The following is a 72,089-nucleotide window of genomic DNA, read 5'->3' as shown; positions in this document are numbered from 1 at the left end:
TTCAGGATCTCCTAGAACGAGGAATTTTCATTTGCAGGTTTTCTCTTTGGTTTGTTTTGTAAATCTGCTTTGAAAATCAGAATGTCAGAACAGACAGTCTTTCTGAAAAAAAGATGTTCATCCTGTGATAATGGTGTTTCTGTACCTCCTTGATTGCCTGAAGGAATTCATTTTGGTGTGCAGGGCTCATGGAGTCTCCCTCACACCACCATTTCCACAGACCCACCTGGTCCACTGGCTAACACCTACCGCAGTACTGGGACCTACGTGCAGGATGCCCATGCTGTGGAAAAATTAAACTGGGCTACAAAAAGACTACACAGTACCACTGCATAAATTAAAACTGTGTGCTTACCACAAAAATATCAAAATAATTAAGAGAAAGCCTTTCATTTTTTTTTTTTTTTCCCCCACTTAGCATTCATGGATTAAATCAGTGAAAAATAATTTACTTATGATCTGCAGATTAGCTTTTTTATCTTTTCTGCTTTGCCTAATAAATTTAAAATCATTGCGGACACCATCGTAAAGAAGTCCAAAATATCTTTTAGTCTGTAATCCTGTTTACGGAAGACGAACATCCCATTTCACCCTCCTCCATTCCAAAACAGAAATACATTAAGTACACTCCTTGACATTTCTAAACAGAAAGAGCCCAGAACACCTTTGTGAACGTGAAATACTTGCTAAAATACCGACTGCTACGTACCTCAGCAGACTGCACCTACCCTGGCTACCGGCTTTCTGCATCTCGACCTCTGGAGGAAGAATAAAAATGTTTGGACACAGATAGAGCAGGCAAGAAAATTATTATCTTGGATTGCAGAAACTTTACCAAGTCTAGGCTAAGGTAAGGATTCAACCTTGTTTTGTTTGATCCGGGGGACATTAAATGCCACCTTTCCGCTGACCCCAGTGACTTCCAGCTCAGACCCGTCACCTCATTAAGACGTTTCCAGCATTTCCATGTGTCCAGCTGCTATAGGTAGCGCTGTCCGTAACGAACGACCAGTACCTGTACCCAACTCCCTTAGCCATAAGATACATTCAAAGAGAATTACAGACTGCATTTATTAAAACAGCTAACAAGGACAACAAAGAAAGCATAACATCAAGATGGAGCACGCTTTACCAGCAATATTTTGCCTCTGCTAACACGCAGCTGCTTCACAGGTAGCAAACTATTAGTCTGATACCCCTGAACTGATGCTCCCGCTTGTTTTAATTTCTCCTCTAATTGTAAGGAGTTGCTGGGTGCAATGCCATCCAGCTGCACCCCGAGAGCAGTCTCCTTGCACAGCAAGCACCGAGGATGCTGGTGGCTCTCAGACCTGCCCAGGCAATAGTCGGGGCACTAGTGCCTCTGTTCTCCACTCTTTTAATTGCTTAAAGCCCAATCACCTCTGCCCATCAAAAAACTTTAAAGGGAATGTTATTGAAGATCTAAAATCAGGCTGTATTTTGGTTGACATCACTTACCTTCCTCTGAAAGACAACGTTTTCCTCGGCAGGTGATAAACACCACCTCCCACGTTCTACTGTAGATGCTGCTAATTAAACCACGGTAAAATTCAGATAATTAGCAACCTTTTCTAACACGGCAGGTTACTTATTCTAAACCTTTTTCCAGATGAAATGGCATTTAAGACATTTTTTTAAATCCACTATTTGCCGTGCTCTCAAAATTATTTTTTGTTCTAACAGGGAAAAAAGAAAAAAAAAAAAAAACAACAACAAAACAGAAGAAAACATATAGGATCCTGAAAGCAGGGCAAGCATTCATCGCCAGTGTTTGTTAGCATTTGCTTTGTTTGACCATGTGAATACTGCAAAGAGCATGTTCAATCTCTCTAGCAAAGGCAGTCCCTCAGATTAGAATGATATGGCATTTTTATTCCATTTTAAAAACAAAAGTAGACTTCTAAAACCAATTCGATGCCTGTATAGCTTTGGTGGGTGCTCTTTTGAACATTCAGCACCGTATTACATTACTGACGTTTGGTACGCGGTGAATTAGCTAGTACTTAAGCACACGTTGCTGATGTTCCTGTAAAAGGAGATTTGTTTATATTTAGGATTAATATAGGGATTGCATCATTACTGGGATGCTTATCCCATCGGAAATCCTGCACATCCACCAAATCCTTCCCTTGCTCTGCTGGCTGAAACCTCTGCCCACAGACACGTGTAAGGGGACTGCCCCACCTGCCCTCTCACTCCAAAATATTTATGCCGTTGTTCAAAACGGCGGCCACAGAGAATACAGTTCCCTTTTCCTCCTGACTTGCAGCCACAGCTGTCCCCTCCATCCCCTTCCCGTCGCTCTCTGCCGTGTTCAGCAGGGCTGCTGAAAGGGATGCAAGCAGGGCAAAGCTGCCAAAGCTGAGGGACCACAGCTGACCCTCACTCATTACGCTGCAATTCATCTGGGAACCGGGGGGCACGGTTGTAACTTTTGCCCTCTGCTGCCTACAGCCTTTGAGCACCCCTAATTACTATTAGTCAGCTGTTCTCCCCCTTCTTCTTCCTCCCCTACACACCTCTAATCACACTTCTGCCTCATCAAGCTGGGAGCTCTGCAGGGGTTAACCCTGCAAAATTTTACAGTAAAGGCAGCTTTTATTGTAGTGGCAATTACAGAAAGAGAAAAAGCAATTTAGTCTTTTATGTGGCTCACAGTTTCATTAATGCCGTACTCTTTTAGCCGACTTGAGTTGTTATGCATTAACTCAAAAAGGCATGGTACACAAACACTGCTAAAATAAAAAATAAGGTAAGACAGGGCAAACTTTAACTCCTCAAATACAGCCTTAATTCCTTAAGTACCAATAATGCCTGTATATAACAGCTTTATTAGCGCCCTCAGCTCCAGGCCAAAGTCACCATGAAGTAAACTGCTCAGACAATGCTGCAGAAACAAGAAAGAAAGGTTTTAAACAATCTGCAATGAATTCCTTACTCCTCTTGTGGTGGACTGGGGAACTCTGCTCCAAGCGCTTGCCGCACCTCCTGTCGTGTGACGACAAAAGAAAAGGAACTTGGATAAAAGGCCATGTGCTGCAGCAGTAGCAGTTACATAGGAATATAAATCTTCCAATACTACCTACACAGCCCCTGCTTCCCTTCTGCTGGAAAGAGCGACCAGGAAAACAACAGCCACTTCAGCGTTTCCATGCACCCGCTACGTTTCTGAATATCGGCCGCCTCCTTCCCAGCTTTCTAGTAAGGGATTTCTTTAGCCAGCGAGAGGAAAAGCCCACTCTGCTCAGCCTTTCTGGAGCATCCCACACTAACAGCCCATGGAGGGTCACCAGCCTAACATCAGTCTAAGCATAACACCGCTTGCTTTTGCTGAACACTAAGACCTGTTATGGAAGGCCAAGAAGTGGCTGTGGGGCTTCCTGGTCACAGCAGCTTCACAAAGATATCGATGGTGTCCTGAGGCAGCCGGTACTCACCATGCAGGAGGCAAGCATCACGCTGATGACACCTTCCATTCCATTTGCCTGCGTGGCCAACTGAATCAGCTGAGCAGCAACAAGGACTCTCATTGCCATGGAACATGTCTGGTGGGCAATGGTGCCCTGATCTCTTCAGAAGTAGAATTCCATAACCTTGGTTTCTGCTGACATTGTGCAGCATTGCATGCCTCCAGCGCTGGCTTGTCCTGTTGGTCATTACCATTTGTCTGGCCTTAAAAATGTCGTTCCCTCAAAGAAAACTGTTCCAAATACAAGCTGGAAAAAGGCCTAGTCAGTGTTTTCTCTTCCCTTCCTTCCCATCAGGCATGGATCAAAGCTCTCCACACAAGTTGAGAGATGTTTCCAGCATTCTGCTGATATTATAACCATGTTAGGCAAAGTTCCTCCAAAGGGATTAGTATCATTTTATCTTTGGACTGCAAAAAAGCACAGAGGATAGACTGAAGAGTAAATCACAGGAATTATTTTTGTTGAGCCTCAGCCCCAAAATTCCAGAATTCGGAATTGTGTGTGAAGAGTTGCTGGCGTTGCAGCACCCAGCATGCGAGCAGATGCCAAGCACTTATACTGAGACTTTCCAAATATTTCTGGGCAGCGCAGTCACAAATAAAGGCTTAACTTTGTTACCCTGTGGGATCAGGATGTATATGAACAACTTACAAAGCAGTTCTCACCTATCATTTAACATGGTTACATAAAACCCATATCAGATTAAGGGCATGACCACATGACTATGCTTTAAATAAAGCTTGTACCATATATCTGTGTCTATGGGGTTTTTTTTCTAAAAAGATCATTCAGGAAAGTTGAGATAAACCAACTAAACACATGATGATAATGCATGTAGGTTAAAATGCATTAAATTCCTGCATGGATATTCTCACTGAGAGGTAAAGCGGTCTGACTTTACTGTAAAAGAGGATTAAGCTACCACGAATTATGGCCATTTTTCCTTTTGAATTAGATCATCCACAGAGGAGCTTAAAGCACTCTAGGTTTGGTGCGCTTACTTCACACGCTTCCTTCAGTTGTCTGACTTTTCCTACAATTGGAATAAGCCTTGGTTAAACAAAAATCTCCCCTACTGTATTTCTGGCTGATCTTAAACTGCGTTACCAGCTTACTTGGTTTACAAGTGTCCTGTAAAAAAGCAGCTAAAGCTGTTTTGCAAATAGCAGAACCAGAGCCATCCCTTTGTCCTGCAGAGGAAAACGCCAGCAGCAGGCGCAGAGCCTGGGACACCCGACGGGATCACCGACTTCAGCGCTCCTACTAAGCTGTCGCTAATCTTGAAAAGCAAACAAACAAAGGAACAAAACTTGAATTCAGCATTACATCCCATCTGAAAACATTTCCTTAGACATGAAAAGACAGACAAACAAGGCAGTCTCGTTGGGACAAGGTTGGGATGCAAAGCATCTGGCAACTTTGTCCTCTCGAAGCCCGAGCTGGGCAGGCGCAGCCCCGAGGTACTTCTTGTCACCGAACAGAGGATCAGTTTTTAGAGGTTAAATAAGATGCACTCTGAAATTTACCCATCCCAGGCTGACAGATGAAATGCTAACTAATGAACAAGGAAGAGCAAACACATTCTTGGTCTGATACTGACTCAGGTGTTAGTTTATCAGAATGATAAATTTTACACTTGACTAAAAGGGAATTGATACAATTCACATTCCCGAGTATTGGCAGGTAATTGAGAGGTGGCAAATAGAAATGCAAAGAAAATAAAGCAAAAACGTATTAAACAAATATTCCTCTTGATCGCTAAAAAGCCGTTTGGCTTCAAATATGTCAGGGAACAGAGAGCATTAACTGTGATACAAAAAAAAAAAAAAATCACCTCATTTTTTAAATATTGTCTTTATTCAGTTTTCTCCACAGCACATATAGGCATATATATGTAATACAGATTTTGTGCTAACCTATCTATTGCTATTCCCTACAGATCTGACAGTGGGGAAAGTTTAAGAGAAATCTAACATAGACAGATGTTGAGCTTCTGTACTTCATTTTTTATTATTTCCTTGTTATTCCTCAACCTTCCCAAAAAGAACGAGAAAGGATCTGCCTACCCAAGCAGGGCGGTAGCTGCCAGGCCCACCGCTGGCCTTACACCTGCAATCCAGATGTCAGCCACGGCGGCAGCTCGGAGCGCCCGGGGCAGAGGCGGCAGCTCTGCTGGCGGTGGTCCCCCGCGAGAGCTCTAGAAACCGCTGCTTGCTTTGCCTCCAGGCAGGTTACGATTGCCTCCTTCACGCATCTCCAAATAACCAGGGTCAAGGCTAGGTCCACGTAGACTAGACTTTTTGCACCACTTCGCTGCCGAAAACTTGGGATCGTTTCTCCGATCTCTGCGATGGTGCGGTGATCTGCATCGGGTTAAACAAGAGCCAGATCTGAGGAGAGAGTCTGGCATGAGTTCAGCAAAAACAATTAAACTGGAAGCAAAAGACTATGTATTGTTCATGAACTAGGGAATATGCTACACTCAATGTGCTAGTAGAACGTTTTAAAATTGCTCAATCATCCCCTACAAGAAAACAGGACATTCGAATAATTTCTCTTACAAGTCTCTCCTTCGCCAATGCATAAGCCACCCCAGAAAGAGCACCCCTACATCTCCCACAAATATAAGACCTTTCGTACTAGCTTGCGACACAGATTTTTGACTTGCTTTTTGCACGCAACATGCTGGAATTGCAGTTCGCGCTGCATTGCGTTAAATCATCGCTTTATTATTTATAACTTAAAGATTTATTTAATCCCTAGCCAGAAATTTCCCTGTGCAAGGAGTTTGAAGAGCAAACTGTCAGCGTGAAACTCGCAGCCCCGCCACCCTGTGCCTCTGTCGTGGTTTAGTCCCAGCCAGCAACTCAGCACCACGCAGCCGCTCGCTCACTGCCCCTACCCCGATGGGATGGGGGAGAGAATTGGAGGAGTAAGAGTGAGAAACACTCCTGGGTTGAGATAAGAACAGTTTAATAATTGAAATAAAATAAAGTAAAATAATAATAATAACAATATAATAATAATAGTAATAATAATATACAAAGCAAGTGATGCACAATGCAATTGCTCACCACCCGACGACCGATACCCAGCCAGTTCCCGAGCGGCGATCGCTGCTCCCCGGCCAACCCCCCCAGTTTCTATACTGAGCATGACGTCATATGGTATGGAATAGCCCTTTGGTCAGTTTGGATCAACTCTTCTGGCTGTGCCCCCTCCCAGTTTCTTGTGCGCCTGGCAGAGCATGGGAAGCTGAAAAAGTCCTTGACTAGCATAAGCAGTACTCAGCAACAACTAAAAACATCAGCATGTTATCAACGTTCTTCTCCTACTAAATCCAAAACACAGCACTGTGCCTGCTGCTAGGAAGAAAATTAACTCTATCCCAGCCGAAACCAGGACAGCCTCTATCTGACCTGGCTTGAATCTCCTTCCGTGCCCACAGAGCCCCTCTGCGTCCCACCGCCCTGCAGCCAGTTATCCCAAGGGATAACAGTGCAAGAGCTCTGCCCGTGCGGGGATGGCTCCTTCTCCAGGCTGTCCCTGCTGCTGGGGACCCTGCAAGCCTCAAGCGTTCCCATCCCCTGGATCCATCTCTCTCACCGCTTGCTGGGATGTGCTATCAATGGGGCTTGAAATGGAGCCAAGCTAAGATGTGCAGCCTGAACCGCCAAATGTACGCATGCCAGGTACTTCTGTCTGGCGCAGCTTGAATCTTCCACATCGCAGAGAAATATTACTTGAAGGCGTGCGTGGCTGCAAGGGACCAGTCATTCAATGCATATTTCTCCTGCAAAACTTCCTTCGGCATCTGCGCTGCTCTATGATTATCCGAATGCCATTCAATCTACCTCTAACTTGAGTTACCCAAGTATATTTGCATGTATATTGTGAGCATTATACTAAATGAGATGGGACTGCCTGTGTAATCATGCCATGACTTTCCCTGAGGGAAACCTGGTAAAATTATGTTCCATTACATTTGTAAAATACTACCCATTAAAAGCAGGAATAAAACTTTTATGTTCATGTGAAACAAAGCAGAAAAGATTCTCCACCCTTTAACTTGTATCAATTTTGATATGAAAGAAGCATTTTCCAGGCAAGCGGGGATTCTGAATTTGACTTCTGTATTATGCGCTTCTGGCTTTGATTGTTTGACAGTTAAGCCAAAACTCTCTTTTTTCTTAATTTAATATTATGAAATGACACAGAACAAAACCAGTTCATCTGCCTTGAAGAGGATAGACAGCAGCTTTGGAAAAAAAAATCTTTCTTGGGGAATTTTTCTTATTTATTATTGTCCATGCCATGAAAGAGAAGAACTGTTTCTACTGTAGTGTTTGGCGTCCTTTACTCTTGCTGCTGGCGAATTCATTGTTTTAATTCCTTGATGCTCTGGCAAACTTTCAAGTATGTCATGGGAGAATTTTAAAAATGAAGCATTCATTTAGAAGTCGCACAGTGGTGATATATATACAGAACTTCAATTTAAACCATTATTGCATACCATCCTTTCCCTTTTATAATAATCCATTAAATGCTTTCAAGTATGGAGAAGGAATAGCAACCTGTAGATCTGAATGGAGCCCAGATGACCTATAAAATACATCCTGCCTCACTGCCTGACTAGTTCCAGCTCTCATCTCTAATGGTTGCTATTGTTATTCTACCATCCAGACAACCACACGCATCAATTATACATTCTTCTGGGTCACGAATCCATTTTCTTAGGCAACATTTCTGTCTTAATGCATGATGCTTTTTCTTCAACCTGTGACCAAAGTTGAAGGTCTCAATATTAAAAAAAAATGTTACTTTTTCTTAAACTGTGTTGATAATTGGAAAACGGCTTCATGAAAATCAGAAGATACAGCTTTTTGAACTATTTAGAAGTGTGTGTTTAGACCACATATTGTCTCTTTATTACAGCAAATGTATTAGGCAGTACTTTGTGTTGTAGGTGAACGTTTTTTCTTTTGTTATATTGGTGCCTGGCAACACAGCTATAATTAAATGTCCTTTGCCTTCTCTATTTTATGACACTTACAATTCAGTCATCTTAATTGGACTTCCCTTAGCATATAAATGGCTGGCTCAGAAGCAAAACTTTTTTTTTTTTCCCCCCTGTGAAACACACTCAAAACCTACACTATGGACTATCTCAGTGACTTTTTTTAGAGTCTTTGACTTATGTTTGCCTTTTTTTAAATGATCATGATGACAAAAGCTTCAGATAATTCTATTTGAAGTAAGTCTAAGACAGCTCTCCAAATTAAATTTTTTGCAGATACTGTTCTCATAAACAGACCGCTCATTATTACTTTTCCAAAAGTGATTTCACTTTCCTGGTTGACAAAATAAGTTAAATAGCTTGGGGAAGGTAACACGTCACTTCCAAGGGATTCTCACACATCACGTATATCCTTAAAATATTTCCATGGTTGAAAAGTTGAAGCGCAGGCTTTAAACGTCGAGAAAGTGAGAAAATTCAGGGTAACGTTCCTGAAGCCTCCTCAGCAGGACACGATGCCCAGGCCTCAGCTTTGCCCAGCTGCAGGAGTTCATGGTGCCCCAGCAGCAGCCAGCATCATCAGCAGGGCCTCGCTGGTACTCCTGGGAGCCAGAGGAACATACCCAACCCAGGATCACTCGCTGGAGCACAGACAACCTGCCTCAAGGAGATTGCTTCCAGCCATAGGAAGATGATGATCAGAGATTCCATCTGAGCAGCCCAACACCAGGTTCAAGACCAAGCTAGTCGGACAACCCCCGGCAGCAAAACTGTTATATTTTCATAATTTGCAAGCTCTAATCTCAGCACTCTTCCCAGCGCAGAGGCCGTTTTGCTGGCTGCCAGGTTAGGCTCCTCTCCTACAGGCACACAGGGCACCACAACAAAATCATGGTGTATTTAAGCAATGCAAAGTGACTTACTGAAAATGGATACCTGACATGGTCGGTGTATCTTGTAGCTGGCTAAGTAACTCCACAACCAAAAGCACGGTGAAAATATCCATTCACTGGCAGACACACACACCTGCCAAACTGGAAGAAATCCACAGATGACTACAGAAAACCAAAAATTGCTTTGTGTGCGTATATGTATACACATGAATGTTCACATTCATCCAAATACACGTTCAAACACACACACACCAGGGGGCACAAACTTAAACACAGACCTGCTGGCTTTTCTCCTGCTGTTTCCTCCACCTGTAGGCAAGTTTCTCGGGATGGCGTTGTGGTCAGAGGCTTGTGCACACTCGTCAGGGCAGGCTCTGCTCTGTCCCACTCTGGTCCAGCCGCATCCTCCTCCTATACCGAGTCCCTGATGCCATCCTCATCAGGCAGGTCCGGCTGAATTGTCACGCATAAAGCCACTCTTCCCTTTGGAGACCCATGACCGGGGTGGACACCATCAGGTAAATGCTTTAAAAAATATTTTCATGTTCTCTTCTTTCCTTTCAGGGGTGGAGGGGGGAATAATTTCTGAAGTTGGCTTAGAAAATCTTGTCCTTTTCAAGCCACCATAGATATGGGATGCATTGTCTTGACTCACTTGTCTTCTCATCCTGGTTCCTCCTTCCCCTCATAGGATCAGCCAAAGTAGTCCTCTAGGTATATTTTGTGGAGTCCTCTTCTTTCCTGAATGGGGTTAAATTACATATAGTGTTAACGCAGAGTCTTCCCGTAGTCACGTCTCTCTAAGGACATCAACGTACAGAGTTTGCACAGGGTTTCACACCATGTTCGAACACGTACAGTTTTCAGGACAAGCCAATGCTCAGGATTCAGCACCTGCATTTTCCATGCTGTAAACTTCAAGCCAGGGTCTTCAGGGTGGTGGGGGAGACAAGAGAGGATGGTGGAAGAGCCGATCTCAGGCACTTCATCACCACACCACAAGGACCACGTTAATTCTCAGTCTCCCACTGCTTCCACCCAATCTGTGCCTTCACTTACCACTCAGCAAACGTGTTTTTAAAGACAACGCTAGTTTTACCCATGTGAGGACAGAGGTAGCCTTAACAGGAGAGCTGAAGTTGGAGGGGTGGCCATAGCTCTGCACTCCTGCATTTCACCTGGCCACCAGTTTCAGGCCTTTAAAGCAGCCAGTGGGGACCATTTAGCCAAATCCTATTCAGATCTATGAAAACTGAGGGATAAATATTATTTTAACATTGAAGTTTCTGGTTGGCTGGTCGGTTTGTTTGTTTGCGGAGGCAAGGGGGTGTGTTAGGTTTAACTTTATTATAACTAAGCCTATATAAATGCAAATACTGTTTCTGTAGATATAATTTCATAAAGCAAAAGTACCCACAATCTTTAGCAGTGAAATTCAAGTGGCAACTGTGACAAGCAAAGAAAAATGAATGCAGTTAACTTCAGCCATCCCTGCTCATCTGAAAGCTTGTGTCAGTTCCTAAATAAGCTTTTCATTTTCCTATTCAGTCTGCTGATCTTTGTTGATTTACAGCATGAATGAGCATGGCACGTTGCAACTTGTAGAGTATATTTTTCCTAAATAATAAAACATTTATTGCAGACCCATCAAGCCTGCTAGTAGCTTTGAATTATTATTGCAATGAAGTGCCATGTTAACAACTCATTTACATTGTTGCAGAAGACTCCGCGTTAACACTATATGTAATTTAATCCCATTCAGGAGAGAGGACTCCCCAAGATATATCTAGAGCTGATGACAAGTTACAACTTGATGCTATTTTTCTAATCATCCGTTTCCCAAGATGGGGCTGCCTTCATCAAGTCCATCCCACCCCTCACCTTCCACAGCGTGCTGATGGCAGCCGAGCAAACCACTTCCACGTGGTCTTCTCTTCCCCAGCAAGCCCCAGCCCCAGGTCCTTCCTCTGGTGAAACAAGAGGGAGAAAGTATATTTAGTGGAGAGCTGCAAAGATCTTGTTGCTTTAGGAAGAATTTGTTGGGCAGAGAGTGAGGTCAGTATTTCGGTGGCTGTTTGAGGGGTCTGAGCTACAGCCGCTCAGCTGAGGCAGCACAAGAAGCACAAGCTGCCTGCAGGAGCGTCAGTGTTGGGGCTCAGGGGTTTTGGCATCTGCTGTGCTTGGAAAGAGCCCTAGATAGCAGGGCAGTGCCTAACGCTGCCGCTCACCCCTGCTGCACGGTCCCAGAGAGAAGGGGAATATCACAGGAAGAGGCTTCTGCTGGAGCACTCACATGGTTTGGGTGGCTAAATAATAGTAATAATAATAATAATAATAATAAATAATTATTAACAAATGAGAAAAAAAAATCCTCAGGAAACACATAATTCTCCAATCAGAAATAATCCTGTCCTTGCATATGTTCCTAAAACTGATTGGATGGTACTGCAAAGCCTGTGTGAGACAGCCATAAATAAAAACAGATCAGCAAAATTTTTCTTCTCCTAAAGTGACATTAACTATGTGTGGATTTTAAAACTATACCTAATGCTTGAGGGGCGATACAAAATACCAGTGGTTTAATCATGAGGGTAACTCTGACTTCTTATACAGAGGAACCTGTCTGGAGCAGGGTGACTTGATTTTTAATTGGTAAAAGAATCTTGTATGGAAACAAAATGCATCATTTATAAATGCACTGTAAGAAAATGCCCAATGAATCTCCTCATTTTCTCTCTCACAAAATATGGGTTCACGTTTACAACCCAAGCCTATGGCACTAACATACAGAGGCAAGAGGTTTCATCTCAGCCGTGCTCTTCCATTAAAGGTCTGGCAACCCACGCAGGTTTGGTGTCAACTTTAACATCACGGGTCCTCAGCTGCTTCAAAATCTTAATGGTGAAGCACTCACCACTAGATTTATGCCTCATTAGTCAGAGACTGTAGTCAATCTCTTCTTCTAGAGCCTCTTCTCTCTAATGGGATCCCCATGGCATGGACAATATGCTCCAAACCCCACCTTTGCACAAGCATCCTGTGCTTTGCAGCAATTGCCCCAGCGCTGCAGTGAGGCCAGAGCCGATGCGGCAGAGGGAAGGAGAGGCTGTCCAGCGCACCGGGGACATGCCACGATTGCCTCTGGAGCTGCTGGTATGGAGTCAGAGTGGGCACAAGACACACCACCTCCATGACGAGCAGTAGGGCTGCCGCCACGCTGCCCTGCAGCTCTTCCATAGCTAGCCGCGTACAAGTGCTGCCGGCGCAGCCACAGCACCATGCCAAGACTGCTACAGCGGCCTCAAAACAGGCTTAGCCACCCCAAATATGATGTGTATGGACCCCCGGAGACATGCTCATGTTCATAGGATACCCACGTTATGACCACTTTTGCATTGTGATACCCAGGTTTTCCTAGACACCCACGAGCCAAAGAACAAGTTATTGCTCCTGTAGGCTTGTGCCTTATTTATATAAGACCAAGAAAATAGCATTTCAACAGTATTGTTTCTAGTACTTGACATTTAGTTCTGCTGTTTATGAGAAATACGTCCTTCCCTGAACATCCTCTAATTTAAATTGTGTCCAACGAGTCCAAATTCTTCTGGCATAATCTTCTATTTATAAGTTGTGAGAGGGAACACGTTGCTAAATTCTTGAGCTCTCCTAGGTACTGTCAGATCTCCAAATCCAGACCAAGTCTTGCCTAACAAATGCTTTGTACCACATCATCAGGCAGCCTGTCCTTTGCTGAGATTAGTCATTAACAATTTGATCTCCTCAGTCTTTTTTTAAGACATTTCAAGGTAGGTGAACTTCTTAGCATGCTTAAGTGTTACTGTCATTTTCTGAGTCCCGGAGACTGCTCATAGTAGAGGGCAGAATTTTACTTCTTATCTACTAGCTTCACTCACAAAAACATTGGGTTTTTGGGGGTTTGGGGTTTTTTTTCCCCTTGAAGAGAAAACGTTCATTTCCTCTGTAGTGCTCCAGGGTGAATACTGATTTTATTCACTTGAAAAAGCCTCCTACCTCAGCTCCACTACAATCTGCTTCCAGGAGCTGCCCCTAAACCAGCAACATGCACATTTTCATCTCAGACTAAACAAGCCAGAGCCTCTCTCCTACCACGTTGCCTCGCTCAGTCCAGCGACAGGAGCCAGACGTCGCAGGCATGCACACCGCTTCCAACACGTGCTTACCTGCTCTCCTAACAAGCATCGGTGAGGGAGAATGGAGAGGCCATAAGAAAGCAGTAGCCATGCGGTAAGAACCGCTAAATCTGTCCCATTAGTTAGAGAAATCCTCCTGCATGCAAAATCACATCGCTGTTATTCAGCTAAAGTTGCATGGCTGAAAAATACAACCATAAAACCCCGATCCTACTAACAAATGGCATTTAATATGTTAATCTAACATGATTTCAACGTCCCTTCCACATGAATACACTTATTCCACTTTATCTCAAATAAATTACCCAGTTAGAAAAAATATTTGAACAGTAAGGCACAAATAAGTGAGCGTTATTGTTTGCTGGTTGACTAGATAAGGAGTTAAACATCTAGAGGTGAAGTGGAGGACAATTAATGTACTAGCCTGCTCAATTATCATACAATGCCCACTTCTCAGGGAATTAGAGCTATTATGATCTACTCCTATGAATAAATGAGAATTTCAGCTCTCAGAGGGTAATGCAATAGTTTCGGAAATAATCTTTTTATGAGGTTATGGCTTTATCAGTTATGTTTTAGAGTCAGTATAAACACTTGTGTGTCATAGGATAAGAACTTCAGATGGGCTTGTAATTTTAATTTTTGTTCTCATATTGTTTTAGTTCCCTTTTGCTGTGCTCTTCCTCTAGAAAGCAAAGGAAAAATTACTTTGCTTTTTCAAGTTGTCTCCTTTCATAAAATGTTACCAGAAAAGTAATATCCAAATAAAAATACAAGTAATGACTTGAGCAATACAAATTCTGCATAAATTGTTTTCCAATGCAACTGAATACCCACTGGAAGTAGTCCTGATGACACTCAATGGTGCCGAAACACTCAAGGTAACTCAACATCTTCAAAGAGAAGGAAAGACGAAAGGTCATTTCTTTTAAAATTTCACGTAATCTACCAAGGCATTTGTTTGTGTTCACTTTTATATAAAAATATTCTTCATTGGACATTTTGACCCAAATTCTTTGAATCTTTATCAATGGAATTGCTGATTTTCTCTATAGCTGCCAAGTTTCAGAGTTTCATAGTCATCTTCCCGGCAGACAGAACAAACCTAAATATATGAGAGTTTTAAAGCAGCCTGACCACAAAAGAAAGCTTTAGGAGACCCAAATAGTGGACCATATGTGATATCAAATGGGCAAGCCATTAGCATCAGCTGTGAACATATTGTACCAACTGGGAATGAAAATAAAACATTCAACTACCAACTGTTATAATCTGTAAATAGTCAAACCAATTCCTCTGGGTTCCAAAAATATATGAATAGGGTAACTCATTGGGGCCCCATTGTCCTGTTCATAGGTAATGCAGCAGATTTGCTCCTAGGAAGGGAAAAAAAAAAAAAAAAAAAAAAAGAAACGGTGGTTAGCGAGATCTGATATCAGAGACAGTCCTTGTATGTTAAAAGACTCCTGGGCTTTTTGAAACTATATCTAAAGATTGCACATTAAAGATAACAAAATAGAGAATTCTTTTGAAGCAACTTTTCTCTGTACAATGTGCAGCACCAAAAAAAGAAAAAAAAAATCCCCATTGCAAATTATGTTGAGAAACTGGCAAAATACTAGAAAATTTATAGAGGGCACCAAACTGCTGAGAATTCATTGTACAGCTGGCAAGTGCACTCCTACCTACTAGTTGCTTCACATTTAATAATGCATGTTATGAACAGATGGATGGAATGTCAATAAGGCTCTCCGTATCATCAGTGGTAATGAAATACTGGACTTTGAATGCTTAACAGCACAGAAAACAAAAAGCCTGGAGGAAATTTGTCAATGTCATGCATGCAATACTTTAGCAGTGCTTTAACACTGTTAGCGTGAGGCCATATGTTTCTTCTAACAGGATCTACTGTAGCTGGGTGCCAAAAAAAGTTCAACACTTCTTTTTTTTTTATTTTTTTTAACTCTTACAGCATGTTAAGAGCAAATACCCTGTGAATCAGTCAAGCAGAGTAGTCAGCAGAAGTGCAATATCATTACTCTTTTTATTCTATTTCTCAATGAAAAGAAGCTAAGGGAAACTTGCTAGCAAACATTGTTCTTCATACCTGTTTTAGAAACACAGTTGAAAGTTATCTCTTTACGATTAAATATAGAAATAAAGGCACTCAATTGTCTGTATTGGGCAGTAAATGTCATTGTCAAGAGCAGTGGTAGATGTGAATCTGGAAAATATTGCAAGCATGAGTGAAGCAGAAAGTATACATAGCAGTGCCTAGAAATTTGACACACAAAAAGGAACAGAATAAAATATTCTCTTAGGCAAATTATCTCCGGTAAATGTCAGCTGTAATATCTAGGGAAAATGCTTTGGAATAGTCAAAAGGAAGAGGATAGCAGACAGGGGCCATTCTGGGAGATGCAGACCTGGGAATAAGCACAACAGGCACAGGCTTTCCCTGGGAAACGGATGGCGAAACAGCAGCCTGGTAGGTAGTAGCACCTACAAAGGCTACGAGGGCACCTGGGGTGGTGTTTCCACCCTGCACGCTTCTCGGAGAAACTCTGTGCTCAAAACTTCAGACGGCAGCAGACAGCTGTGGCAGGTGAGCCTCCGTGGAAACATGGAGATCTCAAGTTCAGCAATACAGCTGGAATCCTAAGGATTGTGTGTCAGCAGAAATCAATGTGAGTTTAACTATTGATTCTGGGAGAACATTTAGACAAGTGCAGGGGTCTAACAGTCCAAAAAATCCTCAGGAAAGGCTCAAGTTCTTTGAGCAGAAAAACACTACTTTCTGCCTTGTGACTCAGCCACAAGTGCCCAACTCCCTACCATGCCCTCTTTCCCCACACCACCTCTCCAAAACCTTCCTGGGCTCCTCCAGTGCCACCCAGCCGTGATGCCTTCAGGTGCACGCCATGCTTGCCAGCCAGGACACCCAAAAGTGCCCCGGCTGATTTCAAAGCCACCACACAGGGACGTTGTGGGATGATGGTATCTTTGCGACTTCTGCCACCACTAGACTCAGCTGTGAAAACATCCATTGTGTTCAAAAGGAATTAGAGAAGGTTGACAGAGAGACAGCATTTCCTTAGAAAACCAAGCAGAAATGACAGTCAAATACCATGTAAGCCATTTCAATTTCTTTCTCTTTTCTGCAAGCCAAGACTAACGCTCATCACTACTAATAACAATCTAAGTTGCATTAAAAAGAACGCAAGTTTTTCCAGCTGCCTCCAGTAGATGGTCCATATAGCACCAGTATCCACCAGCATGCAGCAGAAAACTGCCACTGCTTCCCTTCTGCAGCAGGGGAAGGATGCGCAGGGAAGCAGAGCCTGTGTCTCTAGTAATGCACCAGCTTGCCTGCGCTCGGAGCTGGCACAGGCTGGCCCCCCTTCTGCAACCCCGAAGTATGCAAACAGGGGACAGGTCCACACTCGTAAGTCCACCTGAGAACTCATTACAGCTCTCTGCATTTGCCTGCATGGGCATATTTTAGGTTCTCCTAAATAAGGAGCTAAAATTCAAACCAGGACTTCCAAACCAGACCTCGGACAAGAGTAGAGCATCACCCTCCTTCTCTTGCCTTCTGCTTCCCCAGAAATATCCTGAGTCCTGACGACAGCAGTTGCATTTAAAGAATGAAGTGAATTTTGTGAGCTGCAAAAGTACGAAGACTAAGAAGGCTGCAGGCTTTCTGTGGAGCAGAGCACCAAGAGGCGGGAGATGAAGAACCAAATAGCAGCCACAGGTCCTCATTCCCAAAGGCACAGAAGAACTGTGCATCAAGAAGCAGAAAGAAAGCAAAGGGAACTTTCTCAAATCACTGATGAAGATATTCTACTTAACAGATTTCTCTTAGCTAGAATCTTCTATGTTTGTTGGACCCTGAGAAAAAGGGCCTGAAGAAAATGCTGTGGTGAGCATCTGACTGTAGCATGGTTTGATAGTAAATGTAGTCCTCAGCCTAGGTGGGTTTTTCAAAACCAAAAATATATTGATTAACTGAAGAAAGTTTCAAGAAAAACTTCTTAAGGGGAAAAATATAATAATTTATAAATATTTGAAGTGTGTAAAGCCATCAAGGGAAAGGGATATAACTAGAAATAATGGAAAGAAAAAGCTTAAGCTCAATAGAGTATCAGGGAAAACCTTCCTGACAGCGAGATGTATTAGCCTGTGAAATAGTCTCCCAAGGAGAGATATGGAAGCTTTCACTTGGGATTTTAAAAACTAAAGTTGACATAACACTAAAAAATGTTCTCTGCGAAATAATCCTACATTGGCAGAAAAATGGACTGAATGATCTATTATGTCTTTCCTCTTTCTAAGTTTCTTCAGCCTTTCATGCTTTGGGAACACATCCTGAACAGCCAAAGGTTATCAGAAAGGAGCTTCTTCAATTAATACGATGAACAACAAGATTACAACGGTGATCGTTGTGAAAGCCTATTACAAAGCACCTCTTTAAATGCTGAAAAGCCAATGCTTTTCGGACAATGGAAATTTTTCCCAAGACCTGCCAAACATGACCTCGATCCACCAGTTTTCAAGCACGTGCTTAATTTTAAGTATGTCCTTATTTCCCATTATTTTAAAGACAACCCAAACCTATGGCCTGAAACAAACTAATAAGAAAAGGGCTCCCCAAGAGTCTTTGAAAATTTCCACGCTCTCAACACAAACCTGGCAAACGTCACGTGTAATCAAATTTAACCAACAATAACATTTGTTACACATGTATTAGCTCCTTTCAAGTCTCCACTGACAAGGATAGACTATGTTAGTTCAGAGCTACTATTTTGATCACTGGTCGAAATGACACATCTTCCTGCACTAATTCCTATTTAGTTTAACCCGTCTGACACTGTGAACAGCGTTAATGAATATTACAGTTTGTCATATTGACTTGTACACAGTAAAAAAAGATGCTGAACTTCCTTTGGGAAGCATAGTCTGAATTATGTTCTGCATGTCCATCTCGAAATCGTCCTGTCTTTATCAGACACTTCTGTCACTACCAATATTAATATTTAGCACATAGTGTATTTCATTTGCTGCTCCAGATCACTGATGGATAGCTAAATATTAGGGCTATGGAAATAATTAGTTTGCTGGGTCAGCAGCTGAGAATGAAAATTTTAAAAAATAATCAGTAAATATAACCTACAATCTTTTTTTTTTTTTTTCAACTTTTTCTTGCCTAAACAAAACTTGCCACGCAACCCATGAGTGGATGGAAAGCCAGCACTTTGCTTCCCTTGTGAAAATACCTGAGGAACTTAGCAAGGATAAATCAATAGGGATGAACAGACATTGCTCCGAGCACTGGGAGACTGCATTAGAAAATGTTAGCCCATCAAAAGCTTTAAGGAATCCCATTAGTTCTACAGCAGAAATACAACTTCTTATTAAATACTTTGACACCAATAAGTTGTAAATGATTTCCTCTAGGAACATTACTGGGGGTAAACCAGGGCTGGTGTAGAAGGAACTCTCCGTTTATGTGCTTTAAATAACAACGTGCTATTTGCATATTTCTAAGAAATTCAGCCTGTACACCCATGGAACATACAAAATATAACTTAAGAATGAAAATATCAACTATCTTGTTGTCCAAAAGTTGCATTTGCAAAGCTTAAGTAACACTAGAGCACGGGCACCCCTCCCTCCCTTAGTCATGTTTTAAATCCTCCACCCCCTGCCGCCAGGATTTTATCCCAAAATAACTCCCCAGTTTGGGAGAAACACAAAAGCTCAGCGCGCCGAGGCGGCACCGCTCTGCCCTGTCCATCACAGGAGTTTCTTGTAAGCAGCGAGAGCGGGGAGGAAGAGGAGGAGAAGCATTTGCTCATGGGCTGCTCTCCCACCCATCCCACGGCCCCTCGGGCAGCCGCGTACCCCACCGCCCCGCAGGGACCTCTGCTCCCCTTCCTCCCCTCTTCTCCTTCCCACTTTTTCTCTCCACCCCCCTTTATTTTTCCCTCTTATAATAAGACTTTTCATAGGGGTTTTTTGGGTTTAGTGGGTTTTTGGGGGGTTGGTTTGTGGGGTTTTGGTTTTTTGGGTTGGTTTTTTTTTTTTTTTTTTTTCCCCCCTAGGTTTTACAGCTGGCACATCATCCCCTGCTGCACTAAATCAACACTTGTGAAAGCAGCAGCCTTCAAGTGACTGACTGGAGCTGCTGCGCACAGAAGTGTCAATTTGGTACAGCAGGGGATGGGGTCGCAGCTGCAGAAGGAGAAGAGAGGCCCTGTTTTATGCTTTAAAATGGTAGAAATGTCAGAGGGGAGGGAAATCTATACAAAATACAGAAAGGGAGTAGAACAAAGAAAAGGAAGAAGAGGAAGAGGGGAAAAAGGGGTTGGAAAGAAGGAAGAAAGGGGAAAATGACACTGTAAAATGGAAGAAAATCACTAAGTGAATAAGATGCAGGATTTTTGTAAGCGGACACTTTCAAGTTAAAAACAGGTCATGTGCGTGTCATAAAATACAAACCTGCTAGTAGTATCCTTCCACCTGACAGGGGAAAGTCTGGCTCATTAAACTTAAATTATTGTCTTGACTATGTCTGTGATAGGTTGGGATGTGCTTCTAAGCGGAAACGCTGGGCATAAAAAGGGAATTATTTCACAGAGGGCTTGAATTTAAGAGGAGATTTCAAAGTAGAAGACCAAGAATCCTGGATTCAGAAATTTGAATCGGCAAAAGTGAACAGAAATTCCACGTTCTGAAGTAAGCTTGGACACCCCCAAATCTAGCAGTGTTTAGAGGCCCCCCGTTTGAAAGTAGGTAGCTATTGTTTTGAAAGTTAAAAGGAAAACAAAGTAAAAGAAAGTAGACCCAAATGAAGAAATCACAAAAAAAACTCCAACCCTTGTTTTTCACATTACATAAATATGTAAATTCATCTAATGCATATTTCAAATACTATTAGCATTAATGTTTTGCTTTAAAGGATGCCCTTTGTTTCTTCTAATCTTTTTGCTGGGAGCTGCTGTTTTACTTACTCTCTATTAATTTTCCAAAGTGTACTTGCAGTGAGGGGAAAATGAATGGACTATATAGCTCTAACACACATGCATACAGCCAATGTACTGCTAAAAAAAAAAAAAAAATTCAAGTAAGTACACCATTTATTTATCTATTTCCACAGAAAGTGAAGCCACCTCCCCGAACTGCCGTCACGCTTTGGTGGCAGCAGCGCTGGCAGCCCATGGCATCCCGGGCGGAGCAGAGGCAGCGTTCCTGCTCTCCTGCAGAAACAGCCTCCCTCACGTTTCTCTCCACAGCCCTCTCAGCTGCCTGCCACCCATAAATTTCAGTGAAAATACAGAAAGCTGCTGCCGGGTCAGCTCTCGGCACAGAGAAAGCCTGGGAGAGCAGAGGTCCCACCTTTTCTGCAGCGGTTTTCTGGAGAACCATGAACAGTTTGGTTTAATCGAAGCCCTGCACTTAGGAATCCACCCCGTTCCTTTTAAGCCAAGAGCAAAGCTGTAAGGTACAGGCTATTTGAGTAGCATTTCAGAAATGCAAGTCTCCAAAATTTGCCTCTCTACATCACCCTATACGTGCCAAAGCAACCTCATTTTCTGTCTCCCCTGCTTTTCCTTACCAACGTCACCAATCCAGGTATTAGCAGAATAACAAAATCCAATAAACAAGTAGGCAGAACTAAAACTCAGAAGCCAAATAAAGAGCCTCTGAAAGGACAGCATTCAGACTAGACATTCCCTAACAAGACAATTCAGATGTGCCTCACTGCTGAAGAAACAAGCCAAGCCAGCCTTGTGTGCTTTACAGAAATTTTTCAACAATTTCTCTTTAAAACATTGACTCATCAATTCACCGGGCCCGACATTTAACCCACTTTGACAACAGCAGGACTTGGTTTATAAGTCTCACAGTCACTGCTGAAGATCCAGATTGTACATACCCACAGGGATGCGATCCCTCCTTGCATTTCATTTTTTGGTAAGGTGGGTCTTGGCTGTCCCGCGACCTGCTCTGCCAGGGTGGATACCTAACCACTGCATGCTTTTCTCTGTCCTCTGAGCTGCTGGTCCTTAAGCTGGCAGAAAATGATGGATTTTTGCTTGGGCAGAGCCAGGGGAGCCTGGCCAGCGGGTGATGGCCAGCACAGCCATCTCCCACAAGCTCTCCTCCCGCAAGTCCTGCAGGACTGGCCCGGGTGCATCCCGCAGGGTGTGCTTGCGTACTTCAAGGTACCCTCGGCTATTCCAGCAGACGGGCAGCGAGTCCCCGTGCTCCCCAGGAGAAGATAAACATGGCTGTGTGGCTTTGAGAGACCTCAGTGCCTGGCCTCTGTTCAGACTCCCAGTATTTACCGTACCTGTGACTCCAGTGGTTCCCCTTGGGTGCTCCTCCAGCCCCTCTTCAAGCAGGTGGCCTTTATCCAGCTGAAATTCTTCAGACTCGCTGTGAGGATTTTAAGACAATTCCACATCAGCAGCAATGCACGTGGCGGGGCCCAGGTGTGCTGAAGGTGCACGCGTTGGGGCTCACAGGGGAGCGGAGCAGAGGCCCCCCTGGCTCTCCCAGCCCGAGTCACTGTGCGACCTGGGTGCATCTGGACGCGTTATCCCAAAGGGGACCCTTCCTCAAGATTATGCTCCTATGCTTTAAGGGCTTATTTTCTTTTCTCTGTGCATTGTGTGGCTTGATTCAATACACACCCTACTGTAACACCTCTCTCCTCTTGTTCTGACCTTATCCGGCCGCTACACTATTCCTAACGCGATCTTTCAGCTTACTCCATTAAAAGGCAGGTACAGAAAAAGACACAGATTCTGCCTTAAGGAAATATCCGGCATGGATATACGTAAAGACCAAAGAGAGGGCATGATGTCTGCAACTGGTCTAGGAATATAACATCAGTCATTTTTCAAAGACTTTTTGGAAGGAGCGTATTTGCAGGACAGATTTTAAATGTAGTCTCAAAACTCAAACACTTTACCGCAAGAATTCATTACTCCCCTTACGTCCGCTTCATTTTGCAAAGTAAATTGTACTGCCTTTCAGCTCCCATCACTATTCTGTCGCCCATCCGGCACTCGTCGCTCTTTATTGATACTCCCATTCGACTCCGTGCTTCATGTTCATAAAAAGTCCTGAAAGGATATAAACATTCTTTTCTTCCCAATTTGTTAGATTAAAACACAAATATAAAAAAAGGCCACAAAAAAATCCAGCCTCCAACTACATCAATATTGAAGTCAATATTCAACAATGCGTACCAGCTTAGGTATGTGGCCTTGTCTCTCTCTAGTGGTTAGACTAGCAATAATACAAATAGCAGGCTAATCATTTAATAAAGAACTTCTTTGTTCACTTGATAGAGCCATTGGGTGCTAAAGAAGCCATATTTTGGTTCTAGCAATATTAGTATTATATCACCCCACCATATTATATCAACATATTGATTTACCAGTCTAATTGTATAACATTGTTCAGGCTTGTTCTAATCACATGCAAAAAAAGGCCCCTGGATCAAGCACAGTTTTTGTTACAGGCTCAGTCCATATAAAACATATGATAGGCAGGAACAAGAGCAAAAGATGGTTCCCATGCATGTTAGGCAGTTTATCAATTCAAATACATCTTCTCTAATCCTGCTTCTTGCAGCAATCCTAACGTAATTGAAAAATTCTCTATGAACAAATTTAAGAGCACCGGACTGACATTAAGCAAATTAATCAAATTGATCTGTGCCCTTTTCATTCACCTTCCTCAGTTGGTCAGTATTCACTTAGCTCATTGTGTATATCAAATTACAAGAATGTCTCAGACCATCTTCAGAAAGTATTTGCACAGCATGAACATGACTCCAAAGACGAAGACCTTTTCCTTTGATCTTTACATAAATCACCTATTCAATGTAAACACATGTAGACTGTAAAGCCCTGCTTCTTTAAAATGGGCTTATTTTTTAACTGTAACTAATTCATTCTCCAGTTTATGCGGTTTTTTTCCCTTAAACCTGTGGCCCAACACTACTGCCGGTCTAGCAGCAAGGGTCAGCTCAACGATTCCTGGTCTCTTAAGGCTGAAGTTCTGCTCCAGTACTGTGTCACTCGGGATTAACAGCTGATAGATAAGAGACTTTTCATAATGCTGAAAGATGAACCATGGTTAAACAAGGACTCAAACACTTCAGTAATCCCTGCTTTGAATGGGGTGCAGTAACAACTGCAACGGCACTCAGTTCTTTCAAAAGGTCTTGCGTTGGTAATCGTGTTGTGCTTGATCCCTTATTTACGTTGGTGGCAAACATCAGTTTCGCTTATCGTGACAAATGACAGATGCTAGTCAGGGTGTTTATGCAACACAGATACCATACTGGTGGGCGCAACATAAAAGAATCCAAACAGAGCAGGAAAACACATTCTGGCTTTGAGTGATATCAGTGTGTCTTGCTAGCAGAATAGATCAAGATAAGAAAATACGGCTGAGCTAATAATATGCTGCGTGACGGTAGTTACCACGGTTGCTAATGCTGCCATGGCTGAACTTCTGGCCCGCTTTCTACAAGTCTTTATTCACACAGGCTTACACCTCAGATAGAAAACCAGTAGGAAGTAGCCAAAAATTTCCTCCCACGAGAAAATTTTCCTCTGTGAAAAAACTAATCACATATACTCCAAAAAGTTTCATAAATCTGAATGATTGTATCACTGGGTGAACTCCAGGAATTTTGAAGCAATTGATTTCTTAAGATTCAGAAATCAATTGATTTCTTAAGATTCAGAAATCAATTTATTTCTTAAGATTCAGAAATCAATTGATTTCTTAAGATTCAGAAATCACAGTCTTTGAATGCTCAAGTGAGCAGGTACTACAAGAAATATTTAGAAATAACCATCCTGTACACATTTATCCATGATTATCCATTCCAAAATAGCCCAAAATCACAAAAATATAGCCAAGTGTACACTCGCTGTTACAGGACTACCACAATACATTTCCCACATTGGGATTTAACTTGTGAGGGTTGACACGGGTCACTACGCTGTTTGGGGTGGCAGTAGGAGTTTGGAGGACACCCGAGAGCCAGGTTTGGTGGCAGAGGATTTCAGCAAAGGGCCACCTGAAGCTGTGCCCATCCCACAGCCGCCTCCTGCCCTGCTCTCCCGCCGGCCGTACGGCTTGCTGCTCCCAAACCCATCAACATGGCTGTTCCCCACACTGCTCTACAGAGCAGATCGGGATCTCAGCCACCTTTTAACCAAAACCAGAGAGCTTTTTACCAGCTCCTGCTCCTCACCAGCCCAAATCCACAGTAGAGCACTGCCAGCTGCAATAGTCTCAGATGCTGCATTGTCCCATAAACACTTCTGGGTTATTTCTAAAATGCTCTCAAACACAAAAAGACAAAAAAAACCCACATTAATATAAATTAATTCTTAGCAAAATGACAATTGTGAAAGCAGAGCAAATATTTATTTTCTAACAAGTGCGTTGTTATGGAAACAGCTGCAAAACACTGTTTGCTCCGACGCGCTGTGCCAAGGCTGAGGCGCCGCGAGGCACCCCGTGCTTTGGGCTCCAGCCGGGCAGCCCTGGGCACCCCGCGAGAGCAGCTCCCGACGGGAGGTTTGCACGTACTGAGAGAGGTCGTCGGTGAAACAAACGGGGAAAACAGCACTAATTCCCAGAGAGCTCCTGCAGTTTACGCTAGAGCAATTCTGACCTACTTTGTTTGTAAGTAGCAAGTTAGCTCGTTAATTTGTGCAAAATAGCAGATCCTTCTGTATGAAGAGATGAAAACCAAAATCTGTCGTTTCCACTGAGGGGAGAAACACCCCAAACGAGACAATTCAGCGCTTGTCACTGCAAGCCGTATTTTCTTCTCCTAGGTAATAAACATATGACCGCGAGGTATTTAGTTACACGTGGATGCGATGAGAGTAACCGAAGGCAGCATCCCTTTGCCAGCAGCGTGCGGGAGAGGCTGGTGCCCCCAAAGACCCCCCCATCCCGCCTTACAGCTGCCGAAGCCGGGCTGAGCTGATCGGTCCTCGTCCCACGTGTGGCCACGGGATCCTCCCTCAGCGGAGGGCTCAACAGCAAGATGTGGTGGCTTCTAACAGGGCTGTTATAGCCAGGTTTTGGTAGCTAATTGGTCTTCAAGCTTTTTTCCCCTCAAAGCTTATTTGTCCTTGTAAAACTTAAACAGACCTGGTAAAAAGCAAACAAGAAAATCAAATAAACTCTAACCATATAACCTCCTCATTTTGCTCATACTAAATCATCCCTTGGTCCTTTTCTGTATGCTAAAAAAATATTTTGCCTCTGTAATTGCAATTAATTTTGTTTTCAGGTTTATAGCATTCCTGTATCCATATATTAAATTAAACGCATACCGCATACATACATGAGCAGGTTCAGCTGGTGTTCAAATGGAGGAGTGGGAGAATTCCTTTCCAAAAAAAAAAAAAAAAAATGAAATCAATATTTCATTCCATTTATAAAAGAAACCAAATCTTCAAACATTGGAGTACAATGTAGCTACCCTAGAGAATAGATATTTGGTTTTCTGACCAGCAGTAACTGTTCGTAATTGAACAGCTGCAGAAGAGAGAGGAAACAAACATACCAACAAATTAGTTTTCAAACCTGTGCTCACAGGAAATTTTCTACTCTATTGTGCTTTTGATCACAATGTGATAAACAGAATTCCTCACTTATTTCTGTGATCTTCTACAGAAGAGATTAGAATGGTCCATAGAAGTTTCATCTATTATATTGCATAATCCCTCACTCACAGGAGCAAATTAAGCACATAATCCAAGTATTCGAAGAACTGAAGTCTATCCACAGCTCTTAGGAGTGTTAGAGCCCATGTATTAATTCATTTATTAAAGAGATACAATGCTTTTTTGAAAAATTTCTGCTATGTTCTGTTTAAAGAACAGTACTTTTTTTTTTTAAGCGCCTTGCTCATTATTAGTATTGTAAACAAGGTATCAGTCAAAAGGACAAGGCAAAATTTTAATATATCTATTTTAAAAGTTGAAACCTTGTTTATATATTTTGAGAGAGAATGGAGGGATATATAATAAAATATGAATTTAATTTATATATGTGTGTCTATGTATTATAAGTATAGTCTACCCCTGAAGTCATAAATGTTTCAACGCATCGCCTGTGTGTGTTCATTTCACATTTTCAGGGAAGGAAGAAAGAGTAGGTTCTTTACTGCAGTACAAAGAAAGATGTTCTAATACCAAAAGATCCAATTAAAATAATAGGGCCATTTATTTCAGTAGGATTTCACACGTACAAGAGAAATGCTAACCCTTGGGAGAATGTTCTCAGCTCATTTAACAATATATGTTTCCTCCAATATGAAAACTTTAGCTTTTGCATTATAACATCATTGCTAACAAGGCACACGTATATATCTCATAAGTAGACGGAAACGCGAATGTGGGAAGAATGATAATAGTTCTTTATCCATAATGCACTCATCTTGGGATATACGTGCGTCTGTTTTGTACTCACTCTGGGTAGCTTTTTCCTCTCCACGCATTTAATATACACGCTCAAGAAAGGCTCTGTACTCTGAAAGACAATAAAAAGATTGGTAAAGAACTAAGGGAGATTAGTCAGGAAAAAAAAAACCAAACTATGAAGGGAAACAAAAAGGAAGAATTTGCATTCCAGATCCATGACCACCAAAATATTTTAAAGGGTAGCTGGCATACAGCTTTTTTCCACCAGCCAAAAAAAAAAAAAAAAAAAAAAAAAACCCCTATCCACTCCCAGAGTGTAGCCTGGGCCACCCTTGGGGGCCCGGGGCAGCGAGCAGTGGCAGGGAGATGGGTCAGGGCTGCGCAGGTGCCAGGAGGGTCCCTGGGCTCTGCCAGCAGCCCGAGGCACCGCGCCACACCTGAAATCTGCAACTCGGGAGATGTGGGCCTCGCGGCGGCCATCCGGGCAGAGGAGTCTGGATGGCTGTGAAATAGAAAGATGAAAATTATTGGGTCATTCAAAGTGGACTTCGCCTTTTTGAGTACCTGGGGGGAAAAAAAAAAAAAAAATCTAATCAGAGATGAGCTGTTCAGGGTACAACTGGTTTTATGGGTCAGTTAAAGATATTTGGGACTGGGATCTGCTGTCAGTGACCAATTTCTAACACTGGGGCGTTTTAACCTTACAGTTAACTCATACTATAGATTGCCCTGTTGATACTAGCACGTAATTTTCTCCGTTTGCACCAGAAAGTTCAAAATCAACCAGTCAAGCCATTAATGAGGGAAGATTTATTTCTGTAGATCGCTTTCCACCGACTGTCGGCACACAAATATTTCTACCTAACCACGAGGACGAATGTAACACTCCAATTTGAAAGACCGAATCCCTAAATGAATTAGGGCAATAATCTCAAATTACACATACAGTCCTACAGTCAAAATGTCAAAATTATGTCCATCCAATTCAGGATGGAAACATGAATGATGTGATTAGGCATTTCATAAAGCCTACATAAGGGACAGACCTCTAGGAAACAGTAGGTCTCTGAATACTTTTTTTTCTGCAATACAGTACTTGTAAGCCTAGAACTAAAACTTACACATGCCTTGTATATTTGATTGACTCCATAAGGTTTTCATCTAAATTCAAAATATAACTGTGTTTAGATATATTTGAACATTTTATTGCATTTAGTTATGAGATATGAATTTTTCCCTCAGAGAACCTGGGGCACACAACATTGCCAGATCATTCCAAACAAGTTAATTCTGAAATGGGCTTGAATCAATAACACAAAAGAGGCAGTAAAGCCAATTTTTACGGTAGTCACGGTTGCATAAAATGATATCAAGACAGTCAGATTGAAAGCTCCCTGCATCGCAAATATAATTTGCAACCAACTCTAAGCACAAAGAGGAAATAGATAGATAGGTGGAAGATATAGATAAAAACAAATGATAGATACATAGGACAAAAGGAACTGGTGGTAAAGAAAGAATGTGGAGTAATTGCCATGCAATACAGCGTGAAAAAACGAAGAAGTATGCCGTGTGAGTAATTCAAGGTAAACAGAATGCTTTTCTTTCATTTAGGCTTTAAAACTGGTTCTGAAAAGGCTCTCTTCACTCTATCTGTAAGGCATAGACAGACAGGGGATGAATGTATAAATAAGTATGTCACTGCAATACTTGGCTTTTAATGAAAATGGATTTTTAATGATCCAAAAAGCTACATTTCTCTCTGACTTGCTCCATTTCCAGCCTATCAGCAGGAAGTAGGTACAGCAAATGCACTTGTTTTCCACGTCCTTCACTAAATCCCAGGACGACTGAGCGTCCAAGCACTGTAAAAACCAGAGTCGCCATTATGCAGAGCAGATACAGGGAAGCTGCCCGTCTTTTCATTGTTTTTATTGAGCTCTCAGAGCTCCGTGACACCGCGGCGCCTTCTCCCACGGCAGATGCCGGTGCAGGTTACCTTGCCCTCCATCTGCATAAACAAAGGAGGATGCGCGGCAACGCGCCTTCCTGTTCTCTGCCTCAAGGACACTCATTAGAAGCGCGCCGTTCCTTGCGCTCCCCAAAATGGGCGCATTGTGTTGAAGCGCTCCATGTGAAACTCTGAGCACGCAAATACCGGAGGATTTAGTCCACGAACGAAGAAAAGTCACATGGGGGAAAGAGGCTGATGCAACCCATATCCTTCTTGCTGTCTGGACACAAAGGGTTCTTCTTTCCAATGTCAAAGTTCTTATTTCAGTCAGTAATAAACAAAAATCGCACTGAAATATTTGTAATATTGTACCAGCTAGTATAAAGAACTTTTTTTTTTCTTCTGTTTGTTCATGCAGACAATAACATTCTTTTAGACTTCAACATCATCAGAGAATAAAGGGACATTTTCCTTACTTTGCCTCCCCCCATGAAATTTCATCTACAAGTATTTCTTGTAAGGTAGGTCCATCAATTGGGAAACTGCAATATAGTTATCTTAAAACCAAGGTGGCATTTAAAATGGTCTGGGACTCCTGTATTCGCTTCCTGTTCAATACTTCTCAGGTAAGATTTGTGCAATGTATGCTACTTGGAGAAAAAAGAAAATCTCCACGTTTATTTCCCATGTTAGCATTTTTTCTACTTCTTTCAAATATTGGTAGACATAGAAGGAATCAAGAACAAGAACAACACTGATAAAAGATGATGATGACTGTGAGGTGCCACACAATTAGCTAACAAATGCTTCCATCCACTTAATGAGTCAAAGGGATACAGCTTCATGAAAGGCTCCACAGAAACAGAATCAAATGATACCTGCATCCTATTTCCTTTTCCTCAAAAAAAAAAAAAAAAAAGATTTTTTTTTTTTTTAAAAAAAAAGAAATCCCATTTGTGAGGCACTCCCAAATTCACATTTTTTCCATTTTGTCTGCTCTCCTTACCCAGAGTGCCTGCCAATTAATATTTACCAAATGTCTCTCCCTTCTTCGTTTACATCAGTTCAAAAACTGCACCTGTTTCCTGAGACCTATGTGTGCTTCTGACAGCTGGTATTTGAGAAAAAACAAGTCAAAGTACTTAAAAATCCCAACTAACTGCATTAAACTGGAATCAAGAAAGACAGTGCTAAGATTAGCTCTGCTAAGGCACCGGCAAAGCACGCAGGGGTACCCTGGGGATACAGGAGATAGACGGTGCGGTGCACAGCCTGGGAAGGAGACCAGGAGCACGGAGGTGCATCAGATAAATGAGAATTTTCCAGACCCTGTGTGGCTCTAAGGCCAGGCCACTGCATTTCCCAGAGCGGCGAGTGCCACTGCTGCACCTGGGAAGGATGCACAGCAGTGGGCAGGAACCGCTGCCCGAGATGCGGGGCCACGGCGCAGGGCGACGCACGGGGCCACCGGCCTGACCTGCAGCCCAGCCAAACTTTGGGGCTTTGAAGCTCTGTCCCATGTCATCAAATGTGGTGGAAATGCAGCGACGCATTCAACAGTTAGCCAGAATGCCCCGGAGACCCCAGCACCGGGCAAACAGGGTGGCCGTATCCACCTCATTCCCTAGGAAACCAGGCAAACAAACCCTGCAAGGGTACCACAGAAGATCAAGCTTCAGAAAGCTACAGTATTCAAAGCCAGAGTTCGTTTTAAACAGCAAAACGTAACAGGACGGTTAAGGAAAGAGCTTCAAAACCCGGCAACAACCGCTGCAGACAACAGCTGGGGGATGCAGCCAAAGCCAAGGCATAGAGAGCTCGAGCCACTTGCCAAAATACAGGTTCACTCCAAGCTTCACTTAAAGTTGTTATCAGTGCTTCTACACAGTGCAGGGGAGGAACCAGATTTGCCCTAAAAAGCTGGACCAGACTTTTTAATATTCATTTGCTAATACACAACTTAAAGTATTTTATACAGCACTTTCGTTGTTTCATTTTATATAGCAGTTCTTCCTGATTATCTCGATAAGAGACAATTGCACAAGGGCAGGTAAGTCTTGTTAGAAAGCATCCCAAATGAGGGGGAAGGCAACATCCAACTTGTCTCTAAAATACACAGAAAACATCACAAGTCTGTGTGTTGCGTACGCTGATGTACTCTGCCTGGGATTCTTTAAATAGAATTTCTGGAGGAAGACACTGAGGCTTTTTCAGCTCTTTGAAGTAGGTTCCTTCAATACTGCCATACCCATATTTCCAATTATTTTTCTTTTTTCCCCTGGCTTCACATGATCTGCAGAACCAGAATCAAGAATCCTGCACTCCGCAGGCATTAAGGAAGTGGCATTCCTGGAGCAGGTGAACAGCCGTAGGGCTGTCCTCTATGGCAGTCAGCAGAGTCCCAAGCCCAGAGGTGCTTGTGGATGTGGCCAGCCGCTGCTCCAAATCCAGGGGCTGTGACGGGACCCCGAGTGTCAGAGGTTCATGCTCATTTCTGTGTTACTTCAGAGATCCCTCCATGCCAGAGCACCCTTCAGAGAATCATAGAATCGTTTAGGTTGGAAAAGACCTTTCAGATCATCCAGTCCAACCAGTAACCTAACACTACCAAGTCCACCAGTAAAACAATTAAGGGGAGAGTAAGAATTCCATGTTTCCTGGCATGGTGGCTGGATTCTGTTTTAATGAAAGTGAAAACTAGGAATCATTAAGATTGGAAAGGACCTCTAAGATCATCAGTCCAACCATCAACCCAACACCCCCATGCCCACTAAACCATGTCCCAAAGTGCCACGTCTGCCCATTTTTTGAACACTTCCAAGGATGGGGACTCTACCACCTCTCTGGGCAGCCTGTTCCAATGCTTGACCACCCTTTCCATGAAGAAATTTCTCCTAATTTCCAACCTAAACCTCCCCTGGCGCAGCTTAAGCCCATTTCCTCTCGTCCTATCACTAAATATTTGGGAGAAGAGACCAACACCCCCCTCCCTGCCCCCTCCTTTCAGGCAGCTGTAGAGAGCGATCAGGTCTCCCCTCAGCCTCCTCTTCTCCAGGCTGAACACCCCCAGCTCCCTCAGCCGCTCCCCACCAGCCCTGTGCTCCAGACCCTTCCCCAGCTCCGCTGCCCTTCTCTGGACATGCTCCAGCACCTCAGTGTCCTTCTTGTATTGAGGGGCCCTGCTATCAAGCTAACAGATGCCATTCAAAGAATTTATAACATTACAGGCATTTTAATGTGTGATTTTTCAAGTGCCTTATTTAAATTGTATCATTTCTCTAAAGCAGTACCTTCTACCCTTGAGTCATATTTGTTAATTCTGCATTAAAATGCATCCCTCTCTCACTCATACAGTGTTTTAATAGTTATGCCCACACATTTTTAAATCCCTGTTCAGTATTCATCAAAAACATAATTTTATCATAAACTAAAGCGTGGGGTTAATTGCAGATGCAGACGGTTGACATATTCTATATGTTTTACACATATTTCGGAGAGTACAAGTTAAAGAACATTGAATCAGTCTAAAGCTTATTTTCACTGACCTAAACTGCTTTTGAATCATAGAATCATTTAGGATGGAAAAGCCCTTTAAGATCATCCAGTCCAACCATTAACCTACACTACCAAGTCTACTCTAAGCCAATCAAGGGTAGACTAGACTAAACCATGTCCCCAAGTGCCACATCTACCCATTTTTTGAACGCTTCCAGGGATGGGGACTCCACCACCTCTCTGGGCAGCCTGTTCCAATTCTTGACCACCCTTTCCGTGAAGAAATTTTTCCTAATATCCAACCTAAACCTCCCCTGGCGCAGCTTGAGCCCATTTCCTCTTGTCCTATCGCTAACTACGTGGGAGAATGTGAAAGACAGGTCAATCAAACTAAGAGAAACAAGAGCAACCACCTACCATGGACAATGCTGTCTAACTATACCTAATAGCTGTCAAAAGTCTAAAAATTTTCTTCATCCACCACTCATGACAAGGAATCGCTTGGGGGTGAGGGGCATGGCTGTTTGTGCTTGTATCGCATATGCTTTCTTTTTTCCTGCCTTCTCTTTACTCTTTCAATTTGCCCACCTTTCTCACTCGTCGCATTCCCACTGGTCTCTGCCCCTCTTACCTCCTTCCAAACTCTGTGGCAATGGGTGCGTTCCTGCAGCACGGCTGCACGGAGGGCGGCTCAGCCCTCGCACCAGCCGGTCACCCAGCGTATTCATCCCTGCAAAACCAGCATGAGCCCAGCATCGCTCGTGCGTCACCGTAGCCAAAAACTCATTCTCGTTCTACTTTTGAAGTACACACAAGTAAATTTGAGCCCAAAACTCAGCCTTTCTTTCCACCCTCAGAAAACAATTCTTTCTAAACTTTCAAATGAGTTTCTCAAATGAATTTGTCAGCTGAGAGTGATTTTTTCCCTGCTTTATTTTTCAGTACATGGATTGTTGGAGAGAGAATTATCTGCAAATACCTGCAGTTCTTAGTCCCCAGCAATTAGCTCAGTGGTGACTAGTTCAGTCATTTTGCAGTCTCTTCTCTGATTATATTAAGCACAGGCAGATGCGCTACTGACACCCACATGCACAAATGTAAAGGAATGCCAGCAATTTGAAATTAAATCAGTTTTCTTTTTTACTAGTTAGATATTATTACCAGTGTTAATGCAGCTCCTAAGTGCCTGATCCCGTTTTTAAAAAATTTTACAGTCTCCTTTTTATTTTCAAAATGCTTCTTATTCCCCTGTTGCTGTGAAAACCTGACTGTGTATATAAACTCTCTTATTAAATGTTTTAAAAGCTAAACAAGGTAGCAAAAAAGAAAATATTTCCTCCTACCTTTCATCTATACTTGTCTTTGAAATGATGTGAATATATTGGGTGTACATTTGGGTATTTTTGAAGAAGAATATTGAGACAGCAATATGACTTACAATTTTTTGCTGCCTTTAAAACTCTGCTCCTATAAATACCTGCAAAACCAGCCCCATTTAAGTCCTGAAAACACGCTTCACTACAACCTGCCTGAACAACACCTTTGGGAAAGTACAGATGAAGTTCTGGATTTCCAGCTGCAGCTGCAGTAAGGCAAAAGACTTTATAATCATAATCCAAATAATCCTTACTAGGATTTTTTTTTTAATACTTCTTTAAGAGGTTGACACAGTAGTAGTTATATCCATAAATAAGATACTTTTATTACAATCTAACAAAATCAAGACTGTAACAGTGATTAATTTTTTTTAATAACCTCAGTGCTTCAAGACTTCCGATCCTAATGGGGCAATCATGCATCACTGTTGTGTTCCAACAGAACCTATTAGTCTCTGTGCTGTGTTAGTCTAATTGCAGTCTAATGGTTTACACTATCATAATGGCACTAAATATTTTACTAAACGGAGTACAGTATGTAAAAAGCGATTTAAATTGTTCCAGGCTTTAAGATCGTACATTCCAAGATGAAAAAAAAAAACCAACTGTTCCTTTTTCTCTGAATTGAGAGTAACAAAGCTGTCAAAATTAGTTTCTTGTTTGTCTTCTTAAGAAATTGCATAAAATGTAATATTAGAAGCAGAGATTAAAAATTACAGCATAAAAGGGCTTAGTAAAATACAAAAAACATTTTGTGATGTTCTGATGCTCTGATTTAGCAGGCTAGCATGATTCAATTTGTCAGATTATCAAAGGATATAAAATGACTCTAATCAGAATCTTATTTATTTAATCTTTTCAGAATTTCTGATTATTTACTTTAATAAAACTTTAAATAAATAAAAAAAACCAAACCCACAGCGTGCAAGTGTAGCATATCCTAAAAAATTATCTAAGTAGCTCTACAACTTGTGACAAACAACATCAGCAAAGCTGCTGAGATACCAGCAAGCCACAGCAGCGCATCCTTCCCAAGGAGGCACTGCCCGGCTGGGTCACCCCTTGAGATGACAGTGAATTCTGAGGTTACACGCCAGTAACCAGCTGAGAACCTAAGCACGTCGATCCTTTACATGTTCAGAACATTCTTACACGCAAAAAGAATTGGATGAACTAAGTCAGACTACTTTCCAACCTTAATGATTCCTAGTTTTTACTTTCATTAAAATATTTTTTCTTTTTTTTTTTTAAACTTTCATTAAAAAGAATCCAGCCACCAAGCCAGGAAACACAAAATTGCTACTCTACCCTTAACTGGTTTAGTGTGGACTTGGTAGCGTTAGGTTAATGGTTGGACTGCATGATCTTAAAGGTCTTTTCCAACCTAAATGATTCTATACTTACATAAGGAAGGACTCTTCATCCAAGTAAGGACTTCTAAATCTTGCCGTCCACAGGCAAGAGTAGCCCTACCTGCACCCCGTGACGCATGCTGCCTTACTCCCTTGGACAAAGCCAAAAACTTCCGTAACTCCAGAAGGGGCCCTAAAGTTAACACTAGAGGGGCTCAAAGCTCCTAGGTCTGCCTACAGAACTCCTGAAATTTATTTTTAAAAATCCACTTTGTCTAAAACTAACTTACATTCTATTCACTGTTTTGATACAAGAATCCTATTTTTCTAATTTCTAGCTGCAGCATTAATTTACAGTGTGTTTCAAACACAGTTTTCTTGGCAAATAAACCTTTTTTTTTTTTTTTCCCTAAAAATCAGCACATTTTGTTCAGAAAGTATCTTCTGCATTTGGATTAGAACACTTTTTTTTTTTCCCCAAAAAATTTTGTTTACTACTAGTATTTTCTACAACATTGATCTCCTTAAAAAATTAAAAACACAGGGGAAAAAAATTATATTTGTACCATTCAGAGAACATCTTGCATAGCTCATGACTCCATGATTTAGGGGCTGCCAAAATCGAGGATCACTTCTTACCTGGAGAATAAATTTATTCTTTTAAGACAAAAGACAAGCTTTGTTTTATTCTAACTCTCACAAGAACAATTTAACAACTTCAAATGTAAAATATATAAAATAATGAAGTAATTTGCTACTAAATAATCTTTGAGCACGAGCAAAGGTGCCAATAATAAGAACTGTTTGTTGCTTAGGCAGCAAGTGAGAAGCTGGAAAGGTGGCACTTTCTCTTTCTAACGTTGAACAGATCCATAACTGAGCCCTGCTCAGGCATACAAGCATCTCTCCAGCAGCAAACGTTCTCACAGGGTTCAATATCTCTACTACATTTTAAAAAAAAAAAAAAAAAAAGTTTGCTAAGGGAAAACAGCAAAAAAACCAAACAGCAAAATGACAGGGTAAAAAAAAAAAAAAAATCTGTTTTCTAGAGACCTCCAAAAGGATTTATGGATGCAGTATACAGACCTAACTTATTACTCTTAGATAATTACCTTATATAATATTCTAATTTCATGGAGAAGTTTAATTTTAATTTACAGTTTAATTGTCCTACTTAAGGTAAGCCTGTCACCTGCGTCACTTTGTGGCTCATAATTGTAATCCTCATTTAATTATTTACTTCAAGGGAGCGTTTTAATTACGGATATTACTACGTGTCTAAAGTAACTTATACTTGAGGGCAGTGAAAATGTATACAGGAGAGTGCTCACCTAAATCTCCCCCAGCCGTAACTCTGTGCACGCGTCGCGGGTGCAGACTGCAGAGCAATGTTATTTACCCTGTCTGGAGGGGTTCCACATCTGGGCTGCCTGAGAAGGAGCAGGACCGCCAGCGCGCACCTGGCTTGGATTAACCTCAGCAATAACTGCAAGGCTCCCAGCTGAAATCTAAATGAGAGGGTAACAGCTTCTCACCTCTACTTTTGACCCTGCAAATAGTCTTTGGCCACAGGAGCAGACACACAACGTGGGCGGCAGGGCGAGGCCAACGCTCTGCCCTGTCTCTGTGGTAGTCGGTAATGGAGGTCCAGGGACCAGGAGAGAAGCACGGAGCACGAGCCTTCCTCTGGTTTATTTCTCCAAATTTGAGCAGCCAGTGATTTATGGGTTTCCTGAGATGAGGGCTGCACGTCAACTGTCATTTTTAATAGCCATCAGTCAACCAATCTTCCATGAATTTATCTAATATCTTTGCAATCTGTTTATAGTTTTAGCTTCCCAAGTATCACATGGCAGCGAGCTCCACCATTTAATCTACTGCATTAAAAAAAAAACACCCACAAAAAATATACTGCTTTGTGTTTGCTTTAAATCTGCCAAATTTGTGGGTTTGTCTGCTATCGCTGGGTCATCTTTCCAGTAATTTTAACTTCCAAAGCAGACATTTCATCATCACATGAGCGGCACTACGTAACTTTCCTGCACCGTACAAAGCAATATTTTTCATTGCCTTGACTCCTGATCAGCAACTTAAAAATTAAATTATTTTTGTCATTTTAAACATACTGGGCACTATAGGAACCATTTCTATGCAGACATGCTCAGCCAGAAGCGAGGGTAGGGGATGCCCTGTCCCCAGGCTAGCCAACGGGCGAGTAGGGCTCTGTGCCCGGGGCAGATGTGGCCAAGGGGCTGCCCATCCTCCTGTTCAAAATACAGAAAAATACATGCTAGAAAGAGTGAAAACCAGGAGCCCGGGTCCTGCAGAAATCCTTTTTTCACCATTAAAACACTTCCAGTATCTGCTATCCCCCTGATTTACTGTTCAATACTCCTGACCTGCGTGTCTTGCTTAATGCCCAGATCACTGAGCAGCCCCACGGGCAGTCAGGGGGGTCCAAATTGGCATCCTTCCCCAAGCCCTCTTGGAGAAGCTGCTTCTGCAAACTCCCACACACAGAGGAGGAGACACCCAAGCGCTGCCTCCCCACCAGCAGACGAGGTGGGCGCAGGTGGGGTCTCTGAGGGATGCAGCTCTCCAGCGTGTTCTGCAGCGCAGGAAGGGGAACATCGGGCACCTGGGGACCACAGGCATCTGCTTCCGAGGTAAGCGCCTCTCACACTCATCACTTCATTATTAATGACTTCCAGATCTTCATAAGATGCTTATCTTTTTTAATAAACAGAAACAGTTACTGACGTTGGGGTTTGGGCTTTTTTTTTTTTTTTAATATTGGGATAAAATCGAAAGAGCTGCAGACGTACTCTTTAGTACCTATCTTTCTGCAGTGATGGATGTTTGTTCAGGAGCTGTGTCATCACATGTGATTTTTATCATCTAGGTTGCTCTATTTTATTAAACAACCTAGCAAAAAAATTCCTTTTTCTCTCCCCCTTTCCTAAAGAAGTGGCCATGGTAGCCTTCAACCTACAATTTGTCTGCGGCCTCTCAGAGCACCCTGAGCACGGCCGTGGTCCCTAACAACTGCAGGCGTTCAGTGCCTTCCAGCACTGAGGATATTACGTTTCCCATCTGAAATTGCTTACCTCATCAGTCACTAAGGGCCCAGTTTGGAAGTCATTAAAAATAATGAGAACACTGGTACTTCTCCCAGCGATAGTGGCATTGGATTCCGTGTTACTTTTCTACTTTAAGACATTTGTATATATCCACAAATCATTTAACTCTTATCTTGGTGCTAGCTTTAATGAAACTAATGGCTGCTGAAACTGTGGGCTTTTTATTCTACTTTTTGTTTAAATAAGCCTCTGCCCACTCCATCATGAAATGACACAAACACTTACACAGCATATTGCATCACAAAGGCCCCCCGAAGTGTTTACCAGGATCACCATATCCATCACTAAAATGCAAGCACTTCTCAGTCAATAAACACTTCAGCTGACAATAATGTCACAAGAGAGTTTTCAGAAGGAAAACTGAAGAGCAACAAATCTAATTTGTCCAAAACAAATTTAGAACCAGTACGGTGGGTAGAGTCTCACAGGGTCCCGCGTTTTCATCTCCATCTGTATCTACCGTAGCATTTTTCCTCCTTGCGCCATGCAAGAAGACTACCTCCATGTTAACTCACTGAGTAACAACATCACTCCTGCAGGGTCCGTATTTTACAAGCTTTGGCAAGATAATGAGCCCTTAGTGACATGCTGCAGGCCATCACAAAACGCAGCTTTAAAGAGTTTCATTAATCCCCTCAAAAGAGAAAATACTGATTGTTGGGAAATGCATATTAAACCTTTAAAATCCTCACCCTTAATTTTCAAGGTCCAGCTTAGGGCTAATGTAAAATTTCTCACTGCTATACTTTTCCTGATAAGAACATGTATGACTTACATGCTTTGAAATAAGTAACAGTAATATAGATCTGGAAAAAACCCAAAAAAGCCCAAAAAAACCCACTTCAGATACGTGTGTTTAATTTCTCTAGGCATACATTTGAGCTGTGCATTAAAAACATCGAGTCTGTTCACGTGGACTCAAAAACTCATAGATCCAGCACTTCTGCACAGCAAGTGTGATATTTCAGGCTCCTAGAAATTAATCACAGTATATAATGTGACACATAGATTTTGATATCATCTGCTCACAGTTGAGATATCTCTAAGATGCGAAGGATTTGCACTCCAGGAACCCTGGAAGTCCATCCACACTGTGAAAAGTCCAGAAACCCTGGACTGCTACTGAAAACTGTATCTTTTTGTCCCTTAAGTAGGGCTTAGCATTACTGAACTGACTGATATACCTAGGTGAGAGCATAAAACTAAGGCAGATACAAGTCAAATAGTAATTCAACTGATAATAAAACTACAAGTACCAGATTTAATAAAAAAGTTCCCCAAATGCTTCATAAGGTGAATTTGAAATGTGTTTTGATGTTATTATCAGCATATGTGAAAATCTGAAGAGGAATATTACCATTGCATAAAAATTAACATCTTGCAAAAATTAATCTAAAAGCGTATTTGGTTAGGGGAATGAGCCACTCAGTTATTAAAAATATATTTTTAAGGCTGTTAAAAGTTAATACCTTTGCAAAGTATTTTCTTTGCATTTATTTTTGAGTGGTGGATAAGGTCTGGTTTAGGAACACATATTGCTTAATGTTCCCATTAGTTGGTGTAGCACCTTTTATGTCCAAATATTTTAGGCCATGTTACAAATGCTTTACAAAGCCACAAAAAAGAAATCACCTAGCCATTCCTAGCAGTAAAAAGAATATCATGAATTTGACTTCTCTCATCTATTAGGCCAAGGAATAAAATGACAGCAAACTAGCTTCATGATTGACCTTTAAATTATCTGCCAAATAAACACCCACAGAACTACTACACAATTTAAGCAATAGGTGCAAATGTTCAGGCATCATGAGTGGTCTCACCATTTTAAGATGTGACAATGTCCTCACAAGGTTCAAAAAAGAAGTGAAGAATGATGTAAAAATTGATTTGAGGATAATATGGGACAGCAAGGAGAAATAAAGTTGTGGCAATTTCAGTTTATTAAACTAGACATGTTTTCAGAACATTTGGGGAAAATTTATATTCTATTTTCTCTTGCAGTAAATGATGAAATGAGGATAATAGTTGAGATACCTAAAGCTTGCCTGTGGCTCATTATCCAATTAATTGATATGAGTAAATTGGCTAAATCAAGCTAAATGACAGCTAGTTGCTCCACAAAAGGTAGAAGTATATCAGAGTAAGAGGCTTTCAGATAATTAAATCAGTGCAGAGGTCTTTCCTTTTGAACCTTAGAAACACAGTAAAAGACATTTATATTTGCACCTTCTGGAAAAAAAGGATGACAAAAAAATACGATGACAAGTAATTCATATTCAGAAACTCATCGAGAAGATTACAGGTGTTGCAGTAGCAGTGGGGAGTTTCACTGCAAGAGCAAGCCATCATTTTTTCATATAGACCCTCTTCTCTGAAGGGGACGAAATAAGCGCTCTCATACCTATTATCTCACATGCCCCTCTCCTACCATCCCCAAGGAAAGAGAAGACAGCTCGGTGCCTCTCTTCTCCCATCCCCTCTTACCACCGCGCCTGCTGCACCAATTTGAAGGCATCCTGCCCTCCAAGGTGCTGCTTTTTACACTGAGACAGGAATGACACGCCGGAGAGCTCAAGGAAGCTTGTTAGTCTCTTACAAAATTACATGGGATAACTACTTTTAAGGTCTTGTAAGGATCCTGTCTTGGCTTTCTGGACATGTAGGATAGTACAGGGGATGGCACAGGACTGTTAAAATTAATAGTTAAACAAGCCAGGGAGAACTGAATCCAGATTCATTACACTGGGGGTGGGGTTAGCAATTTAGTACCAGGTAATGCAGGAAAAAAAAAATATAAATTCCCTTCTGTTTTGACGTAAGCGTCAATGCTGACTACACTGCAGGTTTAAAACCTGCTCTTAGGAACAATAATCACATAAAAGCTCTAACTACACACCTAAGCCTGAACCCTGCTGCAATGGGGAATACACGCTCTCAGGCTGCATAGAAGCTTCTGTTATGCGGAAAAAAACCCCACAGCTCTTCTTACCATTGAGGTGCTTCTCACCTTTTTTCATTTTAGTGGTGGTTTGTTTTCCATCCTTCTCCTTCCTGCCACCTCAGACAGCGGCAGCCCAGGTGGACAATACAAACAGATGAGACATTGCTATTCATCTCACTCCTCTCTCTTTTTTTATTTGTTTGAGGGGGTTTTTTTGTTGTTTTACAGGCATCAAAATGAGAATTCTGCCCAAGACACTGCCTGTGCCACACAGTCCATGTCACTCGGTGAACCTGAGCACTGACGGCTTTCATCAAGCCAACCCTGAACTGTGGCAGCCAAGAAGGTGCAGCTAACGCTCACTACTGACACAAGGGCAAGGTGCATGGAGAAGGCTGATGTGTCCCCAAAATGCATGGTGCAAAGGCTATCTTAGGAACAGAGAAGAAGAAAATGGCCTCGAAAACATATGAGGTATTATTTTGACCAAATTCATATTCAGGCCTACATTAACAAAAAGACAAAAATTAGTATTTAAACCCAAACCAGATCCTTCCTCTCTCCTGTCAAATCTTTCCAAACACTTCATGTATATAAATTAAATTTCTAATGGCCAAACACTTCTAAAAATATAGATACTCAAGAACTGCAATCATGTTGTTATTCCTTCCCATTTCCCAAAGTCAGCCATTCACCCAGGTCAAGCTACCTTCCCAAAATATTGCACACCGGTAGAAAAGCCAAGCCTTTGATTTTCACATCCAAATGTTAGCTAAGAAAGTGCTCAACCCTGAAGACATTTTCAGACAATTAGTTCAGAGGCTTTGCACAATTTAATCAGAAGAAGTTTTAAACTCTGATTGTGCAATTAAACACAGTATACTGTTGCAGTTGCAATTTATCACACTGCTACCGTGTCAAGTAATCTGGCCAACAGAACTGTCTGGTACCTAGGAGTGGAGAAATGAGAAGGATAATGTTCTGTAGGAAAGCAGGTCTATCTAACATTTTACAATGCTAAAAATACCCTTGGGACTTGTTCTGATATCTTGTAATTATGCACACATATCCTGATTTATGGTGCATGTCTCCCAGCTCAAAGAAGTATGCACTCTGCTTCATATCTTGCCCTATTTATGTGTAAAATACTTGAGTCCGTAATGTCATAAAAGAGACGACAGGCTCATTGCACATGTTACTATTGATTTCATATGAGCATGGGGCATAATCTAATGATCCTTTTCAGCTAAGGATAAATATGCACAATTTAGCCTTAAACAGAGTCAGTGTCAGACCATTTCAACTGCTGTCTTTGAGAAATGTGCCTGTGATGCTAAAGATCTCTGCTGTCTGGCCTCCTGCTTAACGCTGCGGAGAGAGTGGCAGAGGAGACAAAGACGAGCAAGCTGGTAAAGGGGCAAGAAACATTTAGCACCTGCGTATCAAGAAACATAACTTCTTCAGGCCAAACTTGCAAATTCATTTCCCACCTCCCACCTCCCGCCCCCGCCATCTTCACGTTGCCCTGCTCTCTCACTGGGCAGCTACAGTAATTAACAAAGAAAAGAGAATCCACCTTGTCCAAGTGAGCACTAGCAAAGGGCGAGGTGGTTGAAAGCAAAATAGGCATGTCTTTTAATCGTGAAGGTTACTGAAAGCATCTTAACTAATAGGTATATACAGCTCCTTTTCAATTATACACCATTTCAAAAGAAGAAAGGATGACCTGGCTTGAACCAAGAGACCTGATCTCCGTTCCCCAAGTCTGCTCTGCAACCCTCACACAACCGCGGGCACGTGGTTGAAATCCTCTCTTTGTCTGGAGATGGAAAGCAAAAGAGTGACCAAACATCAATTTGTGGGTTGTTTGGTTGGGTTTTGTTTTGGAGCGTTTGTGTTTGTTGTTTGGGTTTTTTTTTTTTTTTCATTTTCCACCAGTTTCCAAATAAAACAGCATGTGTAGATTTAACGTTGTAACATGTTTCGCTCCACCTATTACATGTTAATTGTTAAAAGAGGAAATGTGGTTTGTGCAACTGGGTGGCCTTAGCTGCTGCCTGTACAAGGAAGAGCTGGAATTTGCATGTGCTCACAAGGGATGCAAAGACCACACTGGGGAGAAGGGCCTTCAAATAATTTCAGCTGCCATGATGCCAAATACTGGAGTCATTAAACGTTTGATTACTTTTTTTTTTTTTTTTACATACATCTTCAATTTGTTTTACAGTTGTATACATATTTACTCACACACTTAGCACAAAAGGAAAAGTTATTGTAGTTTTTAAAATAGTTTTGAACAGGAACCTATCAAGGTAAGGTCCAGTTTATCCATGAAATAAGTCCATGTTTTGCCTGACTACCATACTATTTTTTCAAAAGCAATTTAGTTTGTAAGCAGAACCCAAGCCTTATTTCATTCTACAGCACAGCTTCAAGTTTCTGTTCTCCAGCTCTAACATCTCTGTACTCATTTCCTTATTGTTCAGATGCAATTAAAAATGTACTAATAAACAACGTGCAATATTACCAATCACTGCAACATAATCGCCAATTCACAGAAAAAGCCACAACCAAAACCTGAAAGGTACATAACAACATGATTTCCATTTATTTATTTTCATATTTTCCTACAGCCTTTACACATCATTTATACATGTCTTTGCTATTTCTAGTGGTGGTTCCACTGAATTTTCCTGCATGATGATAGAGCTACTTTCTTCTATTCAGATACAAGTTAAGTTTTTCTTCTTCATTCTGGAACTGGTATATGAAGTGAGATGTGGCTTAAATGAATATTTTCCCCCAAATATGTAGAAGCCACAACATTTATGGAAAAGCAGCAAGCTAGGAAAGAATTTACAGAGTTCTCTTGCTTTTTCAGCAAAGCTCACATAGATAGATATGCAGCCAATTTATGAATAACCTAACCAAATTTTAAAAAGTGACACTTGTCTTTAATAACCTCTTTTGTGAACAATCTGATTTGCATACTTCTAATTTTTCAGATTTTAAACATTTTTGAGAAAATTAAATTGGTAGGTTTGCTTGTCCTGATCTCTTTTTATGAATAGTCTCAGCATCCATGTTTGTTAACTTCTTTTTTTAAAAGTGTACCTGCATTCCTGCCAAAATAAGATCATTTTACTTGGCACCCCACTAACATTTTTAATGTTCCCTATTTCAGAGGGCTTATCTATTTAAACAGGTGAGGGCTCTGCTACACCATCATGCACCAGATGTAGCCTAGAAATAATTTTATTCATCCAAAGTCAATTAGGTGCTGTGACAGTGAGGAGCAAAACCTAGACTTCTTAAGACACAATCCAACTTTTTAATGACAATCAATACCTTCCTCCCTCTATAAGTGAGCTCTCTGACTATTATTAATCTTGACGAATGGGAAGCTGAACACTGGACAGGGTGAAGGACTAGACTGTGCCTCTGCTGCCAGTGTGATGTTGAACAGAATGCAGAAAAGTAGAAGTAGACATTTTGTTGTTTAGTTATCTCCGTATGACTAGACCATGGAAATAAAGTTCTCATCAACACACTGTTGACACAAATTTATAACCCACTCACAGAATAATTTTTTTAAAATAAATTAATTTTTAGAAGACAATAGGAGAACATTCGTAAAAGCAAAGAGGGTTTGATTCTTTGGTTTTCGTGCAATTGTCTTACAAGATTCTCATCAGAAGAGCAGAAATGAACAAAAATATATCTTGAGCTACACACTTACATGGAAGCAACGAGATATCATGCAAATGATCATTCGTGTAGATGATTTAGGAACTGCCCTTTGTGCATCTGAAAACCCACCTACAGAAAAAGAAAGGTAGAAGTAGTCTTAAGCAACCTGACATTATAGCACACACATTAAGAACTAAAAAAACAAGCAATGAAAGCTTCTACAGAAAATCAAAGACAGAAAATAAGCTATCAACTTGTTAAGAACTATTATTTCTACAGTGATATTTTATAGGCAAAGTCAAGATAACAAGAGCCCCAGGAAATAGAGAATATAACGGCATTCCTGCTTTCTAGCCATCTGGATCCACAGGGACACTTAACACCATATTTAACAGCATAAAGAACTAGGGTCTAACACAGAAACCATATGGACGACAGAGAGAAGGATGGACATAGAGTCATTTAGCCTCAACAGCCCAAAACTGTCAGGAGGCTACCATTTTTAGCCTGCAAGATACAGCACATATTTAGCATCTGAAAAGTCTGGATTTTGTAATAAGCACCAGGCTCAAACTTAATGTGCAGAGGATATAGTCTCTTTGTAACACATTCAATAACATGGTACTTGATCAAAAAAGAGCCATTTAGACTTTACATATTGAGCAATGGCTCATCTACAAAATGTCAGCGTATAGAAAAAGCAAAAGAATGTGTTACAAAAGGATACCCAGTCCTTCAGACAAGACTTAAAAGCAATATATAATATATCCCGGATTAATAACATAGTAATAGCAGTGGCAAACTCATACCATTCCCATTTCAATAGCCTGAGCCAAATAGGGAATGCATCTGACTTCATCTTTTCAGTAATTCTACTTTTTAACAGTTACATTGAATCAGGTCAAGCAGAACCCAAGATACTTTATTTCAAGCCTATTTCAATGGTTAGAGCAGCAATTTGAATAGAAAGCGAGAGTGGTACTGTTCTGTGTATTTTAAACTATTCTAATAGTTTAAATAAATGAAAGTTATTGAAACTGGTTTGCAGAAACGAACTTGAATCATGCACAAATGTGCTGTTTCAATAAAGAATAAGATCAGCGGCACAGAAATGAATTACATTAAAAAGCAAAAATATGCCAAATCAAAGATTTAAAACTCCAATACATCACAGGTGATTCTCTGGTAACACATGTTTTCACTCAGAGTACGCCTATTGCACGCAGAAAGTAGGCAATGAAAAGAAATGCTAATCCATGCAACAATGCAGCTTCATGGAAGCAGTGAAGTGACACAAGGGCTTCCGTCAGGTCCTTAAAAGCACGCACTGGGCCAAAACGAGATATAGCAGGACGCAAAAGGACTAGGTGAGTGATTCGGGCAGGGAAGGGCTCCCACCTCCCTCCCCACCCGGCTGTCGGTGCTCCACGAAGCAGCTGCCTGCAGCACCACTGGAGTACGTGCAGGAAAAATATCTTTGAGAAATTCAGGCACCAGAGGTTACGTGGTGGTGCTTCAAAGCATGATGTTTCTATGATCATTCTCTCATTCTGTTTCTTTTTATAGATGCAGACCCATGAAGGAAAGACCTTGCTGACTGCAGCAGTTTCTCTGCTGAGATATGCTACTGGCACAGAGCTGGCAAAATTATACTATATTAAAACAGAAAGCTTAGCAGTTATCTTCATTGAAATACAAAAGCATACACATGTTCTGCTCTCAGTGAAAGAGCAAATAAACAGAAAATAGAACTGTACCTAACAGCAACTTCCTCTTTAGCTGCAACAGCAGTCACGTTCGTGTAGTTATTGCCTGGTGCTCCCAGGCCAATGTACTAGCTCATCGTTACGTGGGAGCAATGGGAAGAGCCGAGCAAACCACATATCCTCCTGCCATGCTCACGCACCGCTTGCTCAGAGCCAGCCTGAGGACCTGCAGCATCCCTGGGCAATGCCCGCTGCCCAGCACCACCCACAATGGTGGGAGCCTGCTTCAAAAAAATCACTGGAGAACACGTGCCTACAGTAAACCCCAGCCACAGATCCACAGCAGATTTAGGTATTAGGTACCCATGTTTTGTATTTCAAACCAGAACTGGAATCCCCAAACCCCACAACAGCTAACCCTGGAGATGCTAAGGTTTTCATCACAAAAGCTCAGTAGGCACCAAAATTTCCACGTCCAGCAGGCATGCCCAGAAACACCTCAACCCCAGCAGGTCTGAGAAGCTCACATCCTTGAGGCCTGAGCTTCGTTAGGAACTGCAAACCGAGTTTCTCCCCCCGACATCTTGCCCAAGGAGGTCAGTCCCACAGGCAGGCAGTATTTTTACCTAGACATGTTCCACACAACAATGCAGCAGTAAAAGCTTTCCTCAAAATGAATTGTTACCATCACCGTGGCAGAGGTGGTGTATCTTGCACTCTTCCAAACAACTCTTCGCAGCTACGACATACAGAAATCAGTTGCCTACTTTAGGGAAGTGGAATAAACCTACAACGTGGGGTTGCAACAACCAGACGTTGCAATTGCTCACGTTCTGGCTGTAAAGTCCCCTTATGAACCTACACCTAACTTGACTGGCAGCTCATTTTGCGTCTGGAGTGAAGGAAAGGGGAACAATTATACTGTCTCAAATCATCGTTATTGTTTCAATGATTGCATTAGCATTCTCCAAGCATAAACGGTCCACAAAACATTCGAGGCAGACATCTAATGATGGATTTTCCCAACAGAGAAAGCAATTCCTCTAAGCAATAAAACAGTCTGTGAGAAATCCTGCAGTCATAAATCTAGTATTTCTCATTACAAAATTTACATCAGCCACAAAGTGATTACTTCTAAAATTACAAACCCTTGTGGGCAGCAATATTAGTGGGTTACCATTTGCCATTCTCATGAGTCATGAGAAAAGCAGTCCAAGTCATAATAGTCTTGTAAAAAACAAAATATCAAAAGAATTAATTGCCTTATTATAGACAGAAAGTTTAGGCCATCCACATAACAGGCATCTAGGCATCAAAGTACAAAGACCAGCAGTAAGTCCCCATGGAAACTCTCAAAGGTTACACAGGAAAGTCCAAACAATGCAGCTTTGTCGCAAATTTTCAACACGTCCTCCACAAAAGCGGTGCCCAGACCCCTCGGCCCTCCCCAGCGTCTCCCACATGGGGCAAGGAGCATGCAGGAAGGAGAGGGAAGAGAGAGAAGAGAGAATGTACCCACGGCCTCCCACTCCTGCAGAAAATGGAGGTGTTCAAAAAACGGGTAGATGCGGCACTTTGGGACATGGTTTAGTCTAGTCTACCCTTGATTGGTTTAGTGTGGACTTGGTAGTGTAGGTTAATGGTTGGACTGGATGATCTTAAAGGGCTTTTCCAACCTAAACGATTCTCTGATTCTATTCTATAAAATGGGCAGTAACTGGAGGGGTGCAGGATGTTTGGCACCTGGGGAGGCAGGTCCCATCCTAAGGCAGCGGAGAGGGTCGAGGGGGTCACGGGGCCATGCACGCACGAGTTTTGCCCAGCTAGCTTGATGCTGGAACAGACTTATCCCAGGATTTGTCAGGGAGCAGGCACGTCCCTCAGTTTGAGGATCACTGTCCCACCAAGCCAGTTGGGCTCATCTGTTTCATAGAATCATAGAATCATGTTTCTTCTTGTAGCCTTCTCGTCCCCAGACACTGCAACCTGGCAGCAACCTGACACACGAGGATCGGTGGGCTTTAAGGACGGCTGGGATAAAACCAAACACATTTTAGTAGGAAAAGCACATCCTCCAACACCTTGCTCAGGAAGAGATGAGTGTTACCAATTCCTTCAGGAAAGCTAAGAACTTGCAACCTTAAACATAGGATTGATCACACAGTTTATATAATCAGAAATAAAACAAAATCTGTTTAATTCATCTGGATTCACGCTTCACATACATTAAGAAACTTTTCGAGTTTAACTGCAGAGAAAGCAGAGGAGGAGAGCCCTTTGCAAGCAGATATACTCAACTGTAAAATTCATTTCTGCACGACTAGTTAAACATAGTGTGTTACCTTGGTTTTGACTGCTCACGGAAATGGAGGTCCACTCAGGGAAAAAAAAAAAAAAACACAAACTAAAGGCAAAGCAAGAAGTTGTAAGACTTCTTTATGATCACAAGGTATATTCTTCATGCATAAATTGACCTCACTGTGACTTGCTCCCTCCAACTTGTGCTCTCATCGATCCTCTTGAGTGCAACCTGCAGACCCCACAGCTGAATCGTGAGTCAGATCTATTTGTTTATCTTACAGAACACGTACCTAAGCTCTGATCAGCTTTCCATCAGACCAACGTGCTAATTCAACTTGCCCTGAAGCTGCTCAGTTGCAAGATCACAATCAGTAACGGTAAGAATAGGCAACAGGAGACCTAGGAAATGGGGCTGCCCCACTCACCTGCAATCCACAGGGATGCTGCATTCAGGGCAACGCATGAACATACAGACATGCCACGTGTAGCTGCTCTGTATACACAGGAGGCAGGAGCCTGCATCTTCTGTCACTATCTCTGCTTTCTAACAGGAAAAAAATTCATTAAACCCATGAACACACAACACCACCAGTACAGGTAGCAGTTCAACAGCAGCTCTGGTTCCTTGACTAACTTAAAATTGACTTGACTAAGTTAAAAGCTCCTTAAGTAGCTTAAAAGTAATATAGAAGGTATCTCCCAAAAAGACAATGACTGCTCTAAGGGCGTTAATAGGAAGGAAAAGAAGGTGGTTTCATTTTTTTCTGCAGCATATGGGAATATTCATGCAGAAAGAAACAGGAACCGACTGAATCCAGGGACTTCGTTAAACTGAGAGACGCTGTGACAACATTTTCCCCTCTCCTCACCAAGGCAACTGCTCTGGGGACAGGCACACAGAGAAAAGGCTAACCTTGACTAGGTACCATGGCAGATGAGACTTCGCTGTGGAGCACTGGCACCATGCATCGCTGTTAAGCTCGGCAAGAGGCAACCCAGGAAGGAGCAAAGAGGCCATGTCACTTCCTGAGCAGCAGAGCGGTGACACTGATTCACAGGCACAGGTGAAGAATCATAGAATTGTTTAGGTTGGAAAAGACTTACCATTAGGTAGGTCCAACCATTAACCTAACACTACCAAGTCCACCACTAAAACAGTTAAGGGGAGAGTAATAATTAATTTCATGTTTCCTGGCGTGGTGGCTGGATTCTTTTTTAATGAAAGTAAAAACTAGGAATCATTAAGGTTGGAAAGGACCTCTAAGGTCATCAGTCCAACCATCAACCCAACACCACCATGCCTATTAAACCATGTCCCAAAGTGCCACATCTACCCGTTTTTTGAACACTTCCAGGGATGGGGACTCCACCACCTCTCTGGGCAGCCTGTTCCAATGCTTGACCACTCTTTCCATGAAGAAATGTTTCCTAATATCCAATCTAAACCTCCCCTGACGCAGCTTGAGGAAAAGGGAGGCAGGGTGGAATGCTTTATTGAAGGCAAATCACGTCCCAGACACAGCACAAGCCACTTTCAATGAACCTGAGCAATTTGGAAGTTGTTCCTCAGCATCCTAAATAACCAGGTTGTGGAACTGGCTGCTCTGCCTGGAACTTCTTGGAGCTTGATTGAAATCAGCCTGAACACGGGCGGGGGTAGCCCCAGCTCACCGCAGTCGTATGAAAAGTCATAGTATTTTATTTATTAGTATTTTATTTTTACTGCAAGTCTGATCATTGTCTGTTGTATTGCTTGCTTTGCACAGCATGGCGCAAAATTTATTACAAGCAAGGTAACAGTAGCAAAAAACTTGTAAATATATGCTTGCAAAAGAAATTAAGTTTTATTACATGCAAAACCACACTAAAAGAACACATTCCCACAATTTATTACCTCATCTTCACCATACACTGTGCAGTTCATTTGAACTATTCAGAGAGTAGCCTGGTCGCATACTCCATGTTTATGAGAAAACTATTTCTCAACTATTTCTGTTCCTTACCATCAAATGAAAAAACATTCAACATGTTTACACTTTCTGCCTGTCGTGGTTTAACCTGGCAGGCAGCTAAACACCACCCAGCCGTTTGCTCACTGCCCTGCAGTGGGACGGGGGAAAGAATTGGAAAAAAGGTAAAATGCGTGGGTTGAGATAAAGGCAATTTAACGGGACAGAAAAGGAAGGGAAAATAATAGTAATGATAAAAGAATATACAAAGCAAGTGATGCACAATGCAATCGCTCACCACCCACCAACTGATGCCTGTCCTGTCCCCGAGCAGCGATGGCTGCCCCCAGCCAACCTCCCCAGTTCCCATACTGCCCATGACGCCGTATGGGATGGAATAGCCCTTGGGGCAGTTGGGATCAACTCTTCTGGCTGTGCCCCTTCCCAGCTTCTTGTGCACCTGGCAGAGCAGGGGAAGCTGAAAAATCCTTGCCTGGTGTCAGCACTGCTCAGCAACAACTGAAACATCCGTGCGTTATCAGCATCATTCTCATCCTAAATCCAAACCACAGCACTGTGCCAGCTGCTGGGAAGAAGATTAACTCTATCCCAACCCAAACCAGGACACTGGCCTAATACTATATTTGAAATTTGTAGGGTTGTAAAATTACATCCCAGCATGCCATTAGCTATTTTGATCTGTGATCTATTGGTGTCATTTAACTAGATGATAATTTTTTACCAGCTCGAAATACTGGCCTGGTATAAAGCACTTCACTGCTTCCATAATAAATATTTACCCTTTAGCTGTAAAATGTATTTCCTGTGGGTAATTTTTCTATTTTGATAGATGTTCACATGCTGTATTGCTCTTGTGTATCTGGTTCTACATCCACCACAGCCCATGGTCTTACTTGTTCACAATTTATTACAAAAAAACATTTTGAGAAAGAGAGCTCAAAACACCTTTACTTAGAGATGGATAAAAATTAATATGTATGTTATGAGTAAGTCAGCTTCAGGTCTCATGTTTGAAAACCATCAGCAGGTGGATTTGCTGTAATCTGAGGCTCTCTGAGGTCTGCTGATGACCACAGACCGAGGAGCAAGTCCTGCCATCCCTCCTGCTGGGAGAGATGTCCCACTCCTGAGGTGGTCAGCAACTCACAGGACTGTTAATCTAGATACTGTTGAACTCCATATAAAGTTTTTCCTGTCATCTCCGTACTACTATTAGGCAATTATGAAAAATACTTCATTACACCTCAAAACCAGAAGTTTTCTATTTCTGTATAGAGCAAATGTATCTTTGGCAGTCGCCAAGCTACTTTCCCTGCACTGATAATCCAACAGGACATCACTCATGATCAAGACCAGTCATCTCCACAAGAGATTGCTTTTTGCCTCTTTTTAAAAGCTGTTTCAAGTTGAAAAATTAGTTTTGATACGGAAGTTAAAACATTTCATCTTGAAACTGTCAAAATGAAAACTTTCAATTTCCTGGATTGTGTATTAAAATCTCAAAATAATTTCAGTATTTTTCAAAGCCCACCCCAGCAGGAAAAGAACAGAGGAGAAGCAAAACTATTTGCTACATCAGACCACAGCTCTTAGACATTCCTACTCCTTCCCCACACTGATTAAAAAAAAAAAGGCAAGTTTTTTTTTTTTTCCCCAGCATATGTACTAACAAGCAAAGAAGCAAAGAACAACTTCCCCCTTTCTTGGGAACATACTTGCAAACATGTGGCCAAAATATCACTCTTCACTCCAAATCTTTCAAAATTCTTTTTGAAATATTTTCACTACCATTTCTAATGAAGAATTTGGATTGATATTAAACTATTAAAATTAATTAGGGCAATTAATTAGGATAGGAAAAATCAAAGTAGCATATTTTTCTAGATAACAAAGAGTTAGTTTCACACGATGAATTCTTAAAGTAATAGAGGTTGGACTCATGCCAGCAGCATCTGGCCCAGTGCACAACTGGTCACTCTTCAGATTGTAGTCATAAGATCAAGTTGTGAAATTAATCTCTTATACCTGATTAAAACACATCCTTCGGCTGAGAGACATCTTGCCGTACTGCCAGAGCACGAGTCCTGTACCTACAGTGCCTTTTAGTGCGGGAACTTACCCTCCAGCTGCCTTCCTGCAGGGTCCTGTCCTCACACTGCAGGCTGTAATTTACACCCAACATCCTGGTGCAATTTAAATACCTGCTACCCCCAAATGCTGCTAATGTTGCAAACAACTTGATTTACAAGCCACCTTTTTAGGAGGCACGTGACAGAGGTGAACAAACAGATGCTGCTGCTTTTCTTTCAAGGATGTAGCACAATAACTTACAGGTTGATCTCCAGTAGGGTTTTACAGGGATGTGTGCTCAAGCTTGTGAAACACAAAATTTTCATAAATGGTCTGGAAAGAAAGTGAATTCCAATGTTTGCTGGAAATGTTCCTTTCCTTACAAGCCTAAATAACTTAGAAATAATTAAATACTGTGAAAGAAACATGATAGAAAGTGACTGGATGCTAGATACAAAGCCAGATTAAATTCAAAATAAGAAAAATGTTAAGTGATACTCACGGGGCAGGAGGGATGGGAGGAGGGAAAGAACTTTCTATACATAATGATGGGGTCTGAGCTGACCATCACCAATCAAGATAGAGACTTTGGGGTTATACTTAATAACACTGTCAAAATCTGAGGACTATTCCAAAATTAGTCAAAAAGCAATGTTAGAAATTATTAGGAAAGGAACGGAGAACAGAAAAGACAATATTACAGTGCATTTGTATAAAAATATAATACTGATGCTACTGGAATACTTCTGTGCAGTTCCAGTTTGCCATGCACTTCAGCTAGAAGGGGTAAGAGGAAAGGCAAAAGGTAGGAAACAAATTCTGTCTGCAAGATGATGAGATAGATCACGATGCCTCGGCCTGGGTGAAGACAACGGAGGTTGTGATAGACACGTATACGCTGACAGAGACAGCAAGTGGGAAATCGCTGCTCACCATCTCTTCCAACACAAGAACCAGGGTCAAAAAGTGAAACCGGTAATATCAAGAGAGATGTCACAATGAATAATTAAACTGAGGGAACAGACTACTACAGGAATTAGGTGATAGATTAGATTTATCTAGGCTGGGAAGTGTCTGGAGAAAATTTATCAGAGGCTGTTACATGTAAAGATGTCCTTCTGGCTGAGGCAGCCCTGAGCTACAAATCTTTGGGGCAGGGGGAGGTGGTCTTGTAACACGTACCGGGGAAGTACTGCTACACTATTGAACCATTCTTCACTGTTTCTTAGGTATCATCCATTCCCAGAGAGAGCAGATACAAGGCCAGATAGACTTTTTTTGGTTACAACAGTATTTGGGGTTTTTTGATACACTCACTTTTATGTCATTAGAAAAACAAGTTTCAGAAACATTCAGTCTACATCACTTTTCCTCCGCATGCAAGAATAAAAACCAACTTTCATTAGAAAACCCGCTGCTGCCAGGCTAACGCTATGACCTTGGGAAGTTCAGCCTACTTTGGAAAGGCAAATGACATCAGCAAACAGAAAAGACTGTGAATCAGGATGGAGCTGACAGGTTGGCAGAGTCCTGACATTGCTCAGCCTTCATAAGCTGCAGATAAGGAAGCCTCAGATGAGCACAGCACGGTGCTTCGCACCCCCAGCTGCTGGGGTGGCTGTACAGAAGTAGGTTGTTTAGAAGTTGTTCTTCACAGGTGCCTTTCGAGCAAAGTTTTGCAGGGCTGATTTTGACAGCAACATCCACCAACAGAAAGCTAGAAGTAGCCTAGCTCTTTTTTTCCGAAAGGAAGATATGGGGTATGAAATGGGCTGTTTGAGAACCAACTGTGCGTGAAATATCTATGACATCGTTTGAAAGGGGTTTTTTTGTTTGTTTTATTTTTACCTTAGATAATATTTTTCCTACTCTTTTTGAGTGCCTTGCACACTAGAAATGAGGCACAGAGAGAAATTTTATTTGCCTGACAATGAATGCTTGAAATGTAGCTTCCCATTTTGGATCATGAGGGTATTTATACCTACTTTGATTTCTTTAAGGAATTTTAGACCATACTGGCTAGAGAGTGTGAAAAAATAGATACATTATTTGAAAACAATTTTTATTCTTCCCAGATAAGACTACTCTTAGAAATTTTCCCAGTGAGAAATTTCAAAAACTGAAATGGGCTTGTTGGTTGGATTTCATTGCTAGTGAAATATACGTTGTTGTGTCATGTCATAAACAGAAAACTGAAGCACCCTTTTTAAATTCTCAGCACTGCTGACACTTCCAACAAGTACTTCGGTATTGGTTTTGGTCTTATCTGTTTCTAACAGACAGCCTCATGCCTTGGAAATCTGACCTGAAAGAAAAATTCAGCCCCAAGTATCTGCTGTCAATTGTGCAGAAAATAGGAGATGACAGCAAAGTCACTTCTGCATGCCGAATTAGATCTCTTTCCGACATCTTCTAATGTCATTATTAGCACTCAAATACACTGTGTCAAAATGTGTCTGTATAGGGAGATGGACCAGGCAACATCAAATTTATCTCTTAGTCAATATGACAAGCTGGTTTTGATTCAGACTTTTGAATAGAGACTCTTAAGAAAAAGTATCTGCTCCATCATGAAGGTTTGTTTATGAATGTGGATATTATAACGGGTGGAAGCAGTTAGGAAAAATCCTGTATTATGCAGTTTCATTGAATTGCTGGAATCAGTAGTGCAATATGAGTTGCTAAAATCATCAGTATTATTGCCTATACTCCAAATAGCCAATTGTGCAACGTGAAGAGCCTCAACAAGACGACCAGCTGCAGGTAGACTACTCTCTGCTTCAGAGCTAGCCTTAACAGCAAATATTAATTCTAAAACAAGCACCTAAGTGTGGGTTTAAGTGTATCAGGTGGCTTTAGAACAATATTCAAAGGATGGGAGAAGGGAATTGCATCTGCAAAGTTAAATTCAAGTAATTTGTTCACAGTTTTCTTTCTTTCTGACAAAATGTATCCAAATAAAAGCGAATAACCAGACACAAAAGTCACTTAACTACTGCCGGAAAGCAATTCCTGGAAAGTCAGCAAAGTCTATCCCTGTAGCAATGAGAAGAAAAAGAGTGTATCATCTAAATACAGTGTCAGTGGCTAATAAATAGCCAAAACAGTAGTCATTACAGCTCTACACCCTGCATCCGTATGGCAAAGTTCAGAAGGTTAATAGAAGAAATGAAATATACAATGAAAAAGGTTTGGGTTCTCATACACATGGGACTATAAACTGAAGAGAAGAAAAAGCTACTTAATTCTGTTAATAAATGGATATCAATAAACTTCTCCCATTCTAAGTAGCAAGATTCTTCCTGTTATTTCATCTTTTTATGGCCTCTTAATATCCATTTCATTCAAGTAAAGGCCAGGCAATTATTATTTGGTAGCGACAATAGAGTTTTGTCCCATCTCATTAAAATTGGATGACTACCAAAAAAGCATTTATGAATGTTTAGATATTTTGGGTTTCATTCTTACTGAGCGTGTGAAATGGCTATAAGCCATTTACACTAATCATCCACAATGGACGTGGTCGTGCTCCGACTTCTGTTCTGGGCTCACAGATTTGTAACTGGCACATGCCGAGTCCTGAAAATGCTTAGGGAAAAAAACCCCAATAATAATCAAAGCAGTATAAAGCCTTCCACTCCTTGATATGATTTAATCCTGTGCAACAACAGCAAGTTTGTGCAAATCTTAACATTCCAATTTTTTAACTTCTAATAGCGTAGGAAGTTAACCATGATCAATGCATATTTTAATGCAAAAACTAAGTATTTCACTATCTTACTAAAAGTGAATTTTACTTTTTCCTCTGTTAATTGTAACTATTTTTACAGTGGACTTCAGTATACAACTTCAACACAGATTTTAATCATCTCATTAGCATAAAACATATACAGACACAGTTTCTCATACCATATTACAGTACTCCTTAACAGAGAAGCAAACTATCATTTCAGTTGTCTGTGTACACAGTATATATAAGGCACACCAACTTTTGCCAGCTACAGCCCGGTGAACTTTTATCTCCTCCTCAGCTCATTGCCAAATTAAGACTGAGCAAAAGACTAAAGGGCCAACAAGCAAGAGACCAGCAGGAGAAAAGATACTCAGATGTTGCCTCATAATCTTTCCCCCTTTCTCTTCATTTTCTCAACGGCCTGCATATAAACAACAGTTTTCTTGAATGTTGCTTCCAATGTTTAAAGTTTTGTCTGTCTGTCCATTGCTATGAAAAGAGCAAACCCACTGTTGGTTTATATGAAGGTACAGGGAGAGAGAGGTACAATCCACCTCTCCGGCTCCCCTACCTCCTCTCTAAAGTTGGCACTATTTTTAATCTCATCACAGAAGAACAAATCCAACCAAGGCTGCCTCAACCCCAGCAGCCTAGAAAAGATAAATCTTAATCTCAAGCATAATTTGGGGGAGGGAGCAGGGGCAGAAGGCACAAGGACAAACTCTGGCTACAGTTACTGCTACTCAGCTAAGGCTTTCCAGGCGGTAGACTCTGCAGGATAATCAATTAACCCTGAGTTAAAAGAACAAGCTAGCACTAGCCTTGCTCCATATCTTCATCTGTCAATTGATACATCTTACACGATGCGAGTCTGCAGACTGACATTCCTCCAACAAATGCACCGAAGAAGATCAAAGATTTTGAAAATAAACTGTAAGAAGATGGGGGTATAAGCAAGGTCACTGTTGTAGTGAAAGATGAACGCAACAAACGGGTATAGTTTTTAAAACAGCTCTTTTCAAAGACTGACCAGGGGCCAGGCACTATGCACAACTACAATGGCACAGGATCGTTGTTCAAAAGGAAGCGATAAATGGCTTCTTGAAGGGCAGCTTTGCATTTGGGAAGAAGAAATGGCAGAAATTAAGGAGCAAATCTGTTTCTTGTAAGCTCTTGCACCTCTCTCCTGGTAGGGAGAGCTCCAGCACCTTCTTGCCTAGGTCAGCAGCTGCCTCCCTGCAACGACAGCAGAGCAGAGCTGGAGTTTGGCTTGCTCTACTTTGGTCTCCTGTCATGGGGTGGAACAGATTTTTATACCAGGTGGGCAAGTAGAGGGAAACTGATGGTGGGGAAATACCCAGGAATTCAGTTCTAACAGGAATGGCATAACAGGAGCACGTGTCCAGCATAAGTCATTTGGTAGAGCCCCTGCCCCAAAGAACCCAATCTGCAAATAGATACAGGAGAAAGTCTTGTCAAGTACTTCTCAAACGCACTAATAAAGAGGCAGCCAAATTAATCTAATCTATATTCTCTTATATATTCCCCAAAGACAGACAGGAATTAGAAAAACCCAGAAGTGTAAACCACATGATTTTAAGCATATTAATCATTTCCTGAAAGGGACATAGAGTTGTCAGAGCCATACATTTAACACAAGAAATCAACTGCGTATGTATTTGTTTCTCAGAATGAGTTTCTAAGTGATGAATTAGATGAAACAGTCACCTTGCCCCCATCCCTGCCAAGTAAGTGGCAATAACAGTAGGAACCAGGGAAAAATTGTGAAAGCAAAGAATCAGGTAACTAAAATTGATGAAAGGATTTACTCATTCAGATTTACAGAGGGTTGTGTGAGAAAGCCCAACCAATGGTAATAGTGCTAAGAAAAATACAGCATTTAGCATCAGAATGTAACCTTCAGCATCCTCCTGCACGGGAAGGAACCAACAGCTCAAGATGGTGACATGGCATAAAGTAGAAGGTGTGAAAAAGGCACATGATGAATCACTAAGCTACCACAGATGAAGTAACAGATCCACCATTTACCAAACCTGTCCCCACACAAACATCTTGACGTTTAGGTCTGGCCTACAAATACCTCCTGCAGCTTTAGTCACAATTATCCTACAAGCAACTTTACAATCCTGTGCACAAGAGGACAACCAACCTTGGCAGTGGCCTGTGGACAAAAAGTCATGAACTGGATAAATTTGAGTCACCAAGGTTGGTGCTTTTGCCTGTCTCCAAACTCAGCGACACAGCTAAAGAAGCACGAGAAGCAGCCACCCCACATCCCCCTCCTTATCTCTACCCAAATCCACTTTGTGACTGGATTGCCTAAAAAAATGGGAAAAAGGAAAGAGAAGGGGGGAAAAAAAGATGGGAATTACCCAATATCTCTAAAACAAAGATGAAGTGTGGCAAGCAAATAATGAAGTCAAAATAACCCATATGGGTACTAAGTACATATAATACAGTACTTTATCTTCAGCTCACACAGATCTCTAATTTAATAAACTCAGCAATTAAAAACTGATTGTAATGGTACACAAGATGTGTGCATGCTTCCCTAAGCTGAGCAAGATCAGAAAGTTTCTATCTCAAGGAATAATTAAATTTCCCTAAAATGATCTCATAAGGCTTTCCTGTACAGAGGAACCAGGCCCACTCATGCTATACTACATGAGCAAACAAGTTTGTGGAGAAACAAAGACCGATAAAACTTTCTTTGAGCATTCTTCATGCTGTAGATGGGCATGAAAATAGTCACCAAAGAAAATTAGGCAAACTACTTTTTTCCTTTCTTTTTTTTGTGTGTTTAGATAAAACATCAAAACAAATCAAACCCACTTTTCAGACCAATAAGTTTAACTGATGAAGACAACCATGAACAGAGTAATTTCTGAACCTGTAGATATTCATTATTTTCCTTCAGAACCCATTACTTATTCTGATGACTGTAAGGCTACTGGAAACCCAGGAAAACAGCCATACTAACTCTCCATACTTTCTATTTACTGTCTGTTTTACAAAGAGTCTTGCAAAGAGCCTCAAAGGTACCAGACAGATCTAACGGCAGTGCAACCACCACACACATCACCCCGGCACCCCCTGCCCTCAGCAGTCCAGGATTACATGTGGTTTTGGCCTCTTACCAACCATGATCAAAGCACAATTTTAATTACGCTTCATATAAGCTACATGGAATGCCAGAGATAATATAAAGGTCCCATAAGCATTCAGAATCTATCTAGCCTAGTTTTCCTCATGTTGTGCCTTTTTACACAAAATCTTAAGAGAAAGACAACTAACGTACTTTCACAGAAAGTTAACTTCATTTGAAACATTCCAAAGGACGCTGTGTTTGGTTTTGTTTGGGTTTTGGTTTTTTGGGGGGATTGTTGGGTTTGGGGGCAGTTTGTTCTGCTTTTAAATCAAATTTGAATTTCACTTTAGTAGAGCCAAGATTTTGACTTGTACCTCACGGTAGGAAGACCTTATGCAAGACAAAGAGTTATACAGCCACAGTCAAAGAAACCAGATCCACAGGTATCCTCACATTTCAAAATCAGGCAAATCAGCCAGACCAGGCTCTGGAGGAAAAAAAAAAAAATCTACTTATATTTATTTTGCCAGAGAAAAGGCATATTCTAATACCCAGGGAAGCTTATAGACTTACTATTGGTGATTTGCCTAGGAGCTTTACAGATACTCGCACTAATAAACAAAACAGCATTCTCTGTATTGAACTTACAATTAGTAAATGTGAATTTTGCTTTAACTATTTGCTCAATCATATGGTTTTGGGACCTACACATAATGTTATAAACAAACCACATCACTGCCTAAGGGAAAAAAGGGCAGAAAATTACTCCAACAAAGAAAAAAGTGAATGAAAAGCCCTCTTTCTGGCTATAAACTTGTATATTTGTGGTCAATATTTAATGGTATTTGTGTAGCAATAGTTCTGCAATTAAGTTTATGCACCCAGCACACCATAGTCCCAATGAAAAAACACAGATAGCTACTTTCATTTGCAACAGTTTGATTTCTGAAAAGAACATGAAATTAACTACAATAAAGATTTTTTTTTTTTTTTTTTTTAAAGACACACTGGTGCTCAAGGAATCACTCTAGGAAGAAACCGGCAGGAAGTGTACAGTGTACTTGTCTCTTAAGTTTGCAGGTACCATAGTACAAATTAGTATTTTGTTTCTCCATTTGTTAGTTGATTAACACATGCACAGAGGACGAAAAGACAAACTAGAGACCCACTTTGATATTCCCATTCCCACTTTATGTTTCAACAGACACGGTCTCTTCAACTCAGGGACCAGATACTCTGTCCTCATCCTGAACTTCAAAAGCCTCAAAAAGAAATGGTGATAATGGCATTGTGGTGTTTGCAATTAAAATCCTCTGTGGAGCTCCTTGGTACAGACAGGTTCTGCCACGCAAGGGCAAGGGCTGCAACATCCAGGGAGCACTTCACAGAGCACTTCTGTGGTGCAGAGGAAAGGAAGTTCAGAGAAGAAACTTCCTTATGCTCCTGCAGGAAAGCAACTTAACAGGAAACGGAGAAATTTAGGCAAAAGAATAGTCCTCAACTGTGCTGAGTGAAAGCAAACCGAATAAAGTTAGCCAAGGCTCGAGTAGTTGTTGTGTGAAGGAATTGTACTTCACAAACAGAAAGGTCACAGACAAAGGACAGATATTTGCAAGTCATAAGACTGGTCCTGTTCTGGATTCAGGTGATGATCAGAAGGTAGCAAAGGCCAAGTAAGAGGAAGCTGCAACAAATCTCTTCCTTGCATAAAGATTTCCATAGTATTGTGTTTGAGAAACAAGCTTCTGGGTAACATTGCTACAAACACTAGGAAAAAGCCATTCCTTAATTCCCTCTCAGCACTACTGATGACCCAGTCAAACAGGTCAATAAGCATGAGAACATGCTGCACTACAACACGAAGACCTTACCCAGCAACAGCGCTGACAAAACACTGGAATTCAAACATATGATCAAAGTCACCAAGTGACTGTGCATCAGCTGAGCCCTGGTGACTCTCTGAGAGTGCATTCTCAGCCCACAGCAAAAGCTGGATAATTCAGCTTTACTCAGCCTGCAGCCTGAGTAGACTAAGTTACACTGGAGAAGGCTCAAGTTACCCTGAATTCTGCACCTTGCACAGTGTAGAAACATGGACTCAGCTCAGCTGACATCCTTGATAACGAATGGTACCTTGACAAATTGTCGTGGTTTAGCCCCAGCCAGCAACTCAGCACCACGCAGCCGCTCACTCACTCCCCCTGCCCTGGTGGGATGGGGGAGAGAGTTGGAGGAGTAAGAGTGAGAAACACTCCTGGGGTGAGATAAGAACAGTTTAATAATTGAAATAAAGTAAAATAGTAATGATAATAGTAACAGTATAATAATAATAATATACAAAGCAAGTGATGCACAATGCAATTGCTCACCACCCACCAACCAATACCCAGCCAGTTCCCGAGCAGCAATCGCTGCTCCCTGGCCAACCCCCCCAGTTTCTATACTGAGCATGATGTCATGTGGTATGGAATAGCCCTTGGGGCAGTTGGGATCAACTCTTCTGGCTGTGCCCCCTCCCAGCTTCTTGTGCCCCTGGCAGAGCAGGGGAAGCTGAGAAGTCCTTGACTATCATAAGCAGTACTGAGCAACAACTAAACCATCAGCATGTTATCAGCATTCTTCTCCTACTAAATCCAAAACACAGCACTGTGCCTGCTACTAGGGAGAAAATTAGCTCTATCCCAGCCGAAACCAGGACACAAATAAATATCTAAAATGCTCTAATGGGTCAGGGCAGAGGTGCAGCTAGCCCAGCACTCCATCTCGGAATGGAGCTGTTAGTGGGAGCACAGGAGCCCCAAGAGCTTCCCCAGCAGCCACAATTGCTGGATTAGTGATGGCAGCAGGCACATTCCTGCCTACTCCTTTAGTATCTATTTATGGACATGTTGTCCAAGGATCTACACAAACTGTCTTCAAAACTACCTGCCTCTATAACCTTCTGCAACAGCAAGTTGCAGAAGTTCACTGCTTTACAAAGTAATACTTACTTTCTCCTGCTTTTAAGAGTTACTGTCTCCTACTTTCATCAAGAGTCCCCTTGTTCCAGTACTGCAGGATTTGGTGTAAACAGTTCTACATTCAGCTTTTCTACTATCCACTTATCCTGTGCTAACTTAATTTCTTTAATAACCTTTGAAGTCAAAGCCTCTCCCTGACAACACAGTAAGCTATGTGCATCTCCTGTATCCACACATCCACAGTACCCTCACAGCAGGGCACTGTGGTTGGATTTCCCTTCTCCACAGTGGCACTGGCTTTTCCGCAACAGGTCATAGAATAACAGAATGCTTTGGGTTGGAAGGGACCTTTAAAGGTCATCTAATCCCACCGCCCTGCAGTGAGCAGGGGCATCTTCAACCAGATCAGGTTGCTCAGAGCCCCGTCCAACCTGACCTGCAATGTTTCCAGGAATGGGGTATCTACCACTTCTCTGGGCAACCTGTGCCAGTGTTTCACTACCTTCATCATAAAAAAATTTCTTCATTATATCTAGTCTGAATCTACCTTCTTTTAGTTTAAAGCCATTACCCCTTGTCCTATTGCAACATGCCCTGCTAAAAAGTCTGCCCCCATCTTTCTTCTAAGCCCCCTTTCAGCACTGAAAGGCCGCACTGAGGTCTCCCCGCAGCCTGCTCTTCTCCAGGCTGAACACCCCCAACTCCCCCAGTGTGCCCTCGTAGCAGAGGGGCTCCAGCCCTTGGATCATTTTGGTGGCCTCCTCTGGACCCGCTCCATCAGGCCCATGTCTTTCCTGTGCTGGGGACCCCAGAGCTGGACACAGTCCTCCGGAGGGGTCTCACGGGAGCAGAGCAGAGGGGCAGAATCCCCTCCCTCACCCCGCTGCCGGGGATGCAGCCCAGGATGGGGTTGGCTTTCTGGGCTGCCAGCGCACATTGCCGGCTCGTGTCCAGCTTTTCATCCCCCAGCACCCCCAAGTCCTTCTCCGCAGGGCTGCTCTCCCCCCTGTGCTGATACTGGGGGTTGCCCCAACCCAGGCTCAGGACCTTGCACTTAAGGGGTGCTACCACCTCACCAAGGACGGAGGTCAGACACACTGGTCTGTAGCTCCCAGGTTCCGCTCTGGAGCCTTTTTTATGGACAGAACTCACGCTGACAACCCGCCAGTTCCCTGACTTGCAGCCCCTGGCAATGCACTGGCAGGGCAGCAGCAGCACAACTCCTGGATAGTCACTTAAAACTGATTTAGCTCTGACCTCCCTGCTACAAAAAACAAACCCACCACACAATACCACCACACCACACACACAACAACAAACTCACATAAAAGATCTCCCCAGCATCTTCAGCAGTAAAAAGACCCACAGAAAGAATTCACTGAGCATCTCTGCCCCAGCCTTTTCTCCAAGTGCCCCCAGTTACACTGCTGTTGTCGAGTGGTCCCACTGATTTCCTGGGTTTGATATACTTACGAACTTCTTGCCAACAGCTTGAGCATCCTTTGTAAGGCACTTTTCTAATTCTTTATGGGATTTTTAATTTCCTGTTTGTGTTTGACCTGCCATGTTTTAAGGACTTTCCTCTTCTGCTCATCCGAGCAGGCTTTCCCTTTTCAGCAGCTGGCCATTTTGCTACAGTACCCTCCCCTGACGTTTCTACCAAGTGAGATAGGCTTCTGAGAATGATTTTGTTTTCTCTTTTTATTGTGGGACATATTTGGGGGCTTCTAATAAGTTTATTAGAATAACTGTATTTCTAATAGCCCACAGGCTGCTTACAGGCTTTTTGGACTAATTCTTCAAGGGTTTGTTGCCCATTTGTTCTGCAGACCCTATGCTTGAAATCAGCTGACCACGTGCTGCATGTATTTATTCTGGTCTCTTCAGCTATAGAGTTCAACCTAAATCTTACAATGGTCACTAATTACCAAACAGCCCCAGTGCACCACTCCAGAACAGCATCTTTCTGGATGCACCAGGTGTTCTGGGAAGCAGCCACTTTGCACGTTTGGACGCATCCTCTCTGCTTCCCATCCTGATGAGGCACCGACCCAGTCTCTACGGGGCCCCTGTTGAAGCCTCCCACTGTTGCTGCCTGTCCTGAATTTGCAGCTTCTCTACTCTCATTTCACATCTCCTGAGCACTATTACAGGTCTGAGCGGGGGGCTGGTAACACAATCTTAGCACTATGTTTTTATTAGAGCCGAGGATTTCTGCCCACAGGGGTTCCACAGGCCTGCTCTTCTCCCATAATATTTTTATGCTGTTGCACTTTATAAAATGCTTCATGTACAGTGCCACTCCCCTGACTGTATGTCCCTCTCATCTTTCCTATAAAGCTGATATAGCCTGGCAGCATTGATTATCCTCCTTCCACCGGGCCTGTTTTTTCGAGGTTATCATTTCACACCAAAGAGTCCAATTCCCTCATCTTATATTTTAGGCCTTAAAGCCGGTGGGGGAGCACTGGTAAGTTTTTCCTTTCCTCCATCTCTTCATACTGCTTGTTAACTGGCATTGCAGATGCTCCGAGAAGACTCCTTTTCTTCTTACACTGTGCTCTTTGCCCCTTACAGCCTTGTTCGGTGTACCTCTGAAAATCAGCCATGCTCCCACTGCAGCCCCTGATTTTCTTACCCCTAGAAGATGCCCCTGCTACAGGAGCGCCTCATTGCAAGAACACACCGCGGTGTCAGCTGACAACAGTCACATCTGAAAGATCAGGTCACCCTTTTCTAACAGCTGCTTCCCTCCCCAAAACTTGCATCCTCCTCAGCAGCACAGGGGCTGCTGCCACGGTGGAGGTGGGACTCCTTTAGCACATCTGTGGAGGCTTCATCTGCAGCCTTGCTAGAGTCCCACTGCCTCGTTCACAGCTAACTGGGACACATGCACACAAAGCACCTCTACGGGGCTGTATTGCTGAAAACAGGCAATTGAAACGAAGCTGCCCAGAAGAACAAATAAGAAAAAACACTGAATGGGCACGATCAGGATATATGAAACCAGTCCTGATCACACTATTTCAATTTCACTAATATTCATCACCTCATCAGCTCAACCCTGCCTGCATTCTGCGCTCCTTCCTCAGCAACATCCATCTGTCAAATTATGCACTCCTTGCTGAGACCAGAATATTATGGCTGCAAGAAAGCTTTTAGCCCATCATGGTTGCTACTGCAAAGTAATAAATAATACTTAGGGGAGGAAAAAAAAAGTGGGGGATTTTTTTTTTAATTGCATTTGACTGGGTTGATGGCCTTCACCTCTTAATGCTATGTTATTATGGCTACAGTAGGAAGACATTTAGCTTCTAATTGCGTTTGAGACATCTGTGAATGACTCATCATTGCTTTCTCTTCTTACAAAAGATTGGATTCTGGTTCATCTCAAGAACAAAAACCCACCGAAACACCTGGGCACCAGAACCATGCTGTTCTGGCTGCTGATCCATCTGCAGAACAAGCTGGCTACCTGCTTGATCCAGGATAGTTCAACAGGGAGAAACTCTTCGTGCTGCTCTATAGCTATGCATCCCTCACCCAGAGACCGGGCGTAATTTGCTTGTTAGCTGCTCACTAGGTCCGTTTGTTTCTATCAAAGCATTTCAGAAATCAGCTAACTCATAAGAGGTGTCAGGGGTGCGAGCCAGGTGTTGCAATGCATCAGAAGAAGAGCTAGAAACAGAGGTTTTAGCAAATGAACAGGTACTTTGACAGTAGAAATTTTGGGTTCAGTGGGAGAGATTTGCTTATCAGTTCTGTTTATCTGCTCATTTCACTACTTATTGAACTCTGATTGCAAGAAGGGCACCTGAACAACTTTAAAATATTTTCTTTAAGTTGTTATGTATGAAAAAATTGATAACCATCATTTTTCTAGAAAGAAAAATTGCCTTTTGATTGGCTGTCTGCTATAACAATTACAACCCAAATAATCAAATCCTTTCAAAATAGCTTTCTTTTGTCAAAAAATAAAAATACAGAATGAAAACAGACATTACATCCAGCTTCTAGTGTTTTTTCTCTTTTCCCCCTTATAATTAACGGGCTTGATATTCCAATAGCTGTTTTGCTATTGCCGTTACTAAAATGATCTGGAGTTACTCTAAAGTCTCTCTCCATATGTATGCAAGTATTTCCATACTATATCACTACCATTTTTAAAAAAAAAAAAAAAAAAAAAAAAAAAAAAAGAACTACTCTTACTACAGTCAGCAATTCATTTTTTCTTCTTGCAGTGGAGCAAAACTATTCACACTAGCATTATCTCATTCCCTCCAACTGAGATCAACTAATGCCACAAGTATTTTTTCATAAAAAGAAGAATTTACAGGAAACATTTCCTTTGGATTGAGAAGTAGTCTCCTACTCTGCTTACATTAATAGTCTTAAGTTAAATATTTTAAACAACTTCATTATTTCTAACTTCTGAAGCAAAACCGACCATGACTTGAGAACCTCCTCTCTGAGGTACTGGGCTCAAGGACTAGATTCCAAAGTTCAGCTTACTGAGTTAATAGGGAAATCCCAATTCTCCGCCCTACGTGCCATCAGAAGTACGGAAGAAAATTAAATGAGAAGAAAAATACCATTAATTGTCCATAGCCATAACTATTAGATGATCAGTACAAGCCAACTGCACACCTGACTCAAGTTAAATTCTGCATTTTGCAATGATGTGTTTGAAGTGATAACGGGAAGAGGGAAAGGATTATTATTATGAGCACAAAGTGCTAATCTGCTGTCTAGGTCTTACTGAACCTCTCCCCTAACATTTAATCTAAAATGCTTTCAGCTCTTAAATTCACCTTCCAAAACCAGTAGGAGGTTAAAGCAGGACCCAATGGGAGGTTACATTTATTTAATATTCAGTCCTTTCTCAGATGAAATATTACAGTCTATCCTCACAGGTATTTGTCAAACCATTAGAGTAATGGTTTATAGCTATTACGTGAAATTGTAGTTCTATTTGTAACTACCATTGACAAAGGATAAGCAAAGTGCATTCATTTTCTTTGAAAAATACCCAAAACCTTTGCCATAGAGCACCGAGGGAATGTGCCCCGTTAACTAGTTCAGAGCTGTAAGCCGATGCGATGCTAGTAAACATCATTCAGCTAACAGGAACCTGCATCTCTGCAACACCTGCTCCAGTGCTACCGTTCACACCTTACAGCTCTATAGTTCACCGCAGATGCATCCAAAGAGCCCTCGGGCACAACTCCAGTTCCTGTACCTTCACATATTAATAGCACCTGTAAAATGATATTCATAACAAGATCTAGAAATCGGTTATTTTTGTAACAGCCAGTACATTTGGCACATATTATTGTACTTACATTTTTCGAGTATCCATCAGAAAAATAAGATCATCAGAAAGAAGCAGTAATAACATAATGAAATACACAGAACCATCAAACTGAACCTGACACAGAAATTTCTTATGTGCAATTTACTTGAAGTGCAACGTGCACAGCTTCCGTTGACTCTGAGGATCTCAATTTCAAATTTGCTCTTATGCGCTGAGATTTATTTCTAGGAGTCTAATTTTTACTTTTCTCTCTGTATTTTGCTAAAACCTATGAAGAATTTTGAGAAGGAAATATAAAACAATCTAGTATTTCTCATAAAAAAAAAAACCAACCTAAAATCAGATTACTCGCTTCTTGCAGAGATAAAACTCCACTTACTCAACAGCCCAGAATAAGATAAACTTGAGTTTAGACTATTACATAAAGTGGCTGTACAAAAAAGTGTGATTTCCATATTTGTCAGCTCTAGCTGAACACTGATCATCACTACAGAAATAAAAATATTTTTTCAAACTTTATCTTCACACAGGAATCTGAAGTGTGATTCAGGCAACTGATTTGAAGAAATTAATACCTTAGTGTGGCTGGACAGTTCTGACTTGTGTTAAAAGTTTTTCATTTACATGTCATTCTTACTGACAGTGGATGAAAGAGCAATGGGTAGTACTTGTTGCTACCACTTTGAAAGCTATCCTTGCACCAAAAGGGAATCTGATGTGAAACACTGCCTTTTATTAAGAACATCCAGTTCATAAGAGAATTTTTTTTTCAATCCTTTTAAAAACAAGTTCACAAATCTAGTGTCATTCTGCTTCTTAGAAATAGTTTCCTTTCTTATTTTGCTTTCGACTTTTGTAATTTTGCAGCCAAGAAATAAGGTAAGAATACTATAGACTTTGGGAAGTGCTGTTGCAGAATCAAAATAAAGTGACAAAGAAAACATGTTTGCTGTAATTTTGGCTTTTGTTTAAAAAATAAAAAAAAAGTTTGAAATTTGAAGCCAGCAGCATCCCTTCACTGTCACAATGAGCACAACCAGGGCACGATTTTGGCTTCTGCCACCCTCATAGGACAGTGCCTTCAAAACACCCACAGCTGCAGTCCACGTGCAAAGGACAGATAGAAAATTGTCAGGTTCCTGAGCAAGACGTACCTTCCTTTGCTCCCGACCGCTGCCGGGGTGAAGTTATACTGCTGACAATTATATTTTTTCCCAGATTAATCCGTTTTAAAAAGCCTTTCCTGTTATTGCAGCCCCTGTTATACTCACTATGAACATCTGCATATCCAGCTGCTACTTTATTATTTTCTCAATTCCAGAATTCTTAACATCAAGGGTTTTTTTTCCCTTTTTCTTTTTAATAAAACACTACGCTTCAGGTATGAAACACCTATAATTACATTTTACGTATAGTCAGTTAACAACGATGGTTAACCACAGCCTTCTCGGAAGGAAGATACTGTTGAAGACCACAGCTGAGTTACACCATCGTGAAGGCAGACACACACAGCCAGGCAGACAAACTGACCCTCAACCGCTGCTTCCCACATAAACTTTTAACTCTTTTTTTTCTTTCACGTCCCAAATGCTTCCCATGTAACCTTTTAATTTCTTTTTTCACATCTCCCAAAACTATGAAGTCAACAGCACTAAAATGCTACTGGCATAAATACAACATCCATGCCAAATCCAGACACGTTCATTTTCACTAGCTACCTGTAACTTTCCACACAGGTTTACGATGCTATATAAATAACAGCAATAATGGATGGCTCCTCTGCTCCCATGCCAGCACCAGGCAGCTGGAGAGGCCATGGGCAGAGGACAGCCACCACAGCAAAGCCCAAGACACCTCGAAACAACGAGATCACCAGCGGGTGCTTGGCATTAGCCTGAACCATGCTGCTCTGCCTCCAGAGGCACGGCGGGTCCTAGACATCCCCTCTGTTGCTCTTAATGATTTTTTTCAGCAAAAGTCAAGTGGGAAACAGTAATGCTGAGGAACACGTCCTGAAACATTTCCAAGGATGCAAAAGCCGTCACAGCAGCTGGGGAATGGCCACCTAGTTGAGCACAGGGACCTGGAAGCACAGCCAAAAGTGGAGCTCCTCGGAGGCGCAGGGCAGACTCGCAACACAAGGGTTATAAATATTGAGCATTCAATTGCTAGTTTGCTTCTTGCCCTTTGATAACCAGAAACCAAATTGCTTTTCTGTTGCATAAAGTATCTTTCAAATTCAATTGCTTATCTCCTCATTCATTCAAGAAAGAGACCTCAGATTTACAGGAATGAGAGGCCACAATACAAATATACTATATTAAACATACAGCAGACATCTGAAAAATAACCAACACACACTCTATCGATTTTAACCTTCAACATCAAGGTATCCTCCAGTGGTCTCAACTGGATCTAGGCTATAAGAATTTCCAATTATTTGCATTCCTATATATGGGATAAGCATTTAGTTATCAACATCCACCATAAAACATATTTTCGGTTGTTATTAGGGCACTATTACTATGCAGAATTGAATGCATCGCTACTGCAAACCACGCTTCCCCACTGGCGATCCCCCGCTGCCATGGTGGGCAGCCGTAGCAGGGCAGGTTTGCTGCCAGCAGCTCTGGGACAGAGCAGGGCAGAGACCCCAGCCAGTCCCAACACCTGCTCAGCTGAACGAGCTGCTTGAATAATGTTTATCATATTAATTACACTAAATGAGGATTTAGTTACAGTCCTGAGGAACACTGTGTCTACTTGGTGAAGGGTTACCTTGAAGTGAAAAGTATAAGCATACTTTATGTTCCTCAGGGACCTGTGGTACCAGCAAGAGGTCTTGTGTTTCTTGCTTCCTTGGAAGTGATTTTTAAAAATTGCTAGGAGTGAAGATAGAAACCAGGGGGTGGAGGTGGTCCCAGACTGAATGCAGGCTGGGCCCGTGGGGAGCCAGAGCAAAAGGGCCCCAGGGCACAGGTGCTCTCCTCTCCCACCATAAATTCCCTCTTACTGGAAAAGGAAGGGGGGTGGAATTTTTAGAATCATAGAATCATTTAGGTTGGAAAAGACCTCTAAGATCATCCAGTCCAACCATTAACCTACCACTACCAAGTCCACCACTAAACCAATTAAGGGGAGAGTAGCAAATTCATGTTTCCTGGCTTGGTGGATGGATTATTTACGATGAAAGTAAAAACTAGGAATCATTAAGATTGCAAAGGACATCCAAGATCATCATTCCAATCATCAACCCAACACCGCCATGCCCACTAAACCATGTCCCAAAGTGCCACATCTACCTGTTTTTTGAACATTTCCAGGGATGGGGACTCCCCCACCTCTCTGGGCAGCCTGTTCCAATGCTTGACTACCCTTTCCATGAAGTAATTTTTCCTAATATCCAATCTAAACCTCCCCTGGCACTGCTTGAGCCCATTTCCTCTCGTCCTATCGCTAACTACATGGGAGAAGAGACCGACCCCCCACCTCGCTACCCCCTCCTTTCAGGCAGCTGTAGAGAGCGATCAGGTCTCCCCTCAGCCTCCTCTTCTCCAGGCTGAACACCCCAGCTCCCCCAGCCGCCCCTCACAGGACTTGTTCTCCAAGTCTTGTTTTCTGCACAAGTGCTACAGGTATTAGAAATCCTGAGCTCTGTCACCAGCAACCAGGAGCCAACGTCATGGTCTGTATAGATCTGGCTGGTAGACCCCGGCCCTCTAAGGCAGGCACAGGCCCAGCCCTGGCCGCGGCCCCCGGCAGCAGGCCCACCGCACAGGGCTGCCCCAGGTTTCGGAGGGAGGACCGGACCTCTCCAGGCTCTCCATCCCCCTTGGGGCACGGAGGAGTCCCCAGAGGGCAAGCGATGGCTTCATCGTGACATTTGAGCATTTTGTAGGATGCTGGCCACCCCGGGGCAGGGAG

The sequence above is a fragment of the Pelecanus crispus genome, chromosome 5 (genome assembly GCF_030463565.1).
Source record: "Pelecanus crispus isolate bPelCri1 chromosome 5, bPelCri1.pri, whole genome shotgun sequence".
NCBI classification, from domain to species: Eukaryota; Metazoa; Chordata; class Aves; order Pelecaniformes; family Pelecanidae; genus Pelecanus; species Pelecanus crispus.
Note: the sequence above shows the minus strand (reverse complement) of the source record.